Here is a 72,089-nt window from a genome sequence, read left to right as displayed (position 1 = left end):
CGTCCTTAATTTTTGCACACCAGTGTAATAGAAGCGCCTATAATTAGTTCTAATTATTACGCAAAATGTAATTTTGCCAGAACAAATATTTTTAAGCTCCCTAGCAACAAGAGAAATTTTGTGTTTATACGAAACTAGAGTAAAAGAAGCTGAAGTTGATTTATATAACTAAAACTAGTAAGTAAGTAAAATACTAGTCAATTTTACAGACACAAAACGTTAACATTAAAAAACACAAAACTTTCTTTCGAACATACAGGGTGTCATGAAAAACATTCCACAGAAAACTGTCAATTTGTCCCGCACGGGACGCCTCATACATGTCACTAAAATAGTACATTAAAAAATATTAATGAACATTTATGTTTAACAAATTGCAAACTTATGTGTGATATATTAACCAAAAAATTTTGTCATTACCATCTAAAATCATTACTTTTTAATGAAATATATGAAATGTCACGCGTGACAAGCGGTTGACTTTTTCGTAGAATGACCCAATTTCGGTGTGCGTATAGTACACGAGGTTGAGCATACAAGGCGCAAGAAATTTGCTATTCCCCATTTTGGTTCGTTCGATAAATATGTTGTATTACAATTTGGGCACTATGTCTATTTATGACTTGAAATATTTTTCGTGATAATTCCACTGATTCTTGTTATACGTAAACGAGCATCACATGACTTCTTTTTACTCCAATTTAATGTCATTTCCCCATAATTGGCATTTTTAATGTGATTTAATGGTTTACTCTCTAAATATCACCAACAGTGGCCAAATTGAAACCAGATTTAAGAAAAAAAATTAATTTGAATTTTGACATCTTGAATTCAAATTATGTTTTTCGCAATCACGAGTGTGTGTATGTAAGCGTGTGTGTTTGTGTGCGGGGGTATGTGTGTTTGTGTCTGTGTGCTGGCATAAGTGTGGGGGTAGTTGTGTGTATGAATGTGTGTAGGGGGGGGGAAGTGAATGTGTGTGTAAGCATATGTGTTTTTGTCTGTGTGTAGGCATGAATGTGTGGGTAGTTGTGTGTATGTGTGTATGTGATTGTGCGTGTGTTTGTGTGTGTGTGTGTGCGTGCGTGTGTGTGTAGTTGTGTATGTATGCGCGTGTGTGTAGGACATGGATGCAACCTGGAGACGGCTTTCGCTATAGGAGCAGCAGCGTGAGGAGCCCGCCTGTCCACGGTGATGGTGCAGAGGGTGGCGGTGGGAAAATAAAAAGATAGGACATCAAAACAGTCAAATGAAAGCAATAAGCAATCGTGATTGCTCAAAAAAAAATTGCCAAATTTGTCGCCAATTTGGCGACAAAACTTGGCGAGTAAAATACTGGCGATGTATTGCCAATTATAACACCACTTGAGTTTACATAAAAAATAACAATGATCCCCCCAAAAGGGAGCAAAAGGCCCCTTTAGAAACACCCCAATGCAACCAAGGGAAGGTGCACAACTAGACCCCACTAGGGGTCTATGTACCGAATTTCAATTTTTTAGGACATACCGTTCTTGAGTTATGTGACATACATACGCACATACATACATACATACGTACATACAGACGTCACGAGAAAACTCGTTGTAATTAGCTCGGGAATCGTCGAAATGGATATTTCGCGTGTCTATACGTTCTTAGGCACTTATCCACGTGTGGTCGAGTCGGAAAAAAAAAAAAAAAACTCAACATTCATTCGGGGATGAGTAAAATGGAAATTAAGGTCGATTTTTGAGTGAAATTTTTTTCGCGAATACAATACTTCCTTTTTTGTAAAAGGAAGTAAAAATATGGAAAGCACATTTGTATATTATTTACTTGCGCGTAATATTTATATACTGTAGACAAATTAGGTTAACTTATTAGTTCGGAAAAGTAACGACTTGAAAATACCAAGCTCGAAATATCCAAAAAGAAAATATATCGTTGTTCTCTCACTATTCTCCCTTTCTCACTGTACCCACTTCTCCCCTACACCGTTTTTCAAAATTAAATATTTAAACATTATTTTTTTAACAAACCGAATGCTAAACGTATTTCTTCCATATTATATATTTCAATCCAGTTGTTAACTATATTTTCCTCGAACCCTATTGCATAAAGGCGCTCAAAGCACGACGGCGCCGATCAAGCTTGGCGCGGGCCTGCGCGTGAAATAGTTACTATGTTGATGAGGTCTGAGTGAAATAAAGATGAACTACCACATGTTTACACCTAGAGATCCTAAATACGGAGGGATTGGACAGCTTCGGAACGGCGGCCATCTTATGTCCAAAGTAAGGCTCCTATATAAGGGGAGCTGACTTATCCGACATTTTGGTTCCAAAATTGTCGGGCGAAAAAAATAGTATTTTTGCAAAAGTCTCATTTCAGAAAAGTGGTGGCAAAGCTTTAGATGTGTTACCTGATTGATGTTTGAGTATTTTATTCTGTAGATGAAGACGATTTAATTTATACAAATTAAAAACAAATAAGGTGAAAAAATGAGGTTTATTACAGTAAACATTTCTTGATACGTTTTTGTTGAATTTGTGAACTAAGTAATCTTTCTCGATTTACCTTAGGTGACATTTTACTCAACTTATCATCAATTGCTTTACGACATAGCAACCAGCGAATATTATAACGTATTTATAAATACTAGAAACGAGGTTGGATCCAATTTTGTCTTGGAACCAAAATGTCGGATAAGTCAGCCTGTCTTTTTCGAGGAGCTCTAGTCCAAAGATGCTCACTCCCCGTACACCGTAATGCATCTTCTGCCCCAAATATCACTGTACATTGTATCGAAAAAATTGGAAGTTAGTTATGATATTATGACATGAAATGTGCAGATCACAAATATATGTTTGTTTTCTATCTTTATGAACAAGTTTTTAAGAAAGAAACTTTACTTTGTGAGCGCTATGACGATACGAAACGATTGGCGCCGGTTTGACAGACTTGGCTCTCACTTTGTTTAATGAAAATACGAGAAGAAAATAAACCAGTCTGTTTTTTAAAGAACGTCCTATATTTCGTGGGAAAGCTAAAAATTCACACGGCGCAGCATTTCGAGCTGACGACACTTGGACTAAACATGGCGGGGAGCGGCGCACCGTTGTCCTAGAGCCCCTCTAACTGGAGAGGCCGACGCATCCGCCATTTTGGAGCAAGCGTACAACAGGAAAGCTACCTTTATTGGCAATTATTCGCCCAACAGGGAACGAGAGAGTTGGAGAGCGAAGGTGAACATTGGCGAAATTTTGGAAACAGTTGGCGTCGTTTCCAAGCTGCCAGTCACTTCGCGGGCTATTATTTATCCAATTCTTTTTTCTTTCTGCATCTGCTGGTAATCTGAAGAGCTGAAATCTTTTTTTAGAGCTGTTTACACAATTAAAAGCTGAACAACCACCCATTTGACTCAATTTAACACATGTTAAAGAAATGTAAACATCAGCAGCAACGCTATCGCTACGAAGCATTGGATCAAGTTTGCTCCAAAATGGCGGATGCGTCGGCTCCTCCACTATAGGGGCCTTACGTTGTCCAATCTCTCCGTATATAGAATCTCTGTTTACACCCTGGTATTGCAGCCTATATCTATACATATGCTAAGAAAAAAAGATGCGAGGATTGTAACTATGCAGCGCTTTCTTCAACTGCTCAGTTCAAAGCATATATGTGTCGGTCTTATTACTGTTTCAAAATTTCTAAATCGGTCCCTGACTATCACCACGGATATTTATTTTACCAGTACTCAAAAAATTTCAGTTTGCATTTTCATTTAACAATTTGTTAATAAAAAATATTGCAGATCAAATTATTTCATTTCAATGAAAGTCATTAATGAATGATGGTTTTCAAAAACGTCTTTGCTTGAAAATTTTAACAAAATTTTGCTTCACTCTGAAATTACTTTCAAAATTGTGTGTAACGATGTATTTTAGGTCAGATATGTCTTCGAATCAAAGTGAAAGGTCCCTTTTAGATTGGGATTGGAGGAATAATGTTCCTAAGGTCCACTAGTTATTGTAAAATATGTCTAACATGACAATAAGGACAAGAATGGTTTAAAATCCCCTTTAGAATAAGGACACCATCCCTAAAAATACCTATTATAAGGAAGACAACAGATCTGAAAAAATCCTCATCAGAATCAGGTAAGAAGGAAATTAGAAGTTAGTAGCAAACAGGTGTTTAGTAGAAATTCTTTGAATTAAAGCCTTAAAACGTAAAATTTATGACTAGCCTCCGTCTAAAATCACACACGTGGGCGCCCATGATAACAATTACAAGTTTTATTTTGCAGTCAACAAACAAGAAAGTTTTTTTTTTTTTTCATCATTATCTCAGAACCCCAGGTCCATTGCCAAAATTATATTCCCAAATCATCAGCCACCCCCTCCCCCGCCAAAAAATAAATAAATATAAATAAAAATGAAAAAATAATAATTAAAAAAAAACATCCAGCATCCTGCTTGCTGGATTTCGACGTCTTCGATTCAAATTATGTTTTTCACAATCACGAATTGCCGTGGGACCCTTCTCGTAAGGATTCTTGCTTATGCAAATGGAATGGAGGAGAAATTTGCACCCGTCATTTTGGCTTGGTGATTTTCCAGATTAGGTAATACGAGACAAATCTATCTGTATATGCATATAAAAGGGTTATAAAAGGGGGACATAATCGACAACTTTTAATAATCGAGATCTCGGGAATCGAGTTGTTCTGATAATCGATTGATTGACAATAGAGACTTATCTAATCGAGATCTCGAGATGTTTAAATCGAATTACCGACTTTCTGGGCTTTTTCAGAAACCAATTGATTTCTACAGGGATGACAACTAAAAGGGGGGGGGGGTCATTGGCGCTGACTGCGAAACTGAAATTTTAAGGGGCAGTATTAACAACGTGAATAAAAATTAACACCATCTTTTTTTTTTTTAATCCATCGATATTTCGTAAATTCTGTACCCAAGAGCCAGACTGACGTAAGTTCAAAATTTGCGATTTTCCGTTTATTGCTGCATTTTATGTATGTAGAAGTCTGCATCGAGCCATGTGAACGTAATTCCCCCCCTTTAAAAAAATCCTCTTTATTTTTTTTACCAGGGTTAAAAGAACGCGCGTCCCGTCCATTGCATGTGCCAGAAAAGCGTTTCCCTCTCTCCTGTGAAATCACCATGATGTGACTCATGTCCTTCTGGCTCTGAGGTACAAAATTTTGTACGTAAACGAGCTGATGTGTGCATCACATGACTTCCTTTTACTCCAACTTAATGTCATTTCCCCATTACTGGCAAGTTTAATGTGATTCAATAGTTTACTCTCTAAATATCACCAACAGTGGCTAAATTGAAATCAGATTAGAAAAAAAAAAGCCTTTATTGTCGGCAAGTTGGCGACAAAACTTGGCGAAAAAAACACTGGCGATATATCGCCAAGTGACCGCCAAATTTTAACACCACTCGAGTTTACATCGAAATTAACGATGAGTTCCCCCCAAAAAGAGGCAAAAGACCCCTTTAGAAACACCCGAATGCAACCAAAAGGGGAGGTACACAACGAGAACTCACTAGGAGTCTACGTACCAAATTTCAACTTTCTAGGACATACCGATCTTGAGTTATGCGAGATACATACACACATACGCACATACATACGTACACACTGACGTCACGAGAAAACTCGTTGTAATTAACTCGGGAATCGTGAAAATGGATATTTCGCGTGTCTATACGTTCTTAGGCACTTATCCACGCGTGGTCGAGTCGGAAAAAAAAAAAAAAAACTCAACATTCATTCGGGGGTGAGTAAAATGGAAATTAAGTTCGATTTTTGAGCGAATTTTGTTTCGCGAATACAATACTTCCTTTTTCGTAAAAGGAAGTAAAAAATGGAGGGCAAGCAGGCTTGGATGCAGAATTAGAAAAGTTTTTGGAGGGGCATCAGAGAGTAAAAGTGCCTCCTAATGCAAATTTCAAAGTTCCTTTGAAATGCTTTTTAGGTTCTTTTAATGTTAATTGCCGATTCTTTTATCTTTCTCTTATTTGAAGGAAGGGCGATTGGGGGGAGAGAAGTCGCGGTATTTAGCAGGGGCGGATCCAGGAATTTTCGTGACGGGTCAAAACGGTTTCAACGGTCAGCGTTATGTATACTGCGCAAAAAAGTATCCGTTAAGCAGGGGTGCCCATCCCTGCAAAGGAGGGGGGGTGGCAAACTCATTTATATGCTGCAGATACCCCCCCCCCCCAATTCCAAACCCTTTCAAATTACCGCCCCTCCCCTAAATTTTTCACTGACACAGCATGCGCACTGAATCACATTCCCTCTAATTTTCATGAAAAATCATATTTCCTTACAAGCTAGTCATATTGCTGTAAGTTTTGAATATACGAGATTACAGTCATAAAAGAGTTGGGAAAAGCACACATGACATGTGCTTTAAAGTGTAAGAGTGCTCTGAAAAAACGTAAAGTTCCTTAGAGATGATTGTTCTTTTAAAAGTGAACAAAAAACTCAAAATAGCAACCGCCCAGAAAACGAGCATCAGTCAATCCTTTCAATTATGATGGGCTATTTTTTTTTCTTACATAAAAATTTGAGGTTAAATAATAATCACAATAAAATTCTTATCACAGGGGGCGTGCGCCATTGACCCATTTGGTGATAGAAATAATTCTGTAAAAAAATCGAAATTTAATGAAAATTATTTAAATTCTGCAAATACAAAAATAAATAATCCCAACACAGCTCAAGAATCGGGGGGGGGGGCACAGGGGGACCGCGCCCCTCCCAACGAGATAAAATCAACTTAACTTGAACTACCTTTTTTTTTTCTTCATAACGAAAGTAAATTTTTTAAAACTATTTCTTGAAAAAATCGCGCACGCGTGTTTTGCACGCGTGCACACACACTAAGCATATTTGGAAAAAAAAAATCTTTTAACCTCCTTTTTGCTATACGAGTAACATTGTAGTCGGCGGTTAGTGTTATAGAAAAACATAAAACTCATTTGTTTCGAATTTAAGGGCACATAATATTGCGATTCGGCGGTTAATGGGGTTGTTTCCTGTAGTCAAAAGCTCTACTTTTATCACTGAAATTGATAGAATAAGCCAAAAAATAAATAACACGGATCGAGAAAAAACTTTCATTTTCCCAACGCGAAATTTTTAATTCACTTTTTAAAATGTTCGATGTTGAAAAAAGGGCGTGGTCTTTATGGCGTCACAAATGATGTACTTTGGCGCATCTCCACTGGCGCGCTGAATGCTTACGCTTGCTGCCTACCGTGTTTCCACGGTATGATAATCAATAAGCGAATTAAATATTGCGCTCTGCGCTAATGGCATCAGTGAATGGCATTTCATCATTTTTGGTGGAATGTGGTGAAGCGTAAACAATGAAATTGCGCCATTTAAAATAATTGTTTAGAGACATTAAACTTTATTAAATTATTTAAAAAATGGTTACATCCTATGTTTTTAAGCATGCTCTTTCAGAAAAAGTACTTTCAAAATTTCGGAAACGACCCCATTCTTCTTTGATAGAAAATAACATTCGAATTAATTCAATATTTAATACCTCTGTACAAGTAGATTAATTGGCTTAAAGGGAACTTTAAAAACATTTTTAAGAAACCTAAGAGGACATTTTTTTTTTTTTAAATTGTATAAAGGGGGGAACACGTTTTACCGTTTGGTGCCCCTTCTAAAACTATTTATGTATCTGTCCCTGTTCAAAACAAACGATTCAACCGGAAAAAGTATTTTTACACAAATTCATAAATATTAAAAAAATCAGAATTCGGATATAAATCAGGGGAGTACTCAAGCAAAAATGTGTCTCTGTGCTTAAAGCTTCCAAAAAAAAAAAAAAAAAAAAACCCTCTAGATTAAAATATATTTCATATTGAATCAGTATCATATGAACCAATTTTCTCTTTTGAAGATCGAAATAAAAAGGCTTCCTTACGTCTGACGCAAAGTAGGAAGAATTCGCAAAATTTTTGTTAATACAAATGAAAGAAAAAGGAATGTACTGCGCGATCCGATGTTTGAAAAAGAAGTTCCAAAACAAAACCCTTCAGGTCTCGGAGGAACAAAATATATCAAAAATTCTTCCCAAAAGAAAAAAGAGAGAGAGAGTCAACAATTTTCGTTTGAGCCTATGATGCTTGCGCATCTTTACCCAGATTTCAAGAGGGGGGGGGGTAAGAGTGAGATGGCCAAGGGATGGAAACTTTAGAATGAGCCTCCAGGCATTTAGGATGCCTGGTAAAAGTCAATTAAAAGAAAAGGGGGGGGGGGGAGAAAAGCTTAAGGGCCTCGCTAGTGCGGCGAGACCGCTTATGAGGGCGTTGATTTGCTTCTGCTGGGCCTGGAGCTGGTTGAGAACTTGAGTCATGAGCGACATGAGTTGCCCCATGTCTTGTCCTGGAGAAGAAAGCTGTTGCAGAGCAACTGGTCTTGGACATAGATCTTTAAAAAGGATAGATAGGCCTTTCTCCTACAGCGCAGCGTATTTCGCCCGGAGAAAGTGGGGTCATCATGATTCTGCCGAGAATCACGTGATCAAGGGACATCGTGTCTCCCTCTTCTCGGGCAGCAGTGATATAACAATGCGAAGCGTCGTTAAAAGTCTAGGATTGTCTGAAGATTTTCATTATACCTATTGGAGAAATCTCTATTTGTGTGAATCTGAGATTTTCTAGCGAGAGAGGGTTTGATGAATGCGATGCTGGTGCCAATTTTATTAAAAAATAAAGACATAGCGGACTTTCTGAGTAACAGAAATCTTTCTGTAATCCCCTGCATAGTCGAAATTAAGAATATTTTAAGCAATTTATTGTAGATGCCGAGCATTATATTAAATCACTAAAAACAAGCGATGGAAAATTAGTTATAGTATGTCTTCGAAAAACTGGATTTTAAAGTTTCCTAATTTCTATGAAAAGTGTGCTGGGAACATATGAAAAGTATGTAGGTGCCCGAATTCCAGTTCTAAACTGCGTAATGACTTATAAGCTTACTCAGGATCACTTTGAAACTTTTTTCAGTGCGATCAGGTTGTGAGGGGGGATTCAACAATAATCGTCGGACAATTTCGAAGTGCGAAAAAAGATTATTCATTCATACGGAAATTTAAGGAGTTCAGTTCTTTAAATTGCGCTGATTTTGACAACCTTCAAATGCTAAGATTAAATTTGAAGCGTAACAAAAATGCTTTGAAAGAAAGCCTTTTCTTCCGATTCCTTTGACGACGATTTGGAAAATTCAGAAATCATCTCAATTAACATGACGCAGTATATTAATGATGTTTCTGACTACGCTGGATTTTTTGTCCGGCAAGTGCACTCTGATGTCAACTGCGACGATTGCAACGCAGTCTTAACTACAATAAACCAAAAAATAGGCATAATAAAATTTAAGAATTTTGAGATGATAACTAATTGCAAGATTTCAACCATTGAAATATGTACATTTGTGAAGAACTGAGCGAGAATGTGAAAAAGTTTTGGGAGTAAAGCACAAAAATATAATGTTACTCATGAAGCCACAAGAGTAATGAGAAAAGTTTCTAATTCCGTTTTTCTAAGTTTAAATAAGCATATGTTGGAAACAGAAGCAGGAGATTTTCTCGTTAACAAGTTTATAAAATTAGTCGTTACTAAATATTGAAGCGTTGGAATGTATCGCGCAGTCAATTCAAAAAATGAAAATAATTCACAAAGACCAATAAGTAGGAAAGTGACAAAATTAATATTGTTGAGGGAAATAATCACTAGTTTTCTTCGCCCTCGAGTTTAAATTGTCAAAATTATCATATCCTGTAGGACGAAAAAAAAAAAAAAAAAATGGGGAGGGGGCGGAAGTCAAATGACCATTCAAGTAGTTTATAATTGCAAATGAATTTATTTTCTGAGTACTTAAAAAAAAAAAACTGAAGTTGCTTAAAAATCAGGAACAAACCAAAGATATTTGTTTCGCTAATAGAGTGTTGGTGCGAAACGCATGCGAATCTTAGAATATTATTTAATTGAGTTAATTGATATTCGATACTATTAACATTTGTATTTCTAATTGGTTTATGGCTTTAGATAGGGTTTTATGTTAAATTGTTGCACTGGCTTCAAAAGTTGTGGGAAAAAGCACGCATTGAAACCATTTATCTGTATTTGAAAAATTTGATTGAAATAAAAGAAAATTTATAAGGTCAATTTTTGTTCAAGATTTTTGAAAACGTCTATCTCTACTCAATATTTAAAGCACTTGAAAAAAAGTTTAAATAGCTTGTGCGCCTGCTTCAAAAGTTATGATTGGGAAAATATCTAATGGACCATTCCATTAAAAAGCTGTCATTTTGTCCCGCATTTCATTAAAAAGTAATAACTTAAAAAGTAACAAAAGACATTTTTCGCAAAAGTACAACAAATACATTTGCGATTTCTTAATGAAAAAAAAAATTGTTACCTTTTTTAATTATTACTTTTAGTGAAAAATATGAGGTGTTACGTGAGGGACAGAGTGTTCCCTTTTTCTTTAATAATGGGTTAAATGCTTTAATTTAACCCATGCTTAAAGGGGAGTTTAACCCATGGGGTATAACCCATGCTTAAAGCATTTAACCCATGGGTTAAATGCTTTAATTTCCCTTAATTGTGCAAATGATCGCATCGCAAAGTGATTCTCTTCGATAGGGGAAACAGTTTCTTGTGAGGCGAGTCCCTTGATCACGTGATGTCCAACGGGGGATGTTGACGCGCGCTCTGAGGAGAAAAGTGGGGAGAAGGCACATCTATTCTATTTTAAGATCTATGGTCTTGGGAGGAAGTCAGTAGCAGTAGAACTGCGGGTCCTTCGGGTCCAAGCATTACCCGTCTGGGCTGGAAAAGTCCGCGGGGTCCTGGGCTGTCGAGGTTTCGGCTTCTCGGGACACACACACTGTAAAAACGATTCAGAAACGTTCCTGGAAAATAATAGGCAGCTGATGTGCCCAATTTCAGTCAGTAACATATCTTACAAAAACCAGTAACGTTTTCTGATAAAAATCAGTAACCTTTCTAAAATATTAAGAAATCCCCATTATTAAAGCCAGTCGTGAACCTTCTAGAAAAATTGATTACGTTTAATTTATTTGATTAGAACCTTCCTGATTTACGAAAAAAGATCCAGAATTATTAGAGCAACCTCAGCCAAGCTACGCGAAAACAGCATGCAAGAACCAATCATATTTCTTGCCTGCAATTCCTGCCCCGCAAAGCTGTAGCTATCCAGTGACTTATTTGCTCCCATTGGAAGCTTAGTCATTACGGAAGGGCCATAAAGAATCTAAAGCCGATACACTTAATAAACACGCTCCGTCAATATTTAAACTGGTAGCAAAAATATTTTTCACACCAGTGCAAGGTCTGCATTCGTGCATCTTTTAGGAATTCAGGAAACTTTTTTGCGAAGATACTTGATTTTTTGGGGAAATAGGTGAAAACCTCTGAAATCACGAAACGTTCCACGGAAATAACCAGTAACGTTTCGGAATTTTTTTACAGTGCAGGTGCGTTTGCGGGATGGGCGCCTCCGCATAGGGTGCAGCAGGTAGGTGAAGTAGATTCCTTTGAGCATTCATATGATCTGTGCTCTTGAGCACACTTGTGGCAGCGGGGAGATCTGAAACACTTGGCAGCGGTGTGGCCGTAGCGTTGACATCTGTAACATTGGATTGGCGATGACTTGGGACAGAGACGTTCAACGGAGATGCGGAGGTAGCCAATATGACTAACCCCGAAGATGTCTTCAGAATTTTCCCTCTTGTTGATGACTGCAATATAGAGGGGGAGGGGCCTTTTCTCGGGTCCGACTTGCATTTGGAGAACCTTCGAGACATCGAAGCCTAGTCCTCTCAGGTCACTCAGGAGCTCTTCGGTGGAGTGGGTCAGTGGGAGTCCGCGAATCACGACCTTGAGTGGCCTCTTGCTGGGGAGTGAACGGCTGTGAAACTGCAACCGCTTGTCCTGTTCGACTTTGAATTAAACCTTCAATTAGTTCAAAGTCGTCGATGTGTGAGGGGAAGACTTGGAGGTCGCCTTTGATTATCTTTCCTTGAATTGGGCCGGCTCAGGCCCGTGTCCAGAAATTCATAAAGGGAGGGGTTTTGGTTTCAATGTTTCTTCGTTCTTACTTGCATTTCATTTCTGTTAAATGGTTACAATGAGGGGTATAGCGGTTTGTGTTGGGGAGGGGGGGGGTTCCAAATTTTCAGACGTCGTTTTAAGTAATATTATCAATTCTATTATTGTGTTTTTCGCAGTAGAGCATAGTTTTTATTCAGCCCCTGTTTATCCGGATCAAATTTGTAGTTAAAAATATGTACTTATATAACGATTTAAAATTATGAGTGCAAAACAGCGGCGCAACTAGAAAATAGTTTTAAGGGGGGCACAATGAAACAAATTCTAATCTGATAACGGGAGGCCGGAGTCCTCACCCGGAAATTTTTAGTTTTAAAAACGAAATTTTAGATGGTACTTGGCCCAGCGGAAATTTGTTGAAATTTACGCCTTAAAACGCGATTATAGGCCATATTTATTGACGCAGGGGTAAGCTCAGAAACTCCCCCAGATCGTTTTTTTCCCCTTGAAAAAAGATAGAAATCAATTTCTCCTCTCCCTTTCAAATTTTCCGAATTGAAATTCTAAAAACGCAATTGCAGACAAACTTTGAAGATTTTTACGGGAAGGGGATTCTGGTGCTTTCCTCTGTGCTAAATTTAAGTGCTAAAAACTTAAGCAATGTTCTAAGATATTAGAAGGAAGGGTTCAGAGGCTATTCCACTTAAATTTTTTGGAAGTGTTTAAAAAAACCTAATTTTTGATGATGCTAAAGGAAGACGGTTCGAGGGCCTTTGCCCGATTTTTTTGTGAAATTAGTCTTAAAAACGTGATTGTAAGATCATATTTGGTAACATTAGGGCCCTAACAAAACTGAACCAAATCCAACTTTACGCGATTTTCGAATGGAATTTTAAGCGATTTTGTTAGATATTCGGGGGCTTTTTCTGAAACTTTGGCGAAATTGAAGATCTGGAAACAAAATTGATGCTGAGTAATGCTTTTGGAGGGGAGGGGGGGGGGATCGGAGGAGTAAAATTTTGAAGACTTTCTTCTTTTCAGACGAGCTAGAAAAAGAAAAAATGTCGGTAAACTTCAAAGATAATTTTTTTTTTTAATGCTGTATACAAACTTGAACATTAGAGTTAGTTTTAAGTGAAATATGTACTTTTTTTTTGGTTTTTTATTATATTTTCCCCAATGGGAGGGGTTTAACCCCTAAAATCCTCCCCTTGGACACGGCGCTGGGCCGGCAGACATCTTGGCAAGTAAGTTCAGGAGTTTTATCGGTTCTGAGACGTCGGCGATCGTTATGGAAGGGGGCCTTGTGTTAGTCTTGCTAGGTTTGGCAGGTGCAGTAGTCATACTAGGAGTAGTAGTCGTCTGTTGTGGTGGTGGCTCTTCGACCTTGCTGGAGAGGGGTGCATACTTGTTGGCGAGGGATATTGTAGGTTCTTCCTTCGTGATTGGAGTCTTTTTGCTCGGGGAGGATTTTTTGGCTTTCTTGAAGGGAGACTGGATCGGGGAATCTGTGTCGCTGTCAGAGCTGTCGTATTCCACTGGATTGTCAGAATAAAATAGTTGTCGGAGTTTGGCTTTGGTTGCCTTTAGGAGTTGCTTTGCTTGGTTCTGTATGCCATCTTCGTTGCTGACACTAGCTTGAAGGGGCATATCGCTGATGAATTTTTCGAGATAGGACCGGATACCTTCGAGCGTTGGCTTGTCGACTGCATCTTCGAGCCTTGTCTTGACAAGTAGGTAGTCGTAGCGAAATTTGTCTAGGAAAGCCTGGAAATGAGGGTCCGTTGAGTGATATTTGAGTCCTGGGGGAACACTTGGAGATGGGGATGAAGCAGGATGAAATGCGGGGGGAACGGAAGCGCTGGCCTGGGGGACGGTTTCGATGACGGGGGGAACCCGGCCGGCCCTGAGAAGGGCCTCTACGCCGTTATCCCCGGGAGCGTTCAATTCCTCCGTGGGTTGTGCTTCGGCATCGCAGCACGGAGCAGGGAGAAAAACACGTCTGACCAGTTCAGACGCTGAATCTGGAATGAAAGCCAAAGAAAAAACTAGCCCTTCTTTTCCAAACTCACTCCTTACGGGAGTGGATCGTTCCATTTCCCTTACAGGTGGGGAAGGTAGAGATCTTCGCTGTTCTCGAAGCAAACTAATGCGCATGCTCAGAAACTTCGCGCTGAAGAGCGGGGGAATTGTTTCTTTTTTACTCTGTGGCTACGATTTTGTTTACAGCGTGCTATTTTCAGGGCCGATCCTAGCAGGTGTGCAGAGTGTGCGCCGCACAAGGGCGGCCAAAGCAAGGGGCGGCCGCAGACCGCATCATATAGTTCTTATAATCGAGCAAAATTCCTCAAGAATTTCTCACAAGATAACTTATAATAAGCAGAATAAATATGCTGATTTTTAAATGTTCAATTGTCAAAGTATGTGTCGATTTCCCGATAGCATTGCATAGTTTAAGAAAAATAGAATGTTAGGGAACATTGTGTTGGTTCATTGTCCATTAATATCTACTCTTAACACACATGCTTCATTGGTTGCAAAGTTTGTGACAGAACCGGTAATCAGGCATGGATACAGGGGAGGGGAAAGGCCCCCTTCTGAAGCATGAAATGGTGCCGTCTAAAAGGAGCACCGAGTGCGGCCGCTAATATTTACCCCCCAAGCTTTTATAGACCTAAACAATGAAGACATATTTTATTTATTAAAAAAAAGCTATACTGATTAGATTCACTCGTAAGCATTTCAAACAACAAACTTTGTAACAAACTCTGTGTTTAACAATCGTGGATGCGTGGAGAGAAAGTGGAAAATTGCCACTCCCTTGAGAGTAACGTATATGAATGACGAACTAAAATGTTGTACTTTCCCCCTTTACGACAATTTTTCTGATTAAAATCTTGAATGAACTGCCCGGTTTCAGATCAGGTAGAAGGACAGGGCCCTTGCCACGGGAAGTAAATTTAAATGTAGCTCCAAAACGAAGATCCAAAAGGATGCTATCTCCTCCTTGACGAAACTAAAGAAGGCATAAAATTGGGTTTCTAGGACTTGACTTTCGGAAAATTTCGCTGGTTGAACCATCGATCTTAAGGACCTAATTAAGTTTCTGATTCCCCTCCTCCACCTTAACTTGATCAAACATAGCCTAAAAATGTTGGCTCCAAAATCCAAAACGTGTTTGCAGAAGACAGCCCTTCCTATCATCAAACGTCATATAAAATTGCTTTGGCATTTTTTGAAATTTTTGCAGTGGGAGACCCCGAAACCCATTCGCAAACATTACTATCAAAGACAGTCTCAATTAGCGTCTATAGAGAAGCCCCTAATTCCATCCCCTCTCACTTAACGTATTGAAAAACAAACTAAAATTGCGTTTTTCAAACATCAGTTCCAAGAACTTTTGGGAAAAGACCCCGAATCCCCCTTTTCTCCAACGCAATCAGACGGTTCCGTGGAGCGACAGCTTCCTGCCTAAACTAGCCTGAAATTGACTTCAGTTTCACAGTTCGTGAGGACACACTGAACCCCCGCCCGCTCTTAATCCCATCGTTATCAAACAATGATTAAAATACGATTTTGGGACATATTTCTAAAGAACTCCGGAGGAGAACTGCCAGGCTTTGTAACTTTTCACTGCGCTAAGGCATATCCATCAATCGTCGACGTGAGGTGGACAAAGTTATATTTTTCAGATATTAATGTTGAAAAAATACCCGAAAGATCCGTAGAGCTTTCCAGTTTTGTTAACGTCACCAAAGATAATATAAAATTGCGATTTTAGAAATATCCGCTTAAGAGCTTCAAAATCCTTCCTTCCCAAAAATAGCCTTTCAGTTCCGAAAAATATTTTGGTTCGGAATATGTTCACGTTTCCCCTATTGTTTTCAAATATAGCCAAAAATGGATTTTTGAAAAAATAGTGCCGAGAAATTATCGGAGGATAGCCGCCAGATCCCTTACCGTCACCAAAGACGGCCTAAATTTGCGTTTTAAACATATATTTCGAAATCTTTCGATGGGAGACGATTTCCCTCTTGCAACGTCATCAAAGGTAACCCAAAATTGCGGGTTTAAAATTTCAGCTTCGGAGATTTTTAGGGAAGAACGCCGATTCTTTTACTAAGGTACGGTCTACGTACCTTAGCTACGGTCTTAAAAAATAAGCTTCAAATTGATTTCGATTTTGAAAGAATTTTAGGAAAGAACTGCAACATTACTTTCACCTAAAGTCTCGAAAAAGTTCCTAAAATTGCGATATTTGACGTCAATTTCGAAAATTTCTCCATGCACCTTGAATATACTTGAATCTTTTGTCCTTGCAACCAAACACAACTAAAGATTAACTAAAAATATTTTTCATACGCTATTTTCGATAATTTTCTTAGAGCAATCCTCCTCCCCTGAACCCCTGACACCTCCCCCCACGCTTCCCAATTCCTCCGTACCTTCTCTGATGTCACCAAAGAAAGACTATAAAATGCGTTTTTACGACTAGTAAATTTTGGTATCAATTACTTTCTTCAAAGATATAAATTGTACCTAAGTAGTTTCTTATTATAAAAAATTTCTTCCTTTTTATAAGACCATTCTTCTGTCCCCCCCCCCCCCCGCCCCGCTTTTTTAAAAATTCGAACTTGGCATAGAAATTTAAAGAAAGGTTTATATAGACGTTTAAGATTAGTCAAAATATGCGAATTACTCTTGAGGGACGGCACATTAGGTCTTTGCACACGGGCGGCCGACACCCTAGGATCGGCCCTGGCTATTTTGCCATGTCTGATCATTTTAAAACAAAAAGGCCGTTTTCAGGGCCAACTTCAATTGATTTGGATGACGACTCGGAACGGATTTTGGATAATGAATTAATGGATACGGATCAAATATTGACTTCAGACAATAATGCTGACGACTCGGAACGGATTTTGGATGATGAAACTGAACTGAAACATTAAGGTTATGACAGTAAATTACTGCACCTAAGCCAGTGCTAAGGCGGAACCTCATGCAATATAACATATATTTGCATTAAGTTGATGATTAATGATGCAGAATGCTTACTTTGAAAGGAACTAAAATAGCATCTTTAGTTAAATATTTGATTGTGTATAAAATAATTTGGATGAACTTTAGTGATGAAAACGTTTTCGGCAGTTATTCATAAAAAAAAAAAAAAAAAAAAAAATAAAAAATTGAATCTTAAATTTAGATAAATTCAATCAATGATATCTTTAATTATATATTCCAGTTGATTCTATGTCATGATTAATCAAAGACAATTGATCAATCCTTTAAAATACAGCTAATACAAATACAAATCAAAATTTTCATAAAATTCTTAAACTCAATGTGTACTATAATCAAGTGTTCATAAGTCTTGCTAAAAAATTCAAAAAATGAACCGAGTACAGATTTAATAATTTTCTGTAAGCAAAATATACTGTTCATTTTTTGCTCTTTTTTTTTTTTTTTTTTTGTTTGTTTGTTTGTTTTGCTAAAAAATTAATTAAGTAGAGAAGAAAGTGATTTTATAATAATAATGACTCAAAAGTACAATTAGAACAAAAGAAATGTAACTCGTAGGCAGGGCGCCCAAACTTAAATTTGGGAGGGCAGAAATTCTTAATTTGCGGAACAGAATTCCAACTTGTGCCAAATGATAAAATATGGTTAGACACATATCGATCTTATAAAAACGGATATTCTGACATTGGAAATCAATATTGCAAAGATGTCGCCAAATCGTCGGTAGAGAATATTTGCCGAACAAGGAAAATTTTCCAGGAGTGAAGTAGTACCTCAGCTTGTAGAAAAATTTTATTTTAAAATATAAAAAACTTAAAAAGCATTATTGCTGTTTCAATTTGAAACCAGTAGGTGGCGCTACTATTTTAAATTCAGGAAGAAATATTCTTCCTTTCCCCACCTGCAATAGTAATGGAACGATCCACTTCCATAGGGAGTGAGTTTGGAAATGAAGGGCTAGTTAAAAAAGGAGAAATATGTGTTTTGAAAATAGACCGACTCTTTCTTAACGATCGCCTACGATTGGCTGCAGCGATTCGGCTCATGCTTCCAATCAAGTACGCGTGCTCGACGGATCGTTAGTATACGATAGGTTGGGCCGATGTATCTCTATCCTATCCATACGTATGTCACACGACAGAAGTGTAAACAATGAAAGCGCACCGGTTTAAGTAATTTTTTTAAAATATTAAATTTAAATAAATTATTTAAAAAATAGTCATAGCCTGTGTTTTTAAACATGCTCTTTCAGAAAAAAAAAAAACTTTTAAAATTTTGGAAACGATCCCATTATGCTCAGTAGCTGCCAGTTTGTTAAATGATGGAACGTCTTATATACATAGGAAATCGTTATCCTTATAACGTGACATTTTTCCCTCCATAAAAAGGTCACGTATAAGTGGGTGTGTCTCTAAGATCCATGCCTACAGTATTGTTATTGTCAGGGTTGCCAGACGTAGTATTTATGATACTACGATAGTATTTTTCCGCCACAGATTAGGGGCGTAGTATTTTTTGTAGTATTTCGCTAAAAAATGGTTTATAGGTGATTTTTTTTTATTTCGAAAAAACAAGAGAGACAAAACAAATTACAAAGTTCAAATTTTTTAAAACAAAGAAATGTTGCCAATTTGAAGAAAAAAGCGGTAAAACAGGTAAAAATGAAGTGGTACAGGAAAAATTAAACAAAAAATATATCTATATATTGTAAAATATACAATAACTTATTGTACAACTTCTCACTGGGGAATCTTATAATAAACTTAGCGTCAAATAGGAAAAAAGTCGTGCACTGTAGGACGGACAGCTTTTGTTACTTGAAGTATACTCAATTCAGCGAGAGGTGATAGAGGAAGTAAACAAAGAGGGTTACTACTTTCATGACTTACTCGCCCGACTGGCAATGCTGTTCGCATTGAACGGAATTTGTTAGCATGAGCTTTTTTTCCCGCTTTTAATCCGCTTTATTCATAGCTGCCCCAAATGCGCAAATTTTCCAGAAAAAAAAATACTTTTCTTTTTTCATAGAATAACATTATTTTTTGAATCTGAAAAGAGATATTTTCCATTGAAAATTCTGATTCTCTACTGAATTTTGTTCGAAAAATACGATTTGTTAAAAGTAACGGGGTACGGGATCAATGATTTATTTTTTTTAAATAAATAAGTAAATAACAAAAAAGTCACCAAAAATGTCCAGTTAGATATTTAAAAAAACATGTTAGTTTGTAAACCGCGTTTTCTAAAACAAATTCATTTCTAACAATTAAATATTGCTTTGATTTGAAAAAAATCAGCATTTTTTTAAATTTTACGGAGTGTTTGAAATTCTGTATTTAACTAACAATCTGCTCTAGAGAGGTTACGTCTACTTACTTTTAATTCTTTGCTTCGTATTGTGTATTAAATTATTTGCTTCACATTATAAATCGAGAATAGTTGTCTCTGAGCTTGCAGTAAATTACAAAACTGCAGAATTTTAATACTTTCTCATTTGTGTTTGAGTAATCGTATCGTTTTTAATGTGACAAAAGTAGTTTTGGAAGGTACGTTTTTGGAAGTCTGCGAACCTTGAAGTTTCACTTGTATGGTATGTCCATTCATAATGCTCATATGGTTTTTTTTTTCCTTAACGGCGCTTTAAAAAAAAAGAAAAAAAAAAAGAAGTTAGAGTACAAACAGTTTTTTAAATTAATTATCAGTAACTTTTCACGCGTGAGATTTTAAATTTGTGAGAATTACCTTCAGTAACATTGAAAAAATAATGGATAATAAGACATGTATATTATTTAGGAAAAATAAACTTAAACTACTTACATCAAGATTCGCTCTCAGAGCTCGTAGATTCATCGTCGGTGGAATTCACGTTAATGACCAGAGAATCAACTGTTGCTTCAATGGCCTCGTCTAAATCCCGCATTTGCTTTTCTATTTTTTCAGTATGCTCAATACATCTTTTCCATTGCTCAGCTCCAATTTCACCTATACTTCTTCTGCACAATTCTTCGACATCGGCTATTTTAAAAGTTTTATTTTCTTTGGCCACAAATCCTTTCACTTGGGACCATATCAGCTCAATGGGATTTAATTCAGCGTGATAGGGTGGGAGTTTTAAAATTGTAACATTATTATGCGAGGCGATTTCATTAATGGCAAATTTTTCAAATCTGGACTTATCAGCCTTCACTAAATTCAACAATTCGGCTATTAACAAATCTCCCTCATCACTGATAATGTTTTTAGACTTCAGCCAATCTATAATTTCTTGTTTCCTAGATTTTGTGTTTGGAAACTTTTCTTCTCTTCGACAATGATATTTGGCATTATCCATCACAACAACTGAGTTTGGTTCAAGATGAGGCAAAATATTTTTAAACCAGTCTTCAAAACAAGCCGCATCCATATCCTTATGATAATCTTTGTTTTTGTTCGATTTGAACAGTAAGAGTCCTTGCTGTAAAAATCCCGCTGCGCTGCCAATGTGGGTTATTATCAATCTCTCCCCTTTTCCAGAAGGAGCTTTTAATCCAGTAGACAGGCCAGATAAAAAAGCCTGCTTTGATGATTCAACGCAGGTATCTGTCCACACTTTGTCAAGAGTATGTCCAGCATTCAACCAAGTCTCGTCCATATAATAAATTTTGCGTCCTTCCTGTCTCATTTTCTTGACTGTTCTCAGATACTTTCGTCTCTATAAAATTATTTCATTTTTTTCGATGAGCGAACTGTTTCTTCCTCTTTTCAGATGCTTGAAACCTATCTTTTTTAACAGGTGATAAAACGTTACTCTCTTAAAGTTGGATAAGTCACAGTCATCGTTCACTGCTTTCAATAATTTGTCCACCGTAGGGATTTCGTTTCGTCGAAAAAAATCATGAACTTTTCTCCTTATGGCATTTTTTTCGAAATCATCGACTCCATCCAAAATACTTTTACGACATTTAGTCCTCTTCGGAGAATGTAATACACCATCTTGTTTGTACTCACGGATAATTCTATAAACAGAAGCTATCCCAACTCCTGATGCCGTAGCAGCATATTCAGCCACGTCGTTTATTGAAACATCGGGTTTTAAATGAATTTCTGTTTTAAAAATGTTCAAAATAATTTCTTTCTCAGCTTTACTAATGTAAGATTTTTTCTGCCTCTTTTTTATTGGACTCAATTCCATACTAATGAACTTAACACAAAGTGCTATTGCGTAGCAGGAAGAAAATTATTAAGAAAGAAAAACCAAAAACAACGACACTGAGCACTTTGCACACTTTGAAAATTTCAGCGCTTCCTTTCTCAGCGTAGTGTCAAAATAGATTCCGAAAACGAAATGACCACCAGCTGACCGACGGAAAATGAACAGATCGCCCTTCCACATTTTATGGGACACATTTCAAGCGAACCTTTTAAATAATAGATATAATAGATCAGACAAGAAGGCACCAGCATTGACATTACAGAAATTGTTTGTGAAGAGCGTGGTGACAATCTCGTAACACCCCCTCTTAGCATCAAAGTACACTTCACCGCACACTCGTTTTATCCACGTGCGAACTATGCGACCGCACTGGGACCAATGCCCCTAGGGGCTTAACCAACACCCTTGAAAAATTCAGGGCTGTCGGCGGCACTATAAAGTCCCCGGAAACTCTTATTGCAAACAGGTAGAGCCGCCACTGAGACTAAGGGGTGTACGGCTTATGGAATACGTTTTGAAAGTTTTATGGCTAAACTTTTATTTATTTCACCCACAATTTCAAGCGGGGAGGGGGGGGGGTAGGGTACCCAGCATCCATAATTTTAACATAAGATGAAATCTAAATAGTATGCATTCACAAACGATATTTACTGACAAATAAAATCTTATATTCAAATTCTTATTGTCAAGACAATTGAATGTTTAGAACAATAATTTTCAATTGAAGAAAATTAGTTGAACTAAACGCATGTGTTAGAAATTCTTGAAAAAAAAAATTAATTAATTAATAGATGAAATGATAATAAAGATAAGTTAATATGCTTTGAATGTGGTGGCTGAGTTTTTCCCAATGATTGTTATTAAAACTTTTGCTTTTGTAAATTTTTGCCACCCAAATGCATTCTTAAAATACATGTTAATTTGGCTTAAATGTTTTATCTTATTGATCGAAATACTTTATATTGAAAATATAACATTGAATTTAAGCTGTTGAAAACTTTCAGCGTTTGATAAACGTTACTTTTGATTTTAATTTTTCCAACAAACTTGGGGAAAGAGGAGGGAAAACGCGCGTGGACATTTCGCTTATCTGATTGGCGCTGTTTTCAATCATCCCAACGCCAAGCAGACAGCGGAAACGCCAATTGTCACGTTGCTTTGTTTACTTCCACTATCTGCTCTCGCTAAACGGACTATAGTAGTTTTCTCGAATCCCGTAAGTTAATACACAAAGCACTGCAATTGCAAATTCATCTACCAATTAGAAACTATTGTTCAGTATGAAAAAGTGTGCTCCAAATTAAATAAAATGCAACGAAGCTTGAATGGTATGCGAAGGGACTTTTGGGCGAAAAAAAATGCGCTTGATGAAAGCGCGTGGCTCCATCGCAGTTGATCTTTACCGAGATGAATCGAAGGAAAAAGACATCAAAAAATCAGCAAAATGTGTAATTAGATTATGTTTTTAAAATCCAGTGGTTGACCCCTCCCCTCTGATCGCCCACGTAACGGGCCTGCTCTGTCACTAGCGAATCAACTGTATAGTATCTGCCAGTTTGTTAAATGATGGAACGTTTTATATGAATAGGAAATCGATTGGTCTTGTTCAATACAACTCTGTAATCGTTTTTCTTTCCTCTTTTTCAAGTCGGATGGTCTGTATGATCCATGCCTACAGGACAATGTAGCTGTTCGTGTCTCGGTAGGGTTACGGTGGTACGATTTCCAATGCCGCGAGATTTCGGGACGGTTAGGAGCCAATCCTGCGTTATTCACTCTACCCTTCTAAAAGCTAAATTATAGTGTCAAATAGAAAAAAAGTTGTGCATTTTACGAAGGACTGCTTCCGTTACGTGAATTAGTAATTTTCTCGAATCCCGTAAGTCAATAGCAGAGAACTGCAAAGACACATAACAATGAGCAACTATTGTTCGGTGCGAAATGTGTGCTCTAAATTAAATCCAATGCTCCTTAACAAAGCTCGGAAAAGATGAGAAGGGACTTTAGGGCAAAAAAAAAAAAAAAAAAAAATGCGCTTGATGAAAACGCGTGATGTGGCTCCATCGCAGTTGGTCTTACTGAGATGAATTAAAAGAAAGAGACATAAAAAAATCAGCAAAATGTGCAATTAGATTATGTTTCTAAATTTCAAGGGGGTGCAATGCTCCCTCCCCTCTCTGATCGTCCACATGACAGGCCTGCTCTGTCACTAGTGAATCAACTGCCAGTTTGTAAAATGACAAAAAATTTTATATACATAAGAAATAGTTCCGCCGTTTGATATCAAAAGTAATACTCATTCACTCTTTCGCGTACAAGTAGGTGTGGCTCTGTGATCCATGTCTACTGTCTTGTGCAGGTGTTTATTTCTTATTAGGGTTTCGAAGCATAGAGCTAAGAGCATATTCCCCTTTCATCAGGAAGAACGCACCAAAGCGGTTCACAAATCACGGGCTGAAAAACGCAATATTTGGCTTTAATCGCATATCTTGGCGCACGCATATATTTCATCAGGTTTTTTTTTTTTTTTCAACTTTTCAGTTTGGACTGCTGTTCTTGCAGCTGTTTACTTGATGTCAATTGTTTCTGAAACACATCCATCCCCCATCTCCCCCTCCCCCCCCAAAAAATAGAGATAAATTTAAAGCTAATAATTGCTAACAAAATTGCATTGTCTTTTTTTTTTTAACAAAAGCTGATAAATAACCTTTTTTTATTTTTTTTAAAAATATTTAAAAAAATGAGATGGTACTAATCGTTTTTTTGTTTTAATGCATCGGATAAAAGCTGAATAAAAGTATTTTTTTCAAAACCGTTGATTTTTTTTCTTATTTTTCATAGAATTTGGAAAACAGAAAAAGTTTTTTGTAATGTATGATTTTTTTTTTCGTCATCATTAAAAAAAAATAATTTAAAAAAAAATCTGGCGGGAGGCGTTTGAGCTGTACTGCCGTGATGAGGTCTCCCCTCCCGCTTTACTAATTTTGAGGTTGATAATTATCAACATAATATGAAATGGGAAGAAGGCAGGGTGATTGTCAAAGTTGTCGCGGACAGTGGAATTAGTGCGATCTATCGTTAATGTGTATATTGTAAATAGCGTCGGCCCTGAAACGACTCCTTGTTTATTTTCTACTCCACCGTTCCCTTCATACAACATTCTTACTCTTCTTGACTCTTCTGCCCCCTTATAGACCATTGAGAGATAGACAAGCTATTCTGTTGAGCCGCTATTGTATGCGCTGAAGCAATAGTGAAGGCGACAAGTTTTACGAGCCGGGGGAAAATTCAAATAATTTCGCCACCGTGTACCACGTGACTGAGAATTTTTGGATTTCGGCGTTTTCTACCTCTGTCGCTATTACACGAGAACACAACTTTTAGAACCTTTTTTAAATTGACGTAACTCAACAACTTACTGTAGAAATTGAAAAACAAAAGAAACTCTAATTCATGAATTAGTAAATTATGTGCTTTCGGGTGACAGAAAAAAAAATGTAAAAAAAGTTTCAGGCGGAAGGTAAAAGATAAAAATCTATTCAAATCCGTACGAGATTAGTGCAGCTCTGGCGAAACGTCTTTCGTGGAAGGACGCAGTCACGTGGTCTCACCTCACTTTCCCCAGCGAAGATTCCTGCGTCAACAACCGCACCCACTTGTCGTATCTATGTGTTAATGATCGAAGCAGAAATTGATATTTTTCAGCATTATCTACTTAATTTTATTTGTAATTTTCGCTCGTTTTGTAGCCGAGTTCTTTCTTTTCTTTTTTTCAAATTACTCCATCGACCATGACTTAATGAAAATGACCGATTTTTCATACTTAGTAAACATTCGAGTAATAACGTTTGACGAGATAACCCACACATGATTAAATGAAGCGATGACAGACGTACGTTTTCCGAAAGGGGAGAAGCATTCCTATATTGCGGACTCACGTAAAGCATATGATAGTACACACCCAACAGAGACAATCTTGTGGAGACCAATGAAATGCGACTCGCAACTGGTCGGACGTCAAACATCTTGCTTCTCGTCACGTTGGCGGGTTCCGTATAATACGGCTTGCTGTCATGGCAACGCCTATCGAAAACTGGTTTTAGGGAGAAAAAATCGTCGCTGACGTGACGTGTGGACGATATGTGAATGTTGCTTAAGCGCATGTGCATATATTTGTCTTTAAAATTGCTTTTAAGGAATGATTTCTTCTTCTAACATGTTAGGTATGTTTTCTTTTCGGACGAACACCTTCCTTTACAGATGGCGCTACTTTGATATGAGACTTGTTTCCGAGATTCTTTGGTTCTTGAGATAGAGGAGAGTGCCTAGAAAGAGTTAGTGCGTTCGCGTATGTTTTTCCAGCCTATTCTAGAAGTCAAAGATGAGAAAATCCACTAGACGGCAGTGCAGTACGGGAACAAGGTGACGGAGTTTACCTTAGTAAATAGGGGATTGAAGGGGGTATCCAGCTCAAAAGAAAAAGGAGGGGGGGCTTGTCAATTGGGTAATTTGGGTTGTAGATTATTACCCCCCCTCTCCGGACGTCAGAACAATGTAATAATGTATGTATGTATCTAATTTTCTTATATTTGCCGTATAAAATGCATTGAAATCCATCAAATCTGTGATGGACGTTACCGTCCAAATTGGTTTGACAAATTAATTAGACTAACCACTTTGCGCATACCCCAAGGGCAAACGGGCTTTCGGAAGGGATAAGTTTTTGATTATTTTGACATTAAAAACCAGTATTTGCCCGAATTTGTTCTATTAAATATAAACAATGGTTTAATGACCCTATTTATAAACCCATGGCTACTGGATTACCTAAAAAAAAAAAAAAGACACCAATATCAATGAACCAATTTATGCAATTACACATATGAATTTTAGAAATAAACACAAAATCAAGCAGATAATGCTGAGTACATTGAATTCTTAGTTCCAAATAAAGGATATTTCTGTTAAAAAAGTAATAATCAAATGTACTTAATCTTAATATATAAAAATCTTCTGTGCGGACGTTTGTCACCATAAGGTTTTTAAACGGCTAGACCGATTTTGATCAAACTTTTTGGGTGTAATTAAGTTGTGGCGAGCATGGTTTCGAAGCGCGATGGATCGAATCGGAAACGTTTTTGTTAATTAATTAATTAATTTAAACATTGGATGGTTATATCTCCCAAATAATTAAGATTTATTTTAACCTATTGTTGAGCGAGAACTTACATAAATATTTAACCCGTTGCCAAAGAGCAATAAGAAAGCCAGCTCTGCTTTTTGTAATGAAATTTCCTACTGTGATATGTCAATTGAGAATAAATAAAACGTAGAGAGAGAGGAAGTGAAGCCTTCATTTCTTGAAAACAACGATTTTAGGTCCAGTGATGTATTTTAAAGTAAAGTACTGGAAGGTTCACGCAAAACGTGTGTTTTGTCATCGTAGTTGCACCATGTGAACGGATCGGTACTTTAGGTTTTCCTAACCAAATGATCAGAAAATACCGTACCTAGCAACATTTGCATCTCGGCTGAAATCCATCTGAGTTTTGGTACAAATGTTAAGAATTCTTTAAGGATTATCTAACTAATCGGTACATTATTAAAGGAAAAGAAGATGGAATTTAAAGACGAAACAAATTTTATTTTAGTCCAGATAAATTACAACAGGGTAGTTCTGTACACAAAAGATCAGTGCAGTGGAAGATCTTTATCTTTGGTGGAAAGAACAAATTATGCATTATGTGAAGTATTAAAAGTTTTCGTTCAAAAGATCGCATTCTTATTAGGTTGGAGTTGGCTTTGCTCACTGATCGGCTGAATTACAGTAACGTGGTGACTTGGCGACTTTGGCTATAAACAATAGAGTTTCATGATCATTTGTTGACATTTTATAGCTACTGTTAATGTAATTTATTACATTTTTTGTTTATTTGGCGAAATATTTCAAATTGCAAAGAATTGCTTTTGGTTTTTAAAGAGTTTTTAGTTATTTTAGTTGAAGAATATGTTTATTTTACATTGGGAGGGAGGGAGGGGGATGAGTGATTTTCACTTATTCAGAGAACTGTTTTTACCTTTATCATTTTTTTTAAACGATATTCTTTCGATTGTTTTATTCTTTTTCATATGGGGGATGTTGCAGCGGGATTTCCCGTTTGTTCTAGATTGGCAGTTAAATTTTTACTTATTATCTGAGGACGCATTTTATCCTTTGAGTATCTCTGAACGAGCAAACCATCAAGTACGGGTAAAAAATAGTTAATAAAACAACTGCTCAGTGGGCATTAGATAAATCAAGTTGTAATAAATATGCGCATTCTAACACACAGCAGCTTAAAACATTTTCTTTTTACTTATTTTTTTCAACAAAAAGGTTCAAACACTTGATAGTTTATTGAAATTTTTTCAACTTTTCAATTTACAAAGTCTGAATCTGATATTTTTCTAGAAAACAGAAGAACTTGTACCAAAAGAAATGAACATCTGTAAATACATATATTTTGGGAAACGCGAAAGCCGGTATTATTATGTTGCCTGACCCCAAGTAGTTGCGACATGTTTTTGTTTTTTCTTTTCTTTATCGAGATGGTGATAGATAATTTAAAAGAAGTGCTAGGTAGCAAAAACAGCATGACGATGAGACGTGAGTACTAGATTTATCAACAAGTCTACAGACTATTTAATAGTTGAATAGTTTGAAAATACCTCCTATGTTCCAGGTTAAGGAAGTCTTACTCTTCAACGAGTGCAAATTCATGCCATCTTTTCTCAAAAGAAACCCACGAGTAGCTGCCAGTTTGTTAAATGATGGAACGTACTATATATATAACAAAAATCTGAGATCGAAAAACAACATAAATCCTAGAAGCAAAGAAAAAAGAATTTCGTTCCCCCATCATATTCTCCATTATCACAGACAGCCTCAAGACGATTGACGACCTAAGAGCAGAAACTGGAATAGAACTAATGGCCAAAATACAAAGAGACGACCTTGCTATCTACCCTCCAGACAAAGAATCCTACTAAGTCGTAAGCAACCTCATAAAGGAAAGAGGACTTGAATTCCACACTGCTCCCCACCCTGAAGACAAGCCTGTAAAGGTGATCATCAAAGGACTACCGATAGACTACAAAATTGACGATATCCAAGCTAGACTGGAAGATTTGAACCTAACGGTAAATTCCATCAAACAATTCACCAAAAGGCCCGATAACTCGAAAATCCCAATATTCCTGGCGAACCTCAAGAGAAGTCCTGAAAGCTCAACCATATACGACAAGGACATACTTTTGGACCATTTATAGCACACACGGAGCACCTCAAGAAAGGAAGAGGCCCCCTCCAGTGCTACCGATGTCAAGAGTTCGGGCATATGAGCCTGAACTGCCACAGGAAAGAGAGATGCGTCATCTGTGCTAAAGAACACCGAGCAAGAGACTGCTCCCTCAAGCAACAAGGGATTCTCACCTGCGCCCTCTGCGGAGGACCGCATGTTGCCAGCGACAGAACCTGCCCTCGACGACCCGACAGCAACCGCCGGCCGACGCAACAGTGGACCCACTCCAGAACCTACGGCCCGCCAACTAACAGCACTCACCGGCCAACTCAGCAGCGGACCCACCCCAGGACACACGGCCAGCCCTTCCAAAAGATGTCAACACCACAGGGAAATTCCATCAGCCCTGGCATCCTGCTTCAATTAAAGACTGCCCTGCAAGCCATCGAAGCACTCCTACCCTGCGCCTAACTCACTCCTCTTGCTCTCCAGTACGCGACCCGGACCTGGCCCAGCGACCAGCGAGCGCAGTGCTCACACCACCGCCCCCCCCCAGATCCCCTTGGGGGACCTAATGATTTTCTTTTTTAGGCTCCTCGCCTCTACGTCACCAACTTCGCTAAAGATACAGGAAAAAGGGAGTTTATTCTCCCTCCCCTGCTGCACATTGGATCGGATCGGACGTCGAGGTGAAATTAACAAGAGATGAAATCCAAATTTTCCCCTCCTCCGATGAATGCCAGGACACCGTTGTTCAACTAGCCGAAGAACTAAAACTCCAATATCACGCCCCCACCATTGGACACTCCCCTCCCTTACGCGCTGTACTGAAAGGACTGCCAGCCGACTACGATGTGGAGGATCTGAAAAAGGACCTTGTTGAGGAAGGATTGGAGCCAATTTTCATCAGGCAATTCTCAAACAGAAATGGGCTTCTGCCCATTTTCTGTGTGCACCTCCAGTACTCCCCTGAGAACCTAAAGATTTTCACCTAGCCTATGAAGATCGGCTACTACATTGTTCGTGTGGAAAAGCTAAGAAACCGCCGAGGACCGACCCAATGCTTTCGATGCCAACGGTGGTGCCACACATCCTACACCCGTCATGTGCAGGAAAGATGTGTGGTCTGCGCCGAGAATCATCGTCTGGCCAACTGCCCAAACAGAGGAAAGCCAGTTCCAGAGAGTGTCCCCTGCGACCCCCTGAGCCGACGAAAGTTCCCATCACAAGACCTGGACGACCTAGAGTCCCTATATGAAAACGTAGTTTTCAGAGTTGCGACAACAGCTACGCTCGGAAAACGCAACGGGTTACAGGGGGAAGATAGGGTTGCCGCCGAGCTGCAAGATTGGCTCCTTGTTCGCTTTCGAGTTTCATTTAAAAAAATAGTCGCAAACGGGAGCGGAAAGAGTGGCTGAAACGGGTTTTGAAGGATGTAAGCACGCGGATTCGAAAATGCATGCTGTTCAATAAGTGAAACGCTCGATTTTGATTCAAACATTTAAAAAAGACAAAATGGCCCTGTGTTGGCAGAATTAAGAGCAGATTTTTTTTTCTTATACCTTATTCTCTTTAATGCGATCAATTTTAAATTAATCAAAAGATTCCAAGACAACGAAAATTATATTATAATTTTATTTGATTCAAAATGAATGAAAGAATAAAGACTGATTAACAAAATGGAAATAAATAAATAAGCAACAAATAACGAACATAAAAAATTGCTTGTTTTTGCTACATTAAATTAAGCTTTATAAAGATTTTTGAACATAGAAATATTTCTTGTATTGATATCAAAAGCATTACTTATTTTATTTATTTTTTCTATAAAAGTAAAAATATACAATTTTCTGATTTAAATGGAACAAAGTTTAGCATTAGCTTAAAAATTCCGAAAGGAAATATATGCATGGGATGCCCACATACGGGGGGGGGGGGGGGTGCTGTTAGGGGTGTGGGCACCCATGTATATGCAAAGGAAAGTTTGAAAGAGTAATACTAGAAATATGTAGAAGCTTAAAACAAGGTATCCTATACAGACCAGGATCTATACATTTTAGGCCTCTCTGCCACAAAATCTGTATAGCCTCTCCCCAGAGGCCATCAGTGTATATTTGTACGTTAAATAAGTCTTAGTGCTAGGTTTTTTCAATTTTTTTCTTTAATTTCAGAGGCCGTTGAACCCCTTAAGACGTGGGGCACCCTACACTGCGGAGATCCTATCTCGCCCCAACCCACTCCAAAAAAAAAAAAAAAAAAAGAGATTAAGAACCTCTGAATATTTTAATGGTTTAGTGGGTACACCTAGTTAATAGATTTATTTGTATAAAGTTGAAAACTGAAATTATATTAATCAGAGGTCATTTTTATTTGAAACTAGATGCAGATAGAAATATTCAGAAATAAATTGGGAAGTTAAGGAGGGGGGAGGGTGTATTTTGACACATTATATTTTTTCAACATTCTTATATGCATAAGAAACAGATGTCTCCATTATTTTATATTTATTTCTTGAAAGTACACTATCTATTATTTAAAATTTTCAACAACATTTTTATACCAAAACAATACTAGAATAAAAGGTAGTTAGATAGTAGACATTTTTTTAATGAAACAAAATTAAAACAATTCAGAGCACCAAAAAAGGACTTGTACTTATTTTGAATTTTTATGACAAAGCAAAAACTAACTAGTATGTTGTGGCCATCACGAAACTTTCTTCTATATATATTTTTTTTTTTTCTGATCCCTCCCCATGCTTGACGAGGAAGCAATATTCCCAAAGAAAACAAAATGACACATGCAAAAACTTGACGACCATCCCAATGTCTGAATTATTGCAAAAGCAAAGTAAAGAGCGAAAATTGAAAGTTATTTTAAAAGCCTTGCTTGAATGAATTACAAATATTTTATTTGTTAACAAACATAAGATGGCAACAGTTAAAAATTTTAAATCATTGAGATAATATTTCCTATCATTTCCATACAATTAAAATCACGAGAAATACGCAGACGACAATCTATTACGATTTATCTTTCTTATTGTTGCATTAATAAAAATATTTTTATTCGCAAAAAAAAAAAAAATCAACACCTCTTGGAGCGATCGGCGTCAAAATAGAACCAAAGCCTGTTTACATATGGATTCACATATATTCCAAATTTCAACCAGAACGTAGCATTACTTCTTGAGATAGGGCACTCAAAATGGAAAAAAAGAACGGGTGATTGCGCTGCCCCCTTTTTAGCTGTTGACACAAAAATAAAATCAGTTCTTATACCCACTAAGGGCTACTTGCCGATAAATTTTTCTTTCATTCCGCTCATTATTTCTTGAGATACAGCAGTCACAATTGACGACAAAAAACGTTCTATAGCTCAACCCCCGTTTGAGTTATTGACACCAAAATTGAATCAGCACCTGTTCCTGTTAATACCAACATATGGACCAAATTTTTTTGATTCCGCCAGTAACTTCCTGAGGAATAGCAAGCACGCGTAACTCGAAAAACGTCCCATTGCTCCACCCCCCTTGGAGGAATTCGCGCCAAAAACTAATGGGCACAAGTTCACATAGGGGCACATATGTGTACTAAATTTCGTTCGATTTCATGCGGTAGTTTTTGTTGTAGAGCGGCCACAAAAAACTGGTCACACACAGACGTGACACACATACATACACACATACATACATACACACATACATACATACACACACACACACAGACAGACAGACATTTTCCAAAAATGGTCGAAATGGACTCAGCACACCTCAAAACGTTCGAATCCGTCAAAATTCGAAATTCGAAAATTTGCACGAATCCAATACTTTCTTCTATATATTAGATATAGAAGAAAGTAAAAATTGAAAACAATTTAGCATGAGGAAAACTCATTTATTTCATGCTAAGTTTTCAGATCAATAGCATGATCTTATTGTTGTAATCTTGTTGTTGTTGTAAATAACATAGATCTCTGTTGTTCAATTTACGTTTTGGTGTTATTGTATCTATAAACTTTATTTAAAACACAAAATTTTCAGCATTTTCATTCGAAAAAGAAAACATTAGTTTAATTAAAAACTTCAGTTACTAATGGGCTAATCTTCAAAAAGTGCAACTTTGCTGTCACATGAATTTTACAGTTAAAACTAGGGAATAATTTATTATTTAATTTCAGCAAAAATATGTCCATTTAAATCTGTCGACAATTTTTTTTTTTTTTTTTTTTGTAATAATTTTTATTTCTTTTTTTTGGTTCGCAGCATGTGAATTCTCACCTCCATGTGTTAGAATTTAATTGATTCAAAATAAATAAAGAGATAAAAAAGGTAAGAAAATGAAAATAAATAAATGAACGGAAAGGCAAACATTGTAAAGAGTTTTAAATCTAAAAATATTTCCTGTAACCATCTAAAAAGCAATATCACTAATTAAAATGGTTTGCTATTTAGAAAAAATGCTAATTAAAATTGCATGTTTAAGTTTACCCTGTACAATTTTCTGATTTAAATGTGATTAAGTTAAACATTAAATTAAAAATTTGAAAGATAAATATGCAAAAGAAAATTTGAAAGTTCAATACTAGAAATAGGTAGATGGTCAAAACGAGGTAACCCCCCCCCCCAAAAAAAAAAGAAAGAAAGAATACCAAGAACCTCTAAATATTTTAGTGGTTCAGTAGGCACTCTTGGTTGAAATATTAATTTGAATTAAATTGAAAATTATTACTTTAATTTAATGTAGATAGAAATATTCAGAAATAAATTGAGGAGTTGAGGGGGTGTAATTTGGAACATTACTTATTTTCAACTCATATGAATAAGAAACAAATGTATCTATTGTTATTTATTTATTTCTCTGCATCACATCATGCATCTATTACTTACATTTTGAACAATATTTTCAAATCAAAACAATATTATAAAGAAAAGAAATTAGACGCTTTCTTAATGAAACAGAGGAAAAAATCATTCCCAGCACCAGTAGAGGACTTGTACTTATTTTCAATGTTCGTGGAAAAGCAATGTTTACATTTAATTTTGACAGAGATTTTAAATACAACTTAGCATGAAGAAAACTCATTCATTCCATACTAACAGTTCAGGTCATTACCACATAAAGATTACAACAATAGTCTCTAATGTTCAATTTATTTTTTGGTGTTGTTATATCTGTAAACTTTATTTCAAACATAGAATTTCTAACATTTTTACACAAAAAAAAAAAAAGAGAAAACAAAGACATTTTTCTCAATGAGGCAATTAAAATCAAATTCAGGGTACCAAAACAGAATTTGAAGTTTTTATAGATTTTGGAACAAACTATTATTGTCAATAACTGCTTAAGTAACAAAATAAGCAAAGATTAATCTTTGTGTTTTCTGAAATGCAACGTAACTTTAAAATATTCACATGTTCAAAATGTGGTTATTATTATCACATTTTTAAAAATTCCTTACTCCAAAGTATCATTTTCTAAAACTAATTACTATGGACAAAACACAAGTTTAATCAAAAATTTCAGTCACTTATAAGCATAAAGAAAATAAATTTTGTTATAGGCTTTACTCCCATCTACTCAATTAGGGAGTTTCGATTAGACAGGGCAAATTATACTGATGCTTGTAATTTATTTTCTTTTATACTATTTGTAAAGTGAATGTTTGTGAAAAAAAAAAAAACCTTGATTGAAATAAATTGAATTTTTTGTTCAGATTTTTTCATATAGATTGCAATTCCATTCATTACCCTGTATCATGAACGGATGAACATGACCTATATTCCAACATCCTGAAAAATGCTTCCAGAATTTAGTCAGAAACAGAGAAGGTGCATTGACAGTCGGAAGTGGACTAAGATAACAGTTGCTACCTATCCCTTTCAAAATTGGAGTTATTTGCAGTTATTCAAATTCTGTCCTGTAGTTTAAGTGGGGAGAAAAATCTCTTCTGGAGAGGGGGGGGATTTCTGGATAACTATACAAAGAGAATAAGCATCAATGAACTGTTCATTTAATGCTGAAATAAACAAACCTAAATATATCTTTCATAATTTTATGTATACCTAAATTTTTTAGCCTTGCATTGAATACCGAAAAATTTATTAAAAATCTAAATTGAAAACAATATTTTTACATGACAAACAAGCATAAACCTTACAAGCATTTGTTTTACAAAACAAATTCAAAACTCTAAATTTAGAGAATCAAAACAGAATTCCAGCTATTTCTCAATTTCTGTTGCAAAATTATTGTTTGTTTTACCTCTTTACATTTCAATATTATTACACAAATGAATGATAATAAATATGATAATAAGCGTGACAAATCAGAAATACAGCACTGTTTGTATGAAGAAGATCAAAATTTCATTTAATTACACTATTTAGCATTTAAACACAGAATTTTTGTTGGTTTGTATGTCATTGTTGAAAGTCCAAAGACCATTTCGGCAACAAATTTCCTGAAGTCATCAGCATAATAAGAAGCATAACAAACATGAATGGGATATTATGTATGGAAGTTTATTATTTTTTTAAACAACTTCCTTAAAATTAGTTTTGATAAAGCTGTCAAGCTAAGAAAACTTATGAGATGATTTCTGGACATCCTTGTGAACTTAATATTGGAGATCATTCTATTATACAATTTTTTAAGCGAGCAGTACAATATTATCATGAGTTTTCTAGAACTTCTGCATCAGGGCTATAATTCAACTAGTAGTTGAGCTTTCTTCAAGCTGCAGAATATCTGGAATAAACTTAAAAAACATTAAGGGCAAATAAATTTAAAAGCAGAAGTAAAACTCTTCAAATGTGCCAAATCATCAATACGGCTGAACACAATTGGCAGGACTGTTTTTTTTTAAACTAGGTTATAAAATTATAAATGGAAAATAAATAAACACACTTTAATCGAAATAGAGCTGTATTTCAACTACTTTGCATTAAGTATGTTGTAAAATTTAATTTCAAATAACAGGAAGTGTTTTAAAAACGCTTGAAAAAGTAAAACACTTATTACAGGGGAATATTTTACCTAATTCATCAATCTCTTTTGACTAGCATAGATTGATTTTCATTTAATTATGTACATAAAATTATGTACATATTTGTTACTGTGCATATCTTTGCTCTTAAGAAGAGAAACCATCAGTTTATGATGACTAAAATAAGTAATGAACGTTCGTGATTCCAAATTTTTTAGGAACCGTGAGAAAACTTGCTTGTTTTTTCTGCACCTCACTTAGGAATATTCACAATTAAATTGTAGGGGGAGGAAGGCACGTTGGACAGTGGGGCATGTTTTACGGGTTCCAATTATTTGAATAATATTAATATTTTTTTTTTATTTTTTGACCAACAAATAACTCCTCTGGTCCTACAAATCCTATAATAAAATCACATGGTACAGTTATATTGAACAAATTTTATTCCAGAAAGTGTTATTTCAGCAGTACTGAGTACTTTTCAGAAAACTATAAATTAATCTTTTTAATGGTTTTAGTCAAGATTGCGGAAAAAAAAATTGAACTCCTGTCTTAAACTTTTACGTGAATGCTACTACCTCATCAAAGCGCTTACTTGTGATTGTGATTGAAAAAATGTGACTGCGTACTACAGAAATTAATTATAAACTGTTTTTGTTTGTTTTTAATATATAAATTTAAGTGAAGTAAAAATATAGAGAATGCACTATACTGATGCTTGAATTTAAATTCTTTAAAATAAAGCCACATTTTTTAGTAAATTCATTTATCTATACCTGATATTTCAGCTGGCCACATGAATCAGTTTTGAAAGCCGTATGTTGGGCACCACTGTTTTAGAGCATTTGAATTCCCCTTTATTTCAATGTTCTATTTCCTGACAAAAGTATTGATTTTCTAAAGCCTTCAACAAATTAAGATAAGCTCTGATAAATTGAATATTTATTTATTTATATATTTATTTTTATGAGTGGTTGAAATGAACTCGGATGCAATTGAATTGCTTTTCGGTGGGTGAGGAAAAATCATGAACATGTAATAAATGAATATAAATAATTGAAAATGAAAGAAAAATGCCTTTTAAAGTTGATGCATTATAGTAATAATATAAGAAAATAAATAACTCTGATTTAAGGAAGCAGTTACTAAACACTTTATTTTGGATTGGTTGAAAACATCGGATAAATATCAAAATATCCAATATACAGTCGACTCCCGCTACAAAGCGATCCAACTCACGCGCAATGGCTATAATGCGATTTTTTCAACAGTGAAGAATTTTTGAGCTAGGGCGAATTCCTCGCCCACAACATGAAAATTTTCGGAAAGGAACCGCGGTGGGTAAGTTGTTTTCGTGAACAGACCTTCATCCCTTTAGAATCACTGAGAGCAGAAGTACACACACTGTACTAGTCTTTTATTGCTTATATAAATAACTACTTCTCATTTTCCATTATTTTTTTTCATTCTAAATGCGAAAGTTAACGAAATATAACGACACCTTGGAGCGCTGCTTTATCTAAAGTTGGTGAAGATAGAAAGAAAAAGAGAACGTTTCCGACAAAGAAAAGGTAAAGCTTCTTGAAAAGCTGAAGCTGAACCAAAAAATTCTTCGAAGGGTAGCACAACAATTAGGTATGACGGTATGAGTGAATCTTCCATATGTACAATTAAAAGTCAAGAAAAGGAAATCCATAAAAGTTCACCGAGTAATAGTATCCAAGCAAAATGCAAAAATTATGAAAATGGAAGCTGTTTTTTATTGTAAATTAAAGAAACCAGGAAGAGGGGTAATGCCATAGATGGAAACTTTATAAAAGAACTAATGAAGCAACTGTATTTAAAAATATATTAGAATAACTGTAGCATAAATCCTCATTTTCACTTTTTTTAAGTTACAAATATCATTACTGAATCAACTGTACAGTACAACTATAGGGCATTTGTTCTCCTTACTACATGCCGTACGTACAGTACTGGTTTATTTTATGTCTTTCTTTCCCATTGATCATTGTTTTTGTGCATCATAGCAGCATTTTATGTTGAATAAAATGGCTTTTTTTTAAATACAAATAAAAATTCAGTTCTTTATGTAAGAAACAGTAAGGTATGGTTAAGAAAAGGTTTTTACCTGTTTAAGGTTGTGTTTACACGTGTCTAAAATGATTGGCTATGTTTATAAAAGTTTTTACACATACCTTTTTCCACAACGCGAAATTTCGACTTACGCGAGGGGTCTTGGAACGCATCCCTCGCTTAAATCGGGACTCGACTGTATATCAAAATATCGGATATTTTCGAACCCTGATCTTTACAGATAATCTCAAAACCCCACGATGACAGCCTTTATCTTAAAATGCAATTCCACACTAGTTAAAATTTAACTCCACATTAATCGAGATAGGATTATTTAAAAATAAGTTTCCAATTTATCGAAATTTTTACGAACTTGATGTGGGGTGAGAGCTTTATGTACTTAATTTTTCTGCTGATCTAGAAGAGTAGAATTCTTCTAATGTTTGATTCCAAGAAAGAGGTCATAATGACACACGATAGACGTGAAACATTTTAACTATTCATCAAACACTTTTGAACAGATTGTGTTTCTTATTCACATTTTTACATAAAATTATATACATGTGTCCACTGATAATGATCATCTTCTTCCTTCTTAAGAAGAGAAATGATTTGTTTACGATAACTAAAGTAAGTAATCACAAATGTACATATTGATCTCCGCGCTACCTGAACGCAGTACATGCAACCATACAAAATGAGAAAGGAAGCGAGAAGAGTGTAATGTCTCACTTTTCTCCAATACCTGAAGGCAAGCAAGCCACTGCTTTCCTTCTAACCGACATTGCTTATCCCCACCACATTTCGTCACACAAAAAGGAAGGATCATAACTTCAAAGCCCTCGCGTAAAAAGTTTCACTTAAAAAATCTTTGATTCAGCATTTTATCATAAAAGTATTGATATTTCAACCCGCAAAACTTTAAATGTACCTAATTTCTGACAAATAAGAGCTGTGGCTGGGAGGACTTTTACAATCTTAAAAACCCATGATAACGGTCCTGATCTCAAAGGTAATTCAACACTTGTTAAAACTTAATTATGTATCAATCATGGCCATAATTATTTAAAAATCATTTTCTCAATAAAAATAGAAATTTTTACTAACTTGAAGCGGGGTGATAGCATGCACTTTATTCTTCAGGTGATAAAGAAAGAGTAGCATGTAAAGGAAATAACTAGGCAACCTAAAAATTAGTAAACCCTAATTAGAGCATAATAAAAAGTATCAATACATTACTTGAAACGAACTTAGAACATCTCAGTTTTCTGTTTATGATAGAACACACAGTGAGTGACATGCTTGTTGAATAAAAAAGAGTAAATTACCAAAATAACCAAAACTACCTACAATTCATTAAATTTTTATAAAATAGTACATTTTAAATTGGCTCGCTCAACCTAAAAAATCGATAAAACTGCCGTGTGTCAAGCAAGTGTTGTACTTCATATCCACCTCAAACGCTTTCGCAAATTCATGTGGTGTGACATTAATTTCATAATCGAATTGACATTTTTTTACAATTTTTAACTAATGAATATTTGGCAGAAAATCATAACAAATCGTTTCCTTAAATCTAAATGTTATTAAAAGATACTGCCAGCAAGCATTGAAAGTCCTATAATTTATAAGCATTTTATTTCCTCTGCATCTCCTTTCAAAAAAACAAAAATTTGACACTGTAAATACTTATGTTGCATAAAGAGAAGATTTAACTTGGAGTTTATAGCTTGAAGGAATATTAAAAACGATACATAAGTCAATTTTTGTCAATGATCAGGAAAAATAAAAACCCTAACATTAAAACATAAGTTAAAATGGGTTTTAATATCAAGTCATTTATTTAAAAAAAAAAAAATTCTGCAACATACAGCATTTATAATACAAATCACAAATTAAGACATCCTCACGTACCTCACAAATGTATGTTTTGTTTACTTTCACTCGTCGCCAAGCACGAAATTGATCGCGCCAAACCGAATACCGAGATCTATCGTTAAAAAAAATTTAATTTACACAATTTAAACTTTTGCCTTGTCTTAAAGTGTTGTTTTTCAATAACGTTGTGATTGGAATAATCAATTTAACAGGAAAACTAACTATAAAAGACCCAAATAAAGTGTCAGAAGGGAATTTTAGCACACCGGAGCACATGTTCTTGATATTGTTGTCACTCCAAACAAAATTTGTATTTCTTGTTTTCGTTGTATCATATTCAAACTTGAGATCTAGCAACCCAGTTTTGGTTTTGAAAAATGGTAACAAAATTATTAGCGTTCTTGTAGAATTACGTTACACATACGTTACGAAAAGAGTTGTGTTATATATTCATTTTTAAGATATACGGATCATAAGATCAAAATGAGTCATCTTCATCACTGTAAATATCTTCATCAAACTTTCTTTCCTGTGCTGTGAAATAAATTGTGTTTAAAAACAAAAGCCGAGTCTGTAGTTACAAAAAACTGGCGTCCGGTGACAGGAACTTGTTCTCTGCATTACGTAAGTGAGTGATCGTTTGTTATTCATTGCAGTTAATGTTCAAGGTGATTTTAAGATAAATAAAATGGCTACAGATTCGAAATTAGACGAGACTGTTCGCAAATTAATTGCTGAGCAAGAAAAATTACGAAATGAAAGAACTAATTTACGGCGCCTTTTTACAATAGCAGCAAATGCATTTGATGATATCCATAGTAAGGCCGATAATGAGAAGGATATTCACACTCAGTATAACAAAGTCGTTGAGAAAGCGGAGCGTTTATTTAAAGTAGATGAAGAGATTAAAGAAGTAATTAATTTCACGGATGAAGATTACGATACGATAGAATCTTACAGAGACAGATTCACAGAAATGAGAGTTATATATGAAAAACATTATAATCAACTGGAAGAAAGCAATTCTGTTATTTCAAGTAAATGTACACCTGATAATTTGAAATTGCCTAGATTACGCCTAAAGGAATATGAACTAATGCCTAGATCATGGGTGGCTTTTTGGGGACAGTTTTGTAATATTCACGAGAATGAAAGTATAAGAGAAGAAGACAAATTTCAATATTTGTTATCATCATTAAAGCCAAAAACGAAAGCTCGTGATATTGTAGAAAGTTATCCGCCATCTAAGGGCAATTATTCGAAAGTTATTGAACATTTAGAGTCCAGATTTGGTAGAAAGGATTTACTGATAGAAGTTTATATACGGGATCTTTTATCACTAGTAAACAGTAAATCAAACATTAAGCTAACTGATTTATACGATAAACTTGGTTCGTATTTACGGGCATTAGAAACATTAGGTGTGACAACGTCTAATTATGCAGCGATGCTTTTCCCGGTTGTGGAGTCATGTCTTCCTGTCGAGATTTTTAAAGGCTTGGGATAGGTATAGACTCAACAGAGAAGTCATAGAAGAGGATTCTGTTCTCACAAAGGAGAAGGTTCTTGAAAATTTGATGACTTTCTTACGTTATGAAGTCGAAGGCGAAGAGCATCGTGCTTTAGCAGAAACTGCATTTGGAAGTGGAATAAAGCGAAAAGATTCCCATAAACCAGTACCGAGAGATGAGCCTACTGCTGCTGCACTAACTTCAAGCACAACCGCAAGACAATTCAGTTGTGTTTTCTGTGATCGTTCTCATCCAAGTCAGGAATGTCAGAAAATATCGGGCATGAATTATGAGGGCAGAAAATCGCAAGTTATGCGTAAGAGATGCTGCCTCGTTTGCCTCAAACCAGGTCATATGGCAAAAAGGTGCCACAGCAATGTAAAATGCAAAATTTGTGGTCGCCGACATTATGCCTTACTTTGCCCGGATTTGTCAGGGAAAGAGAAGCGTAATTTTGAGACAGATAATTCTATGACAGATGTAAGGAACACTACAGCCTTATTTTCCTTGCAGCCAGCAGCTCATGAAATTTATTTAAAAACTATCATGATAAAAATACGAAATAAAGGGAATCAAGCATGTGTTCGTGCACTTATGGATGACGGATCCCATCGTTCATATATTGAGAAAAGTTTAGTGCAAGAACTTAAACTCATTCCTTCTGGACAAGAAACCATAGCACAAGGGTTATTTGGTGGAGGAATAACTCCAGAAATGCAGCACGGAAGATACACTGTTCTTATTGAAAGTTTAGATGGCAAATATAGAAAAAGGGTATCATTTCTTGACCAGCATAAAATTTGTACTACTCTACCCCGTATTAGGGATACAAATCTAATTTGTGAGCTAGAATCTCGGGGAGTAAGATTAACGGATTTGGGAAATTCTACACCAACTGTACAAGTTCTTCTAGGAGCTGATATACTGGGATCATTATTTACTGGACGAATTGAAGCTACAAAGACGGGAATTTCAGCAATAGAAACCAAACTTGGTTGGACAGTACTTGGTCTGGGAAGCAAAAAAGAAACTTTAAACATGGTCACGTTAACCCTGCAGAATACCGAGTTACCAAAATTTTGGGATTTAGAAGTTTTAGGAATTAAAGATCCAATAGAAAGAAAAAATAAGATCCTTCTTGAAGAAGAAACTCTAACCCATTTCAGAGAAACCTTAGAAGTTCTAGAAGGCGGACGATATGAAGTAGCTTTACCTTGGTTGTCTGGACATCCACCTGTATATGATATGTACGATGTCGCTGAATCCAGACTACGTTCAGTAACAAAACGTCTATTAAAAGAAAACATCTACGACGTGTACGATGATGTTTTGAGACAGTGGCAAAGAGAAGGTATAATTGAAGCTGTACCGCAGGACGAAATTTCGAAACCTGGTCATTATCTTCCTCACAGGCCCGTTATCAAACCATCAAGTGCTACAACTAAGGTTCGACCAGTCTTCGATGCCTCCTTTAAACGACCAGGTTATGCTTCTCTAAACGAATGCTTGAGTGTTGGACCTAGTCTTTCGGAACAGATTCCCCCACTTCTGTTAAGATTTCGCACTGGTTCTATAGGAGTGATTGCTGATATAAAACAAGCTTTCTTACAATTGAGTGTCAAACCGGAGGATCGTGATTTTTTAAGATTCTTGTGGTGGAATTTCAAAGATCGATCAAAATTAGAATTCTGGAGGCATTGTCGAGTAGTCTTTGGAGTGACTTCGAGTCCATTTCTCTTGAATGCTACTATTCGTCACCACCTTAATTCAAAGGAATACCAACTTGAATCTCTTCAGCCGATTGTCGAGAAACTTAAAAAGGGTTTCTATGTAGACAATTTGACTACCAGCGTTGAGGACCAAGAAGAGTTGGTGGAGTTCAAGACTGAGACGATGAAGATAATGAATGCTGCTTCGTTTGAATTAAGATGTTGGGCTCACAGTGGAGATCAGAACCAGGAATGTCAAAATGTTCTTGGTCTCGAGTGGGATACAAAGACTGATGAGCTGTACTGTGTTGGTCCTGATATAAGTTCCGTTGAAGTTGTATCCAAGAGAAAATTACTTTCCGTTGTTAACGGCATATACGATCCTGTGGGTTTCACATCTCCTGCGACACTGTTACCAAAATTGTTACTCCAAGAGGCTTGGCGCAATAAGTTGGACTGGGACGAACAGTTGCCTTCCGAAATGCAGTTACGCTATCAACGATGGGCAAAGCATTTAGATCTTATCCAGAAAAGTAGGATCCCTCGTAGGATATTGTATGGAACTTTCGAAAGGGCCAGTTTACACATATTTACAGATGCATCGGCTCATGGGTATGCCTTCTGTGCCTTTCTACGATGTGGAGAAGAGGAGGAAGTGAGAGTCTCATTAGTTTCAGCAAAGGCTAGAGTAGCTCCTCTTCAGAGACCAACAATTCCACGATTGGAGCTTTTAGGAGCCGCTATTGGAGCTAGAATTGCTTCATCAATATTAGAAACATTTCATTTGCCTTTAAAGACGTATTTTTGGACAGATTCCATGATAGTTCTGGGATGGATTACTAAAACAGAACCCTGGAATACGTTTGTAGGTAACAGAGTGAAAGAAATACGAGAACTTACAAACATAGAAGATTGGAGATTTGTCCCTGGAGATGTCAACCCAGCAGACTTACCTTCCCGCTCATGTGATTGGTCTGAACTTTTACGGAGTCAATGGTGGGAGGGTCCAAAGTGGCTTTATGAACGTCCAGAATTTTGGCCTTACACTGAGATCATTCTTCCTGACGAAGCGATGTTAGAACGACGGAAGTCAGTAGCTGTTAATCTAAATATTGAAGCAAAGGAGCATTTTGGAAATAGATTTTTATACTTTTCCAGTTATCCAAGGATCATCCGCTTGATAGCCTGGGTATTGAGATTTTGCCAGAATATCAAAGTGAATTCTTGCAAGTTGACCAAGGAGCTGTCATACGAAGAAATTCGAAGGGGTGAGGAAACTCTGATACGAATAATACAATCAGAATGGCCAACTGACATTAGGGAGAAGTACTCTCAGACAATTCAGTTTTACGAAGAAAATGAAATATTGAAAGTTCAATCAAGGCTAATCCTAGGGCAAGATCCAGAAGATTTTGTACGACCCATAGTTTTGCCAGATCATCCAATTTTCAGAAGACTCATAGAATATACTCATAAGTCACTTCACCATGCAGGCGTACAAACTACCTTGTCTCATCTGCGTGACCGATTTTGGATTCCTCGGGGACGGAAAGTTGTTAGAGAAGTTTTACAGAAGTGTATGACATGTAAGAGGTATACATCAAAACCTGTAGTACCAGTTGTTCCTGCTCCTCTTCCTATTGATAGGATCAATCGTGTAGCTGCATTTCAAGTGACTGGGGCTGATCTGGCAGGTCCTGTTTATTTGAAAGGAAGGCAAAAGGCTTGGATAGTGCTTTTTACGTGCGCGGTATATCGTGCTATTCACTTAGAGTTGGTGACATTCCTGTCTACTGAAGCATTTATGCAAGCCATGAGACGATTTTTTGCTAGAAGAGGACGTAGTTCTATTATGTACACTGATAACGGAACTAATTTTTTGGGAACAACTAGAGCTCTCAGCTCCCTCAACTGGCAAGAAATAACATCTGAATGTGCTATCCAACAGATTAAATGGCACTTCAATCCCCCTACAGCACCATAGTATGGAGGTTGGTGGGAAAGAATGATCCGCACCGTTAAAGAACTTTTGAGAAAGGTATTAAGCCGTGCTTCTGTCACTTACGAGGAAATGGTGACTTTACTATGTGAATGTGAAAGCATAGTTAATGGACGTCCTCTCACATATGTTTATGATGATCCGAATGAGTTGAGGGTTATCAAACCCTCTGACTTTATACAAGACATAAAAGGAAATGAAACTGTGGATTTGGACATCGTAGATACCAGACATCTACGTAATCGCATTCGATACCTGCAGAATCTACGTTATCAGCTACGTCAACGATTCCAAAAGGAGTATTTAGCAGAACTTATACGGAATCCTCATTTATCTACCAAACGACAGAACCTGTCACCAGGTGATATTGTTCTCATTGGCTCAGAAAACACAAAACGTTTAAATTGGCCTTTAGGACGTGTCATCAAACTATATCAAGGTAAGGATAACATCGAACTAGTAGTTAGATTACGTGTGGCTAATGGCGAAATCATCCGTCCAGTTCAAAGAGTCTATCCTTTGGAAATTAGTTCTCCTGATATCTCCAAAGATATGCCCGAAAATGTGGAAGGTGCTTCTGATATTACTGATGATGATATTGGAGTACCTGTTGCTTCAAATGAAAAATGCTGTCAATCTGAAGCATTCCCTCAAGAAAAATTACAGGCTGTGAAACAAACGCGGTTTGGTCGACGAGTTGTTCCTGTGAAACGCCTGGACTTATAGACTGGACTAAAGACTTTAATTTTATTTTATCTCATTATTATAGTTATATCTAAGTAGTTTAGTATTAGATATTATATTCATTAGTAGTTATTAGTCAAATGTTTTCATAAGTATTGAAATTTCATGTCTATTGCATTATACTATATTTTCTGGTTTTCATTTTGTATTGGTTTAGCCGATATGTGCACAATACAAAAGGTGGGAGGATGTTGTCACTCCAAACAAAATTTGTATTTCTTGTTTTCGTTGTATCATATTCAAACTTGAGATCTGGCAAGCCAGTTTTGGTTTTGAAAAATGGTAACAAAATTATTAGCGTTCTTGTAGAATTACGTTACACATACGTTACGAAAAGAGTTGTGTTATATATTCATTTTTAAGATATACGGATCATAAGATCAAAATGAGTCATCTTCATCACTGTAAATATCTTCATCAAACTTTCTTTCCTGTGCTGTGAAATAAATTTTGTTTAAAAACAAAAGCCGAGTCTGTTGTTACAACAGATATATTACGCGATAGTTAAAGAAATAGGAATGGACTCACTCAATTAAAGCTTCACACGTATAATTTGAAGAACAGTAATATGAGCATTAAAATCTTGGACTCACCTTTAATTTTCCATATTTTGGGTTTTTCCACAGCACTGTCATACGCTCCATGTTAATCCTACGGGAGAAGAAGAAACACTGCCTCAGGCGGTCTTCGACCAATAGGAAAATGATGCCGCGTTGTCACAACTCTGAAAACTACGTTTTCATATAGGGACTCTAGGGCTACCACGGTCCCTGCCGAATGTTTTCGGTAGACTTTTCCCCGCGCCAGTTAAAACCGGTTACGGTTTTAGCTTCCGGTTTTGTTGCGTTTAGAGTCCCTATATGAAAACGTAGTTTTCATTGTTGCGACAACAGCTACGCTCGGAAAGCGCAACCGGTTACAGGGGGAAGATAGGGTTGCCGCCGAGCTGCAAGATTGGCTCCTTGTTCGCTTTTGAGTTTCGTTACAAAAAATAGTCACAAGCGGGAGTGGGAAGAGTGGCTGAAACGGGTTCTGATCACGCGAATTCGAAAATGCATGCTGTCAATAAATGAAACGCTCGATTTTGATTCAAACATTAAAAAAAGACAAAGAGGAACTGTGTTAGCAGAATTAAAAGCAGATTTTTTTCTTAAACCTTATTCTCTTTAATACGATTAATATTAAATTAATCAAAAGATTCCGAGACAGCGAAAATTATATTAGTTTTAATCGATTCAAAATGAATGAAGGAATAAAAACTGATGAAGAAAACGAAAATAAATAAATAAGCAGCAAATAACGAAAAAATTGCTTGTTTTTGCTACATTAAATTAAGCGTTATAAATATTTTTGAACATAGAAATATTTCTTGTATTGATATCATAAGAATATTACTTATTTATTTTTTTTCTATAAAGGGAAAAAATACAATTTTCTGATTTAAATGGAACAAAGTTTAACATTAGCTTGAAAATTCCGAAGGGAAATATATGACTGGGATGTGGGAGGGGGGGGGGGGTTGTGGGGTGCTGTTAGGGGTGTGGCACCCATGTATATGCAAAGGAAAGTTTGAAAGAGTAATACTAGAAATCAGGGTTGACAAGGTTATGGACACTATGGTAAAAACCCTGGTTTTTAAAGTCCTGTCCAAAAACTGTCCGAAAGTGTCCAAAACTATATTTTTAGAGAAATTGTATTTTGTGAGAAAACATCAAAAACAGAATAAAATGCATCAAAGTAAAGTTTTATATTGAACATTTATTCAATGTGAACATACAACTTATTTATGTCGCTGATTTCAATCTAGTTACAGAAGTTGAATTCTTGATTTAATTTTAAATGAGTTTATTTTATTTAATTAATATTATTCCTATTATTTTTTTTTCATAATGGTAACCAAATTTACTTATGCTTGTGCTTGTGAGCAAATGAAAGCAGAGTTGGCAAGGTTTTTAATATCCGCTTCAAAACCTTGTGTCCAAAAGTGTTCAAAACTATTTTTTGAAAAACCATATAGTGTGAGAAAATATCAAAAACAGAACAAAATGTGTCAAAATTATGTTTTTTTTTTTTTTTTTGACTATTTAATATATTTATTTAATGTGAACATTCAAGTATAAATATATATATGGCTTATATATACAGCAGATTTTAATCTAGACTAAGAAATTAACTTCTTCATGAAATATTTCAATTTGTACGCATGAGTTTTTTCTCTTTTTTGTTTCCATAAACCAAATTTTTCGACAGTTATGCATGTGTTTAAAGAAAGTGTTCAAAATATAGTGCAATAATTGACTTAAATGCAATAAATGACAATTTTTTGTAGTTACAGAATGTATTATATTAAATATATGAACTAAAAAAAGAATAGCACATTTTTAAAATATAAGTTGTGTTTAATCATTAATTTCTCGTTCTTAATCTATGATTTAAAAAATAATTTTCATTAAAACATCACGTAAAATTTATTTGTAAAAACCATTAAAAAATGAAGCTTTTTTAAAAATATTGTACAATTTAATAACATTCCTTTGAGTTATAAATGGAACGGAAATTAGTTGTTTTGGTAGCAATGTGAATTTCCTTTCATGTCTCTACCAACTGTTACAAAAGGAAGTTTTTATGTGATAGAGTTATTGGCATTTTATTTTAAGTAAAATATTTTTTAAATGTACATTTTAGTGAAAAATATTATCAAATACTCATTAATTAAACCTCATTAATATTTATATTTATGCATTACAAATATTGTAGTAAACACAAACTGATTAGATTACACCCCTTTAGCTTTAGCATAGTTTTGGACAATTTAAGACAGTTTTGGACACTGTTCGACAGTTTTGGACGGTAAAAACCACCTGTCCTGTCCTAAACCAGTTTTGGACAGTCCAAAACCCAACCCTGCTAGAAATATGTAGAAGCTTAAAACAAGGTATCCTATCCAGGCCCGGATCTATACATTTTGGGCCTCCCTGCAACAAAATCTGTGTGGTCCCTCCCCAGAGGCCATCAGTGTATATTTGTAACGTTAAATAAGTCTTAGTGCTTGGTTTTTTAAATTTTTTCTTCAATTTCATAGGTCATTGTACCCCTTAAGACGTGGGCCACCCCACACTGCGGAGGTCATATCTTTCGCCCCCCCCCCCCACTCAAAAAAGAGATTAAGAACCTCTGAATATTTCAATGGTTTTTGTGGACAAACCTAGTTAAAAGATTAATTTGTATAAAGTTGAAAATTGAAATTACATTAATCAGAGTTCATTTTTATTTGAAACTAGATGCAGATAGAAATATTCAGAAATAAATTGGGAAGTTAGGGGGGGAGGGCGTGTATTTTGACACATTATATTTTTTCAACATTCATATATGCATAAGAAACAGATGTCTCCATTGTTTTATATTTATTTCTCGAAAGTACACTATCTATTACTTAAAATTGTCAATATTTTTATACCTAAATAATACTAGAATGAAAGGACGTTAGGTAGTAGACATTTTTTTAACGAAACAAAATGTTTAAAAATCCTCACTTCCAAGTGTCTTTTCCAATAACTGTTAACAAAACGATAGTTTAATTAAAAAACTTCAGTCACTAATGGGCTAATCTTCAAACAATGCAACTTTGCTGTCACATGCCTTCTACAGTTAATTTTTAATTTCAGCAAAAATATATCCATTTAAATCTGCCGCCATTTTTTTTTTTTTTTGGACTTTTTTTTTTTTGGTTTGCTGCATGTGAATTTTCACCTCCATGTATTGGAATTTAATTGATTCAAAATACATGAAGAGATTAAAAAAAGGTAAGAAAATGAAAATAAATAAATGAACGAAGGATAATGCGCATTAGAAATTGCTTGTTTTTGTTTCAGAAAGGCAAGAGTCATAAAGAGTTTTAAATCAAAAAATATTTTCTGTAACCATCTAAAAAGCAATATTACTAATGAAAATGGTTTGCTATTAAAAAAAATTGCATGTTTGTTTACCCTTTACAATTTTCTGATTTAAATGTGATTAAGTTAAACATTAAATAAAAATTTTTAAAGATAAATATGCAAAGGAAAATTTGAAAGCTTAAGGTAGATGGTTAAAACAAGGTAAACCCCCCCCCCCCCCCCGCAACACCACAAAAAAAAAAAAGAAGAAGAAGAAAAAGAAAGAAAAGATACCAATAACCTCTAAATATTTTAGCGATTCAGTAGGCACTCCTGGTTAAAATATTAATTTGAATAAAGTTGAAGTAATAATTTTATTACTTCAATTTGATGTAGATAGAAACATTCAGAAATAAATTGAGGAGTTGAGGGTGTGTAATTTTAAACATTACTTATTTTCAAGTCATATGAATAAGAAACAAATGTGTCTATTGTTATTTATTTATTTCTCTGCATCATACATCTATTACTTAAATTTTGAACAATATTTACACATAAAAACAATATTATAAAGAAAGGAATGTAGACACTTTCTTAATGAAACAAAGAAAAAAAATCATTCGCAGCACCTGTAGAGGACTTGTAATTATTTTCAATGTTTGTGGAAAAGCAATGTTAACATTTAATTTTGACAGACATTTTAAATACAACTTAGCATGAAGAAAACTCATTCATTCTGTGCTAACAATCTTCAGGTCATTACCACATAAAGATTACATCAAAAATCTCTAATGTTCAATTTATTTTTTGATGTTGTTACACCTGTAAACTCTATTTCAAACACAGAATTACCAACATTTTTCCACGAAAAAAAAAAGATTAAACGAAAACATTTTTTTCAATGAGGCAATCAAAATCAAATGCAAGGTACCAAAACAGGATTAGTAGTTTTTATAGATTTTGGGGCAAACTTGTATTGTCAATAACTGCTTAAGTAACAAAATAAGCAAATATTAATCTTTGTGTTTTCTGAAATGCAATGTAAATTCAAAATATTTAGATGTTCAAAATGTGGTTATTATACAAAATTTTTAAAAATTACTTACTCCAAAGTATCATTTCCTAAAACTAATATAACTATGGACAAAACATAAGTTTAATCAAAAAATTTCAGTCACTTGTAAGCATAAAAAAAAATAAATTTTGTTATTGGCTTTAATCCCATCTACTCAATTAGGAAGTTTTGATTAGACAGGGCAAAATATAATGATGCTTGTAATTTATTTTCTTTTATACTATTAGTGAAGTGAATTTTTGTGGGAAAAAAAGCCCCTTGATTGAAATAAATTGATTTTTTTGTTCAGATTTTTTCATATAGATTGTAATTCCATTCATTACCCCATAACGTGGATGGATGAACACAACCTATGCTCCAACATCCTGAAAAATGCTTCCAGAACTCAGTCAGAAACAGAACAGGTGCCGGAAGTAGACTGAGATAACAGTTGCTACCTATCCCTTCCAAAATTGGAGTTATTTGCAGTTATTTAAATCCTGTCCTGTAGTTTAAGTGGGGAGAAAAATCTTTTCTTGAGAGGGGGGGGAGATTTCTGGATAACTACAGGAAGAGAATGAGCATCAATGAACTGTTCATTTAATGCTGAAATAAACAAACCTAAATATATCTTTCATAATTTTATGTATACCTTAATTTTTTAGCCTTGCATTGAATACCGAAAAATGTATTAAAAATCTAAATTGAAAACAATATTTTTACATGACAAACAAGCATAAACCTTAAGAAAGCATTTGTTTTTACAAAACAAATTCAAAACTCTAAATTTAGAGAATTAAAACAGAATTCCAGCTATTTCTCAATTTCTGTTGCAAAATTATTGTTTGTTTAACCTCTTTACATTTCAATATTATTATACAAATGAATGATAATAAATTTGATAATAAGCGTGACAAATTAGAAATGCAGCATTGTTTGTATGAAGTAGATCAAAATTTCATTTAATTACACTATTTAGCATTTAAACACAAAATTTTCGTTGGTTTGTATGTTGCTGTTGAAAGTCCAAAGATCATTTCGGCAACAAATTTCCCGAAGTTGTCAGCATAATTTTGAAGCATAACAAACAAGAATGGGATATTATGTATGGAAGTTTATTATTTTTTTAAACAACTTCCTTAAAATTAGTTTTGATAAAGCTGTCAAGCTAAGAAAACTTATGAGATGATTTCTGGACATCCTTGTGAACTTAATATTGGAGATCATTCTATTATACAATTTTTTAAGCGAGCAGTACAATATTATCATGAGTTTTCTAGAACTTCTGCATCAGGGCTATAATTCAACTAGTAGTTGAGCTTTCTTCAAGCTGCAGAATATCTGGAATAAACTTAAAAAACATTAAGGGCAAATAAATTTAAAAGCAGAAGTAAAACTCTTCAAATGTGCCAAATCATCAATACGGCTGAACACAATTGGCAGGAATGTTTTTTAAAGTGGTTCATAAAATTATAAATGGAAAATAAATCAACACACTTTAATTGAAATAAAGCTGTATTTCAACAACTTTGCATTAAGTGTGTTGTAAAGTTTAATTTCAAATAACAGGGTGTGTTCTAAAAACACATGAAAAAGTAAAACACATATTACAGGGGAATATTTTAATTCATCAATCTCTTTTCACTAGTATAGATTGTGTTTTTCATTCATTTATGTACATAAAATTATGTACATATTTGTTACTGTGCATCATCTTGGCTCTTAAGAAGGGAAATCATCAGTTTATGATGATTAAAATAAATAATTAAAGTTTGTGATTCTAAAATTTTTAGGAACCGTGAGAAAACTTGCTTGTTTTTTCTGCAACTCACTTAGGAATATTCACAATTAAATTGTAGGGGGAGGTGCGGTACGTTGGACAGTGGGGCACGTTGTACGGGTCCCAATTATTTTAATAATACTATTAATATATTTTTTTTTATTTTATTTTCTGACTGACAGATAGCTCCTATGGTCCTACAAATCCTATAATGAAATCACATGGCACAGTTATGTCGAACAAAATTTATTCCAGAAGGTTTTATTTCAGTAGTCCTGAGTAATTTTCAGAAAACTATAAATTAATCTTTCTAATGGTTTTAGTCAAAATTGCGGGAAAAAAAATTGAACTTCTGTCAGAAACTTTTACGTGAATGCCACTACCTCATCAAATCGCTTACTTGTGCTTGTGATTGAAAAAATGTGAGTGCATACTGTAGAAACTAATTACAAACTGTTCTTATTTGTCTTTAACATATAAAGTGAAGTAAAAATATAAAGAATGCAATATACTGATGCTTAAATTTAATTTCTTTAAAATAAAGCCACATTTTTCAGTAAATTAATTTATCTATACCAGATATTTCAGCTAGCCGCATGAATCAGTTTTGAAAGCCGTATGTTGGGCATCTCTGTTTTAGAGCATTTGAATTCCCCTTTATTTCAATGTTCTATTTCCTGACAAAAGTATTGATTTTCTAAAGCCTTCAACAAATTAAGATAAGCTCTGATAAATTGAATATTTATTTATTGATATAGTTATTTCTATGAGTGGTTGAAATGAACTCAGATGCAATTGAATTACTTTTTGAGTGGGCGAGGCGAAATAACGAACATGTAATAAATGAATATAAATACTGAAAGAAACATTACTTTTAAAGTTGATGCATTATAATAATAGTATAAGAAAATAAATAACTCTGATTTAAGGAAGCAAATACTAAAGACTTTAATTTGCATTTGGTTGAAAACATCGGATAAATATCAAAATATCCAATATATATCAAAATATCGGATATTTTCGAACCCTGATCTTTACAGATAATCTCAAAAACCCATGCTGGCAACCTTTATTTCAAAATGCAATTCCACACTAGTTAAAATTTAACTCCACATTAATCGAGATAGGATTATTTAAAAATCATTTTCCCACCAAATATTGAAATTTTTGCGAACTTGATGTGGGGTGAGAGCTTCATGTACAGTCGGATCCCGACTTACGTGAGGAATGCGTTCCAAGACTCCTTGCGTAAGTCGAAATTTCGCGTTGTGGAAAGGGATATGCGTATGATTTTTCTCATTACATTGCCAATTATTTTGGACATTTTTAAACAGCTTTTAAACTGTTTTAGACCATTTTTTAACTATATATTATCGTTTCTTACGTAAAGAGTTAATTTTTACCGTATTTTTGAAAAATCTACATTAGTCAACATAAAATACTGTTACGATGCACAAAATTAATGATCAATGGGAGAGAGGTTTATAAAAATAAAACAGCACGGTACGTACAGTATGTAGTAATAATAAAGCACTGCACTGTAAGAGTACTGTTTTACCGCGGATTGTTTGTAATTTGGCAATCTGCCAAGTAAAGACTATTCCATCTGAATTAATCTAGCAGGGAGAAGGGAAAATAACGATGGGAATTTGATGCACGCGTTTTATAATGTCACTAGTGCCTTATTCGTTTATTGCATTCTCTAAAATGAAAAAAGGGGAAAACGAAAAATAGTTACCATGGAAACAACAATTTCGTTCAGGAACGTAAAAGGAAAATGGTAAGCTCAAAAACTTTGTTGTGAATAAATAAATCAACTAATTCTTGCTGTGAGATTATAGATCGAATATACTTAAGATTAAAAAAATGTTGCTGAGAGCAAATTTTCATTATTATAAAACTAAGGCTAAATAATAGAGAGGCAAATGTGCAAATCTGTAACAAACCAATTAACACCCCTATAAACTAATAGATAGGTCCATTTCCGCCTATAAACCGGATATTAGCCGATGATCAAACAGTACTATACAGTAAATACAATAAGTTGATGGATGACTTATGGTGCGCAATCAGATCGTCACCCTTATATATTTTTAAATACAGTAGCCTCACATTTACTTTTATAACGTTTACATCTATGCATGATAACACCCCTCTTTCAGGGTCTCCATAATCTACAATACAAGAGCAGATTCCAATTTCATATCGTTTACATTTTGTTTAAACACTACTCTGCGAGCTTCATATTAAAACTAAGGTCTGGACATACGGATTGCCTTCTCTTGACTTTTAATTATGCGTATAAAAGATTTACTCATGCCTAATTGTCGTACTACCACCGACCCACTTTCTAGTTGTTCAAGCGTATCAAGAATCTTTACCTTTTCTTAAATTGTCACAAACTTTCACTTTTTGTTTCCATTTTCAAACTTTAGATGAAACAGCTTGCTTAGGTGCCACAATATTTCATCACCCTTCATATTTATAATAAATAAATGACACTAATAAAGCTATGTTTATTTTACGGTGTGTGGGAACTTGCACAGTCAGTGATGCTGAAAGGATGACAATACATTTATGAAGTCAATGTTTAGTAGTCAATAAAAGAGCCGAAACTTAGCATCACGACTTCTTTCAAATATTTTGGTGTTTAGAGCAAGAAATTCGCTTCAGCTATAGAATTCATTGCTCCTGAAAAACTCGCGTTATAGCCATTTCGCGTACGTCGGATCGCGTTGTAGCGGGAGTCGACTGTACTTTATTTTTCTGCTGGTCTAGAAGAGTAGAATTCTTCTAAAGTTTGACTCCAAGAAATGGTGTGTGTCATAATGACACATGATAGACGTGAAACATTTTAATTATTCATCAAACACTTTTGAATAGATTGTGTTTCTTATTCACTTTTTTACATAAAATTATATACATGTGTCCACTGATAATGATCATCTTCTTCCTTCTTAAGAAGAGAAGTGATCTGTTTACGATAACTAAAGTAAGCAACTACAAATGTACTTATTGATCTCCGCACTGCCTAAACGTAGTACATGCAACCGTTTTCCACAGCACTGTCATACGCTCCATGTTAATTGTTAATCCTACGGGAGAAGAAGAAACCCTGCCTCAGGCGGTCTTCGACCATGGCGCGTTGTCGCAACTCTGAAAACTACGTTTTCATATAGAAACTCTAGCGAAAACCGGTCTCGACTGGATAAGGGAGAAGTTCACGTCCATTTCGGGAATCACGATTTGTTACATATATAGTACGTTCCAACATTTAACAAAATAGCAACTACTATACATTCGTTTCGCTTGTGATTTTATACTCGCTATTTGTGAGGTAAAGCGAGAGAAGATTAATCGTAACATTTAAATCGGCTGCGAAAAATGCTTAAAAATAAGATGATAATACACGTACATACTACTCGTGGGTTTCTTTTGAGAAAAGATGGCATGAATTTTCACTCGTTGAAGAGTAAGACTTCCTTAACCTGGAACATAAGAGGTATTTTCGAACTGTTCAACTATTAAATAGTCTGTAGACTTTTTGATAAATCTAGTACTCACGTCTCATCGTCATGCTGTTTTTGCTAGCTAGCACTCCTTTTAAATTGTCCATCACTATCTCGATAAAGAAAAGAAAAAAAAAACAAAAAAATGTCGCAAAGACTTATGGTCAGGCAACATAATAATACCGGCTTTCGCGATTCCCAAAATATATGTATTTACAGATGTTCATTTCTTTTGGAACAAGTTCTGTTTTCTAGAAAAATATCAGATTTTATAAATTTACTAGAGGATCCGACAGACGTTGTTCTGTTCAGACTTTGTAAATTGAAAAGTTGAAAAAATTTCAATAAATTATCAAGTGTTTGAACCTTTTTGTTGAAAAAAATAAGTAAAAAGAAAATGTTTTAAGCTGCTGTGTGTTAGAATGCGCATATTTATTACAACTTGATTTATCTAATGCCCACTGAGCAGTTGTTTTATTAACTATTTTTTTACCCGTACTTGATGGTTTATTCCTTCAGCCATACTCAAAGGATAAAATGCGTCCTCAGATAATAAGTAAAAAATTAAACTGCCTATCTAGAACAAACGGGAAATCCCGCTGCAACATCCCCCATATGAAAAAGAATAAAACAATCGAACGAGTATCGTTTAAAAAAAAATGATAAAGGTAAAAACAGTTCTCTGAATAAGTGAAAATCACTCATGCCCCTCCTTCCCTCCCAATGTAAAATAAACATATTCTTCAACTAAAATAACTAAAAACTCTTTAAAAACCAAAAGCAATTCTTTGCAATTTGAAATATTTCGCCAAATAAACAAAAAATGCAATAAATTACATTAACAGTAGCTATAAAATGTCAACAAATAATCATGAAACTCTATTGTTTATAGCCAAAGTCGCCAAGTCACCACGTTACTGTAATTCAACCGATCAGTGAGCAAAGCCAACTCCAACCGATTAGCAATCCGATCTTTTGAACGAAAACTTTTAATACTTCACATAATGCCTAACTTGTTCTTTCCACCAAAGATAAAGATCTTCCACTGCACTGATCTTTTGTGTACAGAACTACCCTGTTGTAATTTATCTGGACGAAAATAAAATTTGTTTCGTCTTTAAATTCCATCTTCTTTTCCTTTAATAATGTACCGAATAGTTAGATAATCCTTAAAGAATTCTGAACATTTGTACCAAAACTCAGATGGATTTCAGCCGAGATGCAAATGTTGCTATGTACGGTATTTTCTGATCATTTGGTTAGGAAAACCTAAAGTACCGATCCGGTCACATGGTGCAACTACGATGACAAAACACATGTTTTGCGTGAACCTTCCAGTACTTTACTTTAAAATACATCACTGGACCTAAAATCGTTATTTTCAAGAAATGAAGGCTTCACTTCCTCTCTCTCAAGGTTTTATTTATTCTCAATTGACATATCACAGTAGGAAATTTCATTACAAAAAGCAGAGCTGACTTTCTTATTGTTCTTTGGCAACGGGTTAAATATTTATTTAAGTTCTCGCTCAACAAAAGGTTAAAATGAATATTAATCATTTGAGAGATATAACAATCCAATGTTTAAATTTATTAATTAATTAACAAAAACGTTTCCGATTCGATCCATCGCGCTTCGAAACCATGCTCGCCACAACTTAATTACACCCAAAAATTTTGATCAAAATCGGTCTAGCCGTTTAAAAGCCTTATGGTGACAAACGTCCGCACAGAAGATTTTTATATATTAAAATTAAGTACTTTTGATTATTACTTTTTTAACAGAAATATCCTTTATTTGGAACTAAGAATTCAACTTACTCAGCATTAGCTGCTTGATTTTGCGTTCATTTCTAAAATTCATATGTGTAATTGCATAAATTGGTTCATTGACATTGCCGTCTTTTTTTTTTTTTTTTTTAGTAATCCAGTAGCCATGGGTTTATAAATTGGGTCATTAAACCATTGTTTATATTTAATAGAACAAATTCGGGCAAATACTGGTTTTTAATGTCAAAATCATCAAAAACTTATCCCTTCCGAAAGCCCGTTTGCCCTTGGGGTATGCGCAAAGTGATTAGTCTAATTAAATTAAATTAATTTGTCTAACCAATTTGGACGGTAACGTCCATCACAGATTTAATGTACTTCAATGCATTTTATACGGATATTTTATAAGAAAATTAGATACATACATACATTATTACATTGTTCTGACGTCCGGAGAGGGGGGTAATAATCTACACTCCAAATTACCCAATTGACAACCCCCCCCCCTCCTTTTTCTTTTGAGCAGGATACCCCCTTCAATCCCTTATTTACTAAGGTAAACTCCGTCACCTTGTTCCCGTACTGCACTGCCGTCTAGTGGATTTTCTCAGCTTTGACTTCTAGAATAGGCTGGAAAAACATACGCGAACGCACTAACTCTTTCTAGGCACTCTCCTCTATCTCAAGAACCAAAGAATCTCGGTGACAAGTCTCAGATCAAAGTAGCGCCATCAGTAAAGGAAGGTGTTAAACCGAAAAGAAAACATACCTAACATGTTAGAAGAAGAAATTATTCCTTAAAAGCAATTTTAAAGACAAATATATGCACATGCGCTTAAGCAACATTCACATATCGTCCACAAGTCACGTCAACGACGATTTCCCCCCCCCCTAAAACAAGTTTTCGATACGCGTTGCCATCACAGCAAGCCGTATTTTACGGAACCCGACAACGTGACGAGAAGCAAGATGTTTGACGTCCGACCAGTTGCGAGTCGCATTTCATTGGTCTCCCCAAGATTGTCTCTATTAGGTGTGTACTATCATATGCTTTACGTGCGTCCGCAATATAGGAATGCTTCTCCCCTTTCGGAAAACGTACTTCTGTCATCGCTTCATTTAATCATGTGTGGGTTATCTCGTCAAATGTTATTACTCAAATGTTTACTAAATATGAAAAATCGGCCATTTTCATTAAGTCATGGTCGATGGAGTAATTTGAAAAAAAGAAAAGAAAGAACTCGGGTACAAAACGAGCGAAAATTACAAATAAAATCAAGTAGATAATGCTGAAAAATATCAATTTCTGCTTCGATCATTAACACATAGATACGGCAAGTGGGTGTGGTTGTTGACGCAGGAATCTTCGATGGGGAAAGTGAGGTGAGACCACGTGACTGCGTCCTTCCACGAAAGACGTTTCGCCAGAGCTGCACTAATCTCGTACGGATTTGAATAGTCGTCGATTTTAATCTTTTACCTTCCGCCTGAAACTTTTTTTACATTTTTTTTTCTGACACCCGCAAGCACATAATTTACTAATTCATGAATTAGAGTTTCTTTTGTTTTTCAATTTCTACAGTAAGTTGTTGAGTTCGTCAATTTAGAAAAGGTTCTAAAAGTTGTGTTCTCATGGAATAGCGACAGAGGTAGAAAACGCCGAAATCCAAAAATTCTCAGTCACGTGGTACACGGTGGTCAGCGCATACAATAGCGGCTCAACAGAATAGCTTGTGGCAGAAGGGTCAGGAAGAGTAAGAAAGTTGTATGAAGGGTGGAGTAGAAAATAAACAAGGAGTCGTTTCAGGGCCGTCGCTATTTACAATATACATATTAACGAAAGATCCCACTAATTCCACTGTCCGCGACAACTTTGACAATCACCCTACCTTCTTCCCTTTTCATATTATGTTGATAATTATCAACCTCAAAATTAGGAAAGCGCGAGGGGAGACCTCACCACGGCCCTACAGCTCAAACGAATCCCGTCAGATTTTTTTTATTATTATTATTTTTAATGATAACGAAAAAAAATCATAAATTACAAAAAACTTTTTCTGTTTTCCAAACTCTACAAAAAATAAGAAAAAATCAACGGTTTTGAAAAAATTACTTTTCTTTCAGCTTTTATCCGATGCATTAAAGAAAAAAAACGATTAGTACCATCTCATTTTTTTAAATATTTTTAAAAAATGAAGAAAGGTTATTTATCAGTTTTTATAAAAAAAAAAAGAAAGAAAAACAATGCAATTTTGTTGGCAATTATTAGCTTTAAATTTATTTTATTTTTTTGGGGGGAGGGGGATATGGGGGATGAATGTGTTTCAGAAACAATTGACATCAAGTAAACAGCTGCAAGAACAGCAAGGCTATTACCGAACTGAAAAGTTGAAAAAAAAAAAAAAACCCTGATGAAATATACGCGTGCGCCAAGATATGCGATTAAAGCCAAATATTGCGTTTTCCAGCTCGTGATTTGTGAACCGCCTTGGTGCGTTCCTCCTGACGAAAGGGAAATATGCTCTTAGCTCCATGCTTCGAAACTCTAATGAGAAATAGAGATGTGTCGTCGGACTCGGATACGGATCCGCGGATACGTATCCGAGAAAAGATTGATCGATCCACAGGTCCGAGAAAAAGATCGGCAGATCCGGACAGATTTTTTGGATGGCAACGGGTCCGCGGATCGATCCACAGGTCCGAGCAGATTTTTTGGGTGGCAACGGGTCCGAGGATCGATCCGGATCGAAGATCAGCGAAACAGATTTTTTGGATGGCAACAGGTCCGGATCGATCCGCAAGGACCAATCAGAGAGGATGTAATAAGTTTGTAGTTCTTACAGATCCGGAAGAGCCAATTGCTAGGATCGTTGTATCGCAGTAGTGGAAAACCGATCCGGACGGACCAATGACAGTGCTGCGCGCTTGGTAGAAACTTTAATTTTGTTGGCAACGGATCCGGATACGTATCCGCGCCGGATCGATCCGGAGGGGCCAATCAAAGTAGATTTAACAAGTTCTAGGTGTCTACAGATCCGGAAGAACCAATTGCTGGAGTCGTTGCATTGTGGTAGTGGACACTGGACATGGATAACGGGTTGGAGCGTAGCCTACGAGTATCCTCGTATGCTACGGTTGGAGCGGGCATGGAGGGAAAGGAGCACAATGGGAGGGAGGGGAGGAAGAGGGGAGCGCGAGATAACCGCTACTAGTGTTTGTGTTCAGAAGACTGAAGACTCGTTTCTCTCGTGGCGTGGCAAAAAGAGTATTTGCCTGCGGTGCATAGCGCAGGAACTAAGAACTCTTTTATTATGTGGCAAACGGTTGGCTTTTATTATTGTTTCTTCAAAACTCTCCGCGTCTCCTTCTCCAGCGAAGGGCGGAAGGAGAGAAGGAAATTTTTTGCAGGAATAATTTAAAATATATATTTTTTTAATTTTTACTTGAACTATCTGCACTGATACAGGAAATTTAATTCTAAAAATTTAAGATTCGCACGTAGCTCTCTTTCTGTTTTTATCCTTTTCTCACAAAGTTATTACCAGAGCGTACATTTAGAACATCAGGGTCAATGCGAGAGAAGGTAGGCAGTAGGGAAAGGGGGGGGGGCTGCGTACTCCTGGGTGTGTGACTGCCTAACCACTCCTGGAGTATAATTGTTTAGAGTGTTAACAATTTTGGACTTTTTTCTTCACTAATTTTTTCACGAAAGAGAAATAAATTATCATTGGTTCTATTAATTTACTTAAATTTATGTTACATTAATGCATATTTAAAAATTTAATAGTGTTTATTCATTAATTAAATTTAGCATAATGCAAATTTGTTGTTTAAATGCCTTATGGAAAGCCCAAACCGGTCAGGAAAGGGTGTCAATTCACCTTCCCCCCTATCCCTATAACACCCCGTTTCTGAAAACTTTGCGTGTTTACAGTTGGGCGAATGCTCTCTTTGTCCCCTGTCTCTCCCATGAAAAATTCGAAATGACTGATCTGGGAGATCCCACATATATTTACTTATGAATTACAGCCGAACAGCCAGCTTGGCTCCTGTAAACGGGAAAACTTAGGCAGGGGGGCCATAGTCTCCCCAATCGGGATGGTGCTCAACAGTGGCGTAGCGTAGGGGGGGGGGGGGCAAAGGGAGCACTCGTCCCGGGCGACACTTTGCTAGGGGCGGTAAATTCTGCAACACTACATTAAAATCTTTTTTTTTTTAAGACGGCGCTTTGCTAGGGATGGCGAATTTGTCTGAATTGCTTCAAAATCATATGCTTCTATGCTAGTTTATGTTACCGTGTTTATTTATAGGTGAAGTGTGTTTCTTGTTCAGGAATCTAAAGTTTTACTGAATAATAATTATATTATTTACTGAATTGCATAACACCTTTGTTGTGTTGATATTGTTTCTATTCTAATTTCTCTTTGTGTATTTTACAAACTACAGATATTTCAAATCAATATTAAAGTTTAGAATAAAAAAAAGTGGCTCGGGGAAGTGATTCTAGGCCTAGGAAGAGTATCAGATTGAAAATTTGCAGAAGCATGAGTTAGATGCAAACTGCAGAAAATTTCTTAAGCAAGAGCGAATGATTCTTTAAGGGTTTGTTTTCTGATATATTAGCAGAACCCCGAAAAACGGAGGGAATGAAAAATATTATTTATGTGGAACCTTATCGAAGAAAAAAAGAAACCTAACTAAATGAAGAGTAAACTTTAGGACGTGTTAAACGTTAATATGGAATGGGAAAAAGGGACACGGATAGACAAAGCGAAGTAAATCTTAAATAGCGTTTTCCAGCAGTAAAACCATAAAACTTTTACCGTGATCTTCGGTCTTCCTCAGCGTACAATGTGAAGAGTGGCCGTCTATCCTGTTGACCTTAAGGCACCGAAATTCCCACCGTCTTCAGCAAATCAAAATCCATCAGAAGCCCAGAAATTCTTTTTTATGTTCGTATAATTTATTTCCTTTGATTTTCATCCCCTGTATTTAAAATTCAATTTTAAACGTAAAAAAAAAAAAAGTCCAAAAAGCCATTTACAAATGAATTTAGAAGAGCTAAAGCACCCTAGACTTTAATTATTCTTCAACACTGTTTTATATCATACATTGTTTATGAATCTGAATAATGCAATACAAATTTGTTAAACGCTTCCTTTAATCCATTTTTCTCGAAAAAAGGAATTGTAGTATTATTATGGAGATTCAAAGCTCTGAAGACAATTACTTTTTATAGTGAGAACACCAAGGTTAATTTTTTTTTCATACAAATAGTAAAATTAAAATGAAACTGTCGGTAGTTTAGGAATTAATATCAGTGAATTTTCCCTAGAGGAAACTTTAAAATTATCTCATCAACTTTAATGTGTTATACTCATAGTTACGTATTTCAACTTTAATGTGTTTTACTCATACATATTACAACTGCTGATAATAAAAGTTTATTATTGTGTTCTTAAATAGAATTTTAGTATTATTTTTGAGCACTGCTTAGAGCAAAATTCAACGTTTCGTAAATGCATTTCTAAGTACATCAATTTGCATCAGTTTTTATTCCTACACACTCAAATGTTGAATGAAATGAAAATATATCTCTTGATATCTAGATAGATTTTTTTTTGGTTGAATAAAATGAAAAAAAAAATCTAAATCTAAATAAGATCTCTAATAAAATCTATCTGTAATTTATGTGCCGGCACCGTAAGTTGCATTAAAATTTACTATTTATGCTGTTTAGAGAATTAATTTATTATGTAATTAACAATTGCATTTTACATTAATATGGATGTTAGGGTGAGTTTCAGTGTTAAGTACCTGTACGTAAACAAATTTAAAAATAAATTAAAATTTTAATAATTTTAAAATATTAGCTTCCCTATATCAAATTAAATATCCTGTTCCAAAGCAATGATCTATTCATTTTGGTTTAGTCACACACACACACACACACATTCAAAATCATTAAACAAATCTTTTCACATTTAAAACTATTATAAGAGCGAAAAAATACATTCAGTAAGCTCAGTCACCGCTAAACCAACCTCAATTAAACTTGAAACGAGATATTCTCACGAGGTGGAATTCCACCTACGACATGCTTATTTTTGTTCCAATTTTATGACAAACTAAAATCGAAGAATAAATTCTACCACCACGCTTTTTTAACAAGTTCACATGCGTGCTAAACAAAATCTAATGAGCTAAAAGTCCAAAAATGCTAGAATGTATTAACAACAAAACGTAGTTCGAGCTCTTAAAACTTTCGGTTTTCTGTGCGATAAAATTTTCTGCAAATTCGTTTGGCGCAAAAAGCTTATCCGCCATTCTATATCACTTTTTGGCAGAACCTAGATCCTCAGGATTTGGATTTCAGAAGCTGAAAATTTGCATAAGTGTGTTTCAAATTCAAAGGCCTATACCTCTATAGAATTTCATTAAATTGGAGATGATCGAGTGGAGTGGAGAGCACTAGGTCACTTGAAATAGAATGAGTCTTAATGGACTGTGATAGAAGGTGTGAATTTCTGAAGTAATTATTATTATTATTTTTTTCAAACAAGGTTGAAAAAAAAAAACATGTTTTGAAAGTACAGCTCCTTTTTTGACAAAGGAAATTATTCAGGACTATTATTTTTTTTTACAGTAGACATGTATGAAAAAAATATGTAAGCTAAACTTTCATAATACACCTCATTTCTTTTTTCTTTGAAAAGATGCACAGCTTATGGATTCAGAAAAATACTGTAAATGTACTAAAATGCAAAGTTACTGAATCTTGTGATTGTAATACTATGTATGAATGCAATTAAAAAAATTTTAAAGATGAGATATTTGTTTTAATAAAATGGTTATTTATTTTGCCTTAACGTTTTTCTATTGTGTGAACTAAAATGTATTTGCCTCTTTCTAAAAAAAAACATTTTTTTCTCTTGGGCATCTAGTGTTTTTCTTTCTTTAGAAATAGCTTTTTCATCCATAATGAGTAATAAGAACTCTAGATTTTCATGCAATAAAGACTATTAGGATGAGTCTTATAATTTATTCACGTTTTGGTAATTGCTAGTGCTGTAGCTAGTTGGTCGATTATTGATCTTAAAAATGACAAAGTTTACATTCGACGAGCCCGACCGGTAAGCTACCGGTCAATCAACGAACGCAACAAAAGAGAAAAATATGATAATGGAAACTAAAATTGATATCATAAATGTTATTTCATTGAAAAATTTCTTTAAAAAATTGTGCTACAAGAAAAAAAAAAGTTCTATCAGTGTCTTGACACAGATAGTGCAGTAAGTCATAAATTACTTTCAGTACTAAGAAAATTTATTTATTTGGTCGTCATTCCATTCTAGATTGCTAAGCCAAAAAATTCTCTTTCGGGAAAAAAATTACGTTTGATAGGTTTGATACATTTCAAAATATGTGATCAACCCCCAAGATTTTTAAGCGAAAGCAGTCCCAAAGATCTCTATTAAAAATCCAAGCTATGGCAGCCGTAGTTGTAACTATTAGTTGAAAAATTAAATGAAATTAAAAATTAATATGAGCAAGGAAATTAAACGTTCCTTTCCTACTTCTTATAGAATAAAAACAAGTCAAGATAAATACTCCAATTGCAAAATTCCAAACATGAATTGTGCTTGCCTCACGAAAATTTGAATACCCTAATGCGAAGCAAACCGCAAATCTCAAAAAATTCCGAATTTTCTCCTGCGATCCCTCTCTAAGAATTGCGTCACGCAAGAAAATCTTCTCAAGACAACACCATTCAACAATTACGCAGTCTGCGGTTTGCGACTTCTCCCCTTTCCTCGCCCCTCCTGCAGCACCGCTAATCCTGCTTCTTTATTTGATTTCGAATGCGCGCGGTGTCGTTTTTCCCATTCCCCCAACCTCCATAGTTTCGCTTTTCAAACTTCAAAACAATCGGGGAAACGTGGGGGAAACTGGTCCCTCCAAGTTTGGTTCTGGATCGGTGTGCATTGCGCATGCTCTGTGGATCGGACCCGGGTCCTGGATACGTATCCGGATCGGTACCCCTCTGCGCATGCTCTGTGGATCGGATCCGTCTTGGATACGTATCCGGATCGGTACCCCTCTGCGCATGCTCCATGGACTCGGACTCGGAAGCGTCTGATCCAAGTGTCTGATCCAAGTGTCTGATCCAAGGTGTCTGATCCAGAGGTGTCTGATCCGGATCCGCGCGTACTGCGCATGCGCTATGGACCCGGATCCGGATCTGTTTCTCGGATACGTATCCGAGAAGTGATCGATCCGGATCGATCCGAATCCCCTTTCGGATCCGTTTTGCCCATCTCTAATGAGAAATGAACACCTGCACATGACTATAGACATGGATCATAGAGCCACACCTACTTGTACGCGAAAGAGTAAATGAGTAATGCTTTTGAATTTAAACGCCAAAACTATTTCTTATGTATATAAGAGTTTTTGTCATTTTAGAAACTGGCAGTTGATTCACTAGTGACAGAGCAGGCCTGTCATGTGGGCGATCAGAGAGGGGAGGGGGCATTGCACCCCCTGGAAATTTAAAAACATAATCTAATTGCACATTTTGCTGATTTTTTTGATGTCTCTTTCTTTTGATTCATCTCAGTAAGACCAACTGCGATGGAGCCACATCACGCGTTTTCATCAAGCGCATTTTTTTTTTTTTTTTGCCCTAAAGTCCCTTTTCATCTTTTCCGAGCTTTGTTAAGGAGCATTGGATATAATTTAGAGCACACGTTTCGCACCGAACAATAGTTGCTAATTTGTATGCGACTTTGCAGTTCTCTGCTATTGACCAGGGCCGATCCTAGGGTGTCGGCCGCCCGTGTGCAAAGACCTAATGTGCCGCCCCTTAAGAGTAATTTGCATATTTTGACTAATCTTTAACACGTCTATATAAATCTTTCTTTAAATTCTTCTTTCTTTAAATGCCAAGTTCGAATTTAAAAAAAAGGGGGGGGCAGAAAAGTATCTTATAAAAAGGAAGACATTTTTTATAGCAAGAAACTCCTTAGGTACAATTTATATCTTTGAAGAAAGTAATAGATACCAAAATTTACCAGTCGTAAAAACGCATTTTATAGTCTTTCTTCGGTGACATCAGAGAAGGGACGGAGGAAGGGGAAGCGTGGGGGGAGGTGTTAGGGGTTCAGGGGAGGAGGATTGCTCCAAGAAAATTATCGAAATTGGCGTATGAAAAATATCTTTAGTTAATCTTTAGTTGTGTTTGGTTGCAAGGACAAAAGAGTCAAGTACCTATATTTAAGGTGCATGGAGAAATTTTCGAAATTGACGTCAAATATCGCAATTTTAGGATCTTTTTCGATACGTTAGGTGAAAGTAATGTTGCAGTTCTTTCCTAAAATTCTTTCAAAACTAAAAACAATTTGAAGCTATTTTTTAGGACCGTAGCTTAGGAAGGATCGGCGTTCTTCCCGAAAAATCTCCGAAACTGACATTTTAAACCCGCAATTTTGGGTTACCTATGTTGACATTGCAAGAGGGAGGGAGATTCAATCGTCTTCCATCGAAAGATTTCGAAATATGTTTAAAACGCAAATTTAGGCTGTCTTTGATGACGGTAGGGGATCTGGCGGCTATCCTCCGGTAATTTCTCGGCACCATTTTTTTAAAAACCCATTTTTGACAAGATTTGAAAACAATAGGGGAAACGTGAAAATATTACGAACCAAAATATTTTTCAGAACTGAAACCCATTATAGGCTATTTTTGGGAAGGAAGGATTTTGGGGCTCTTAAGTGGATATTTCTAAAATCGCAATTTTATATTATCTTTATTGACGTTAACAAAACTGGGAAGCTTCTACGGATCTTTCAGATATTTTTCAATGTTCTCCTCCGGAATTCTTTAGAAATATAAGACCCAAAATCGTATTTTAAGCATTGTTTGAAAACGATGGGACGAAGAGCGGGCGGGGGTTCAGTATGCCCTCACGAACTGTGTTTTTGAAACTGAAGTCAATTTCAGGCTAGTTTAGGCAGGAAACTGTGGCTCCACGGAACCGTCTAAAAACGAAATTTTCAGGTATAGTGATTGCGTGTGAGAAAAGGGGGATCCGGGGTCTTTCCCCAAAACTTCTCGAAACTGATGTTTGAAAAACGCAATTTTAGTTTGTTTTTCAATACATTAAGTGAGAGGGGGCGGAATTAGGGGCTTCTCTAAAGATGCTAATTGAGACTGTCTTTGGTAGTAATGTTTGCGAATAGATTTCGGGGTCCTCCACTGGAAAAATTTCGAAAAATGCCAAAGCAATTTTATATGACGTTTGATGATAGGAAGGGCTGTCGTTTGAAAACACGTTTTGGATTTTGGGGCCAACATTTTTAGGCTATGCTTGATTAAGTTAAGGTGGAAGAGGTGAATCAGACTTAAGGGGAGTCAGTACCGTCAATGTTAATTTGCATAGGTTCATGTACCTTTTTCTGAAAATGTATTAAACATACAATTATGAAATATTTTCTGTACCTTAAATACTCTTTTCTCTACACTGAAGTAAAGTTTTACAGAAAGAAAGCTTAGTTTTTTTAAACAAATTCTAATGTGTAAGTCACTGTATTTTTTTTTTTTTTTCAAAAAATGCCATTTTGCAGCACGAAATCAGCTCTATAAAAAAATATTTTTCGAAAATGAGAAAAAATTTACTTCAGTATATGCAATTAGATGTATGGAATAGGTGGTAAAAATTTCAAAGCCTAACACAATTTAGTTTATGAGAAAAAGGAACATTTAATTTCAAAAATACCATTTCGAGATACTGCAATTTATTAAAGGAGAAAATCATACCTCATCAAAATAGGCTTACATTTTTTTAAAGCTTATTTTAACTTACTTTTACTATGAGCACGATCAAGAAATTTGTATCATTAAAAAGGTATTGAAATGGAGTTTCAAAATATATAAAAATCAAAAAATCGAATATTTGAAAGTATTTAGGGTACTGACTTCCCTTAATTGGGTCCCTAAGATCGATGGTTCAACCAGCGAAATTTTCCGAAAGTTAAGTCCTAGAAATGCAATTTTAAGCCTTCTTTAGTTTCGTCAAGGAGGTCATGGCATCCTTTTGGATCTCCGTTTTGGAGCTACATTTAAATTTGCTACCCGGGGCAAGAGCCCTGTCCTCCTACCTAATCTGAAACCGGGCAGTTCATTCAAGATTTTAATCAGAAAAATTGTCGTACAGGGGGAAAAGTACAATATTTTAGTTCGTCATTCATATATGTTATTCTCAAAGGAGTCGCAATTTTCCACTTTCTGCCCACGCATCCACGATTGTTAAACACAGTTGTTACATAGTTTGTTGTTTGAAATGCTTACGAAAGTACGTAATCAGTATAGCTTTTTTTAAATAAATAAAATATGTCTTCATTGTTTAGGTCTATTAAAGCTTGGGGGGGGGGGGTAAACATTAGTGGCCGCCCTCAGTGTTCCTTTTAGACGGCACCATTTCATGCTTCAGAAGGGGGGCCTTTCCCCTCTCCTGTATCCATGCCTGATTACCGGTTCTTTCACAAACTTTGCAACCAAATGAAGCATGTGTGTTAAGAGCAGATATTAATGGACAATGAACCAACACAATGTTCCCTAACCTTCTATTTTTCTTAAACTATGCTATGCTGTCGGGAAATCGATACATACTTTGACAATTGAACATTTAAAAAATCAGCATATTTATTCTACTTATTATGAGTTATCTTGCGAGAAATTCTTGAGGAATTTTGCTTGATTATAAGAACTATATGATGCGTCCTGCGGCCGCCCCTTGCATTGGCCGCCCTTGTGCGGCGCACACTCTGCACACCTGCTAGGATCGGCCCTGCTATTGACTTACGGGATTCGAGAAAATTACTAATTCACGTAACGGAAAATGCACAACATTTTTTCTATTTGACAATAAAATTTAGCCTTTGGAAGGGTAAAGTGAATAACGCAGGATTGGCTCCTAACCGTCCCGAAATCTTGCGGCATTGGAAATCGTACCACCATAGCCCTACCGAGACACGAACAGCTACATTATCCTGTAGGCATGGATCATACAGACTGTCCGACTAGCAAGATAAATGGAAAGAAAAATGATTACAAATGTGTGTTGAATAAGACTTATCGATTTACAAATGTGTGTTGAATAAGACTTATCGATTTCCTATTCATACGAATAAAACGTTCCATCATTTAACAAACTGGCAGATACTATACAGTTGATTCGCTAGTGACAGAGCAGGCCCGTTATGTGGGCGATCAGAGGGGAGGGGTCAACCACTGGATTTTAAAAACATAATCTAATTACACATTTTGCTGATTTTTTGATGTCTTTTTCCTTTGATTCATCTCGGTAAAGATCAACTGTGATGGAGCCTCGCGCTTTCATCAAGCGCATTTTTTTTTTTTTTTTTTTTTTTGCCCAAAAGACCCTTCGCATCCCATTCAAGCTTCGTTGCATTTTATTTAATTTGGAGCACACTTTTTCGTACTGAACAATAGTTTCTAATTGGAAGGTGAATTTGCAGTGCTCTGCTATTAACTTACGGAATTCGATAAAACTACTACTTCAAGTAACAGCAGCAGTCCGTCCTACAGAGCACGACTTTTTTTCTATTTGGTGCTGAGTTATCATTTAAGATTCCCTAGTGAGGAGTTGAACACTAACAATACTGTAGGCATGGATCTTAGAGACACACCCACTTTTACGTGATAAGTAGGGGTTTTGAATGTCGTCCAACGAGCTAAACCATTTCCTATGTATATAGCACGTTCCATCATTTAACAAACTGGCAGCTACTGAGCATAATGGGATCGTTTCCAAAAGGACGTTGCTACTACTCCTCGAAAATAAGCAGCTATGATTGGCTAACGTAGTCTACTCCAGTAGGGACTACTTATTGGCAAAATAATCGCTCATTTTGGCAAAAAACTTCTAATTCTACAGGAAATAAATTACATGACGAATTATACAGTTGAGTAATATTGTCGGTTGCCATTTTTTTCTTGCGTAAAGAGAAATAAGCTCGGAATCAATATTACAAAAGCTTTGAGGCTTTGTCATGAGCGAAAGCATTTTAAATGTTTCCTTTTTGATTACCTATTCTTTAAGAAATGCTGATGTGTATTCGAATTTTGTGGGATCCTTATTGCGATGAGGACTTTCCTTGAATTTGTTTTTTTTCCTTTTTTTGTGGGGGGGGGGGATGTACTAGTACTAGTTCTCATGGGTTTTCGAACTAGTATTATAGAGTAGAGTCCCTACATTTTTAGAGGGCGGAAGGGGTTAAGAGCTATGTATTGAAAAGGAGATCTCTTAAGGGGGTCCGGGACACAAAAATCCTCAAATTTTGCAATTTTTTTTAATAATTTGAAAAATTGCTCCGTTGTTTTCTGCTTAAGAGGACGTTTGAATCTTGTTTCTACCTTAAATAGAACGAAAGTTAAAGTTATTTTTGTTGCATGCATCTAACGAATGTGTACATAACTTTAAAACTTTAAACGCGTTTTTCTCCATGATGCAATTTTTCCCGATTTCTTGCATTCAAACCTCTTATAAGTCAGGAACCGATAGAGATAAAGTAATGAAACTTGGAGCATATCTTTTTCAAGCAATTTACTTTAATTTTTATTCGGCGAATTTGAAAAAAACGTTTACTGCAAAAATTATGGTTTTTTTAAAAAAAAGTATCTTTGAATTTTTCGAAATTTTTCTTCAAATATTTTTTATTTTTTATTGAATCAATATTTTTAAAATCGCCGAATAAAAATTAAAGCTTAGATATTTGTGCATACTTTTTGAAAAAAAATTGAAAATTGACCAACAATATTTTGAATTATAGCAATTTAAAGCAACCCCATTTTTAAAAAAAAACCAATTAAATTTAAATAAAAAAATAATTTTTTTTCATATTTATGTTATGATTTTGCTTATTAAATAAATAATGAATCAGTTCAAAAAATTTCAAAATTCTAAAGTACATAATAAAAAATTTTCAAAATGTGTCCCGGACCCCCTTAATACTCTAATGGAGACTTTTGGGGAATGTCTTTCTTTTTATAATATAGCTTGAGTTCTTGAGTAGTAAATGTCCCCATTCACAGGGGTGCCCACCTAGAGGGAGGATCATGCCATTTTTAGGGGGTGCTTTTAGGGTTTTTTTCATTCGGGGGGACTCTTGCTCGGGTGTTTTTTGCGATTTTGAGGAGTTGCGCCCTTGCCCATCGGGGATGAGCACCCCTGTCATTCAAATGAAGATTTTCAGGGACTAGTGTCCTTAATTTGATGCGTCGCTTGAACAGGACCGTTGACGTTATTTAGGAAGAAATATACGCGGAGAGAGAGAGAGTTCATGGTACACAGGCTGCTTTAATTAGGTTTTTAAGGGGCTAGTTTTAAGTGATATGTTTATCCTCATTTTAGGGGGACTCTTTTTACGGGGGGGGGACTCCGGCCATAGACGCCCATATGGGTGGCAAGTGAGGGCTCAAGCCCTCCCCCCTAAGAAATCACAGAGGTGTCCCCCTAAGGGCAAGGGCGCACCCCTCTCAATATTGCGCTTTTCCCCCCCAAATGA

At 35.6% G+C, this 72,089-nt stretch overlaps 2 protein-coding genes across 2 annotated transcripts; one reads left to right on the top strand and one right to left on the bottom strand.

Moving 5' to 3' along the window:
• Positions 1 to 19,956: 19,956 nt before the first annotated feature.
• Positions 19,957 to 20,799, bottom strand: LOC129227896 (uncharacterized). The gene has a single exon (XM_054862517.1). The coding sequence runs from the start codon at positions 20,797 to 20,799 to the stop codon at positions 19,957 to 19,959; it is 843 nt and encodes a 280-aa protein (XP_054718492.1).
• Positions 20,800 to 42,100: 21,301 nt separating this feature from the next.
• LOC129227895 (uncharacterized) lies at positions 42,101 to 45,496 on the top strand. Its single transcript, XM_054862516.1, has 2 exons — positions 42,101 to 43,640; positions 45,156 to 45,496. Exons 1-2 carry the CDS (start codon positions 42,101 to 42,103, stop codon positions 45,494 to 45,496), a joined length of 1,881 nt encoding a protein of 626 aa, XP_054718491.1.
• The last annotated feature ends 26,593 nt before the right edge of the window (positions 45,497 to 72,089 follow it).

Source organism: Uloborus diversus, chromosome 8 (assembly GCF_026930045.1).
Source record: "Uloborus diversus isolate 005 chromosome 8, Udiv.v.3.1, whole genome shotgun sequence".
NCBI classification, from domain to species: domain Eukaryota; kingdom Metazoa; phylum Arthropoda; class Arachnida; order Araneae; family Uloboridae; genus Uloborus; species Uloborus diversus.
Note: the sequence above shows the minus strand (reverse complement) of the source record. Positions and strands in the feature narration are given on the sequence as shown.

Excerpts from the sequence above, each read along its gene's own strand:
- LOC129227896 (XM_054862517.1), bottom strand. The coding sequence starts at position 20,799 with ATGAGACAGGAAGGACGCAAAATTTATTATATGGACGAGACTTGGTTG.
- LOC129227895 (XM_054862516.1), top strand. The coding sequence starts at position 42,101 with ATGGTCACGTTAACCCTGCAGAATACCGAGTTACCAAAATTTTGGGAT. Across the intron at positions 43,641-45,155 it reads ACCCTGGAATACGTTTGTAG|AAAACACAAAACGTTTAAAT; the intron begins GTAACAGAGTGA and ends TCATTGGCTCAG.